A 72,089-nucleotide genomic window follows, 5' to 3' on the forward strand; every position below is an offset into this window, starting at 1 on the left:
TGTCGCGGGCACTAGGCCGACCCGCACAAGTGAGGTACCATTTTTCTTGTAGGACTTTGGGGAACGCGGGGTGGGTGGAAATTTGTGGATCCACGCAGATTCCAGAACTTTCCATCACAGAAATGTGGGGAAAATGTGTTTTTTTTGTCAATTTTTTACGTTTGCAAGGGATTCTGGGTAACAGAACATGGTGGGAGGCAGTCAAGCCACCCCATCCTGGATTCCCCTGGGTGTCTAGTTTTCAAAAATGTATAGGTTTGCTAGGTTTCCCTAGGTGCCGGCAGGGCTAGGGTTCAAAATCTACAGCTAGTCACTTTGCCAAAAAAAGGGTCATTTTGCACTGCAAAACCACGTTGCGTTTTGCACCGTTTTCTGTCGCGGGCACTATGCCGACCCGCACAAGTGAGGTACCATTTTTCTTGTAGGACTTTGGGGAACGCGGGGTGGGTGGAAATTTGTGGATCCACGCAGATTCCAGAACTTTCCATCACAGAAATGTGGGGAAAATGTGTTTTTTTTGTCAGTTTTTTACGTTTGCAAGGGATTCTGGGTAACAGACCATGGTGGGAGGCAGTCAAGTCACCCCATCCTGGATTCCCCTGGGTGTCTAGTTTTCAAAAATGTATAGGTTTGCTAGGTTTCCCTAGGTGCCGGCAGGGCTAGGGTACAAAATCTACAGCTAGTTACTTTGCCAAAAAAAGGGTCATTTTTCACTGCAAAACCACGTTGCGTTTTGCGCCGTTTCCTGTCGCGGGCACTAGGCCGACCCGCACAAGTGAGGTACCATTTTTCTCGTAGGACTTTGGGGAACGCGGGGTGGGTGGAAATTTGTGGATCCACGCAGATTCCAGAACTTTCCATCACAGAAATGTGGGGAAAATGTGTTTTTTTTGTCAATTTTTTACGTTTGCAAGGGATTCTGGGTAACAGACCATGGTGGGAGGCAGTCAAGCCACCCCATCCTGGATTCCCCTGGGTGTCTAGTTTTCAAAAATGTATAGGTTTGCTAGGTTTCCCTAGGTGCCGGCAGGGCTAGGGTTCAAAATCTACAGCTAGTCACTTTGCCAAAAAAAGGGTCATTTTGCACTGCAAAACCACGTTGCGTTTTGCACCGTTTCCTGTCGCGGGCACTATGCCGATCCGCACAAGTGAGGTACCATTTTTCTCGTAGGACTTTGGGGAACGCGGGGTGGGTGGAAATTTGTGGATCCACGCAGATTCCAGAACTTTCCATCACAGAAATGTTGGGAAAATGTGTTTTTTTTGTCAATTTTTTACGTTTGCAAGGGATTCTGGGTAACAGACCATGGTGGGAGGCAGTCAAGTCACCCCATCCTGGATTCCCCTGGGTGTCTAGTTTTCAAAAATGTATAGGTTTGCTAGGTTTCCCTAGGTGCCGGCAGGGCTAGGGTACAAAATCTACAGCTAGTCACTTTGCCAAAAAAAGGGTCATTTTTCACTGCAAAACCACGTTGCGTTTTGCGCCGTTTCCTGTCGCGGGCACTAGGCCGACCCGCACAAGTGAGGTACCATTTTTCTCGTAGGACTTTGGGGAACGCGGGGTGGGTGGAAATTTGTGGATCCACGCAGATTCCAGAACTTTCCATCACAGAAATGTGGGGAAAATGTGTTTTTTTTGTCAATTTTTTTTGTTTGCAAGGGATTCTGGGTAACAGACCATGGTGGGAGGCAGTCAAGCCACCCCATCCTGGATTCCTCTGGGTGTCTAGTTTTCAAAAATGTATAGGTTTGCTAGGTTTCCCTAGGTGCCGGCAGGGCTAGGGTACAAAATCTACAGCTAGTCACTTTGCCAAAAAAAGGGTCATTTTGCACTGCAAAACCACGTTGCGTTTTGCACCGTTTCCTGTCGCGGGCACTAGGCCGACCCGCACAAGTGAGGTACCATTTTTCTCGTAGGACTTTGGGGAACGTGGGGTGGGTGGAAAATTGTGGATCCACGCAGATTCCAGAACTTTCCATCACAGAAATGTGGGGAAAATGTGTTTTTTTTGTCAATTTTTTACGTTTGCAAGGGATTCTGGGTAACAGACCATGGTGGGAGGCAGTCAAGTCACCCCATCCTGGATTCCCCTGGGTGTCTAGTTTTCAAAAATGTATAGGTTTGCTAGGTTTCCCTAGGTGCCGGCAGGGCTAGGGTACAAAATCTACAGCTAGTCACTTTGCCAAAAAAGGGTCATTTTTCACTGCAAAACCACGTTGCGTTTTGCGCCGTTTCCTGTCGCGGGCACTAGGCCGACCCGCACAAGTGAGGTACCATTTTTCTCGTAGGACTTTGGGGAACGCGGGGTGGGTGGAAATTTGTGGATCCACGCAGATTCCAGAACTTTCCATCACAGAAATGTGGGGAAAATGTGTTTTTTTTGTCAATTTTTTACGTTTGCAAGGGATTCTGGGTAACAGACCATGGTGGGAGGCAGTCAAGCCACCCCATCCTGGATTCCCCTGGGTGTCTAGTTTTTAAAAATGTATAGGTTTGCTAGGTTTCCCTAGGTGCCGGCAGGGCTAGGGTTCAAAATCTACAGCTAGTCACTTTGCCAAAAAAAGGGTCATTTTGCACTGCAAAACCACGTTGCGTTTTGCACCGTTTCCTGTCGCGGGCACTATGCCGACCCGCACAAGTGAGGTACCATTTTTCTCGTAGGACTTTGGGGAACGCGGGGTGGGTGGAAATTTGTGGATCCACGCAGATTCCAGAACTTTCCATCACAGAAATGTGGGGAAAATGTGTTTTTTTTGTCAATTTTTTACGTTTGCAAGGGATTCTGGGTAACAGACCATGGTGGGAGGCAGTCAAGTCACCCCATCCTGGATTCCCCTGGGTGTCTAGTTTTCAAAAATGTATAGGTTTGCTAGGTTTCCCTAGGTGCCGGCAGGGCTAGGGTACAAAATCTACAGCTAGTCACTTTGCCAAAAAAGGGTCATTTTTCACTGCAAAACCACGTTGCGTTTTGCGCCGTTTCCTGTCGCGGGCACTAGGCCGACCCGCACAAGTGAGGTACCATTTTTCTCGTAGGACTTTGGGGAACGCGGGGTGGGTAGAAATTTGTGGATCCACGCAGATTCCAGAACTTTCCATCACAGAAATGTGGGGAAAATGTGTTTTTTTTGTCAATTTTTTACGTTTGCAAGGGATTCTGGGTAACAGACCATGGTGGGAGGCAGTCAAGCCACCCCATCCTGGATTCCCCTGGGTGTCTAGTTTTCAAAAATGTATAGGTTTGCTAGGTTTCCCTAGGTGCCGGCAGGGCTAGGGTTCAAAATCTACAGCTAGTCACTTTGCCAAAAAAAGGGTCATTTTGCACTGCAAAACCACGTTGCGTTTTGCACCGTTTCCTGTCGCGGGCACTATGCCGACCCGCACAAGTGAGGTACCATTTTTCTCGTAGGACTTTGGGGAACGCGGGGTGGGTGGAAATTTGTGGATCCACGCAGATTCCAGAACTTTCCATCACAGAAATGTGGGGAAAATGTGTTTTTTTTGTCAATTTTTTACGTTTGCAAGGGATTCTGGGTAACAGACCATGGTGGGAGGCAGTCAAGTCACCCCATCCTGGATTCCCCTGGGTGTCTAGTTTTCAAAAATGTATAGGTTTGCTAGGTTTCCCTAGGTGCCGGCAGGGCTAGGGTACAAAATCTACAGCTAGTCACTTTGCCAAAAAAAGGGTCATTTTTCACTGCAAAACCACGTTGCGTTTTGCGCCGTTTCCTGTCGCGGGCACTAGGCCGACCCGCACAAGTGAGGTACCATTTTTCTCGTAGGACTTTGGGGAACGCGGGGTGGGTGGAAATTTGTGGATCCACGCAGATTCCAGAACTTTCCATCACAGAAATGTGGGGAAAATGTGTTTTTTTTGTCAATTTTTTACGTTTGCAAGGGATTCTGGGTAACAGACCATGGTGGGAGGCAGTCAAGCCACCCCATCCTGGATTCCCCTGGGTGCCTAGTTTTCAAAAATGTATAGGTTTGCTAGGTTTCCCTAGGTGCCGGCAGGGCTAGGGTTCAAAATCTACAGCTAGTCACTTTGCCAAAAAAAGGGTCATTTTGCACTGCAAAACCACGTTGCGTTTTGCACCGTTTCCTGTCGCGGGCACTATGCCGACCCGCACAAGTGAGGTACCATTTTTCTCGTAGGACTTTGGGGAACGCGGGGTGGGTGGAAATTTGTGGATCCACGCAGATTCCAGAACTTTCCATCACAGAAATGTGGGGAAAATGTGTTTTTTTTGTCAATTTTTTACGTTTGCAAGGGATTCTGGGTAACAGACCATGGTGGGAGGCAGTCAAGTCACCCCATCCTGGATTCCCCTGGGTGTCTAGTTTTCAAAAATGTATAGGTTTGCTAGGTTTCCCTAGGTGCCGGCAGGGCTAGGGTACAAAATCTACAGCTAGTTACTTTGCCAAAAAAAGGGTCATTTTTCACTGCAAAACCACGTTGCGTTTTGCGCCGTTTCCTGTCGCGGGCACTAGGCCGACCCGCACAAGTGAGGTACCATTTTTCTCGTAGGACTTTGGGGAACGCGGGGTGGGTGGAAATTTGTGGATCCACGCAGATTCCAGAACTTTCCATCACAGAAATGTGGGGAAAATGTGTTTTTTTTGTCAATTGTTTTTGTTTGCAAGGGATTCTGGGTAACAGACCATGGTGGGAGGCAGTCAAGCCACCCCATCCTGGATTCCTCTGGGTGTCTAGTTTTTAAAAATGTATAGGTTTGCTAGGTTTCCCTAGGTGCTGGCAGGGCTAGGGTACAAAATCTACAGCTAGTCACTTTGCCAAAAAAAGGGTCATTTTGCACTGCAAAACCACGTTGCGTTTTGCACCGTTTCCTGTCGCGGGCACTAGGCCGACCCGCACAAGTGAGGTACCATTTTTCTCGTAGGACTTTGGGGAACGTGGGGTGGGTGGAAAATTGTGGATCCACACAGATTCCAGAACTTTCCATCACAGAAATGTGGGGAAAATGTGTTTTTTTTGTCAATTTTTTACGTTTGCAAGGGATTCTGGGTAACAGACCATGGTGGGAGGCAGTCAAGTCACCCCATCCTGGATTCCCCTGGGTGTCTAGTTTTCAAAAATGTATAGGTTTGCTAGGTTTCCCTAGGTGCCGGCAGGGCTAGGGTACAAAATCTACAGCTAGTCACTTTGCCAAAAAAAGGGTCATTTTTCACTGCAAAACCACGTTGCGTTTTGCGCCGTTTCCTGTCGCGGGCACTAGGCTGACCCGCACAAGTGAGGTACCATTTTTCTCGTAGGACTTTGGGGAACGCGGGGTGGGTGGAAATTTGTGGATCCACGCAGATTCCAGAACTTTCCATCACAGAAATGTGGGGAAAATGTGTTTTTTTTGTCAATTTGTTACGTTTGCAAGGGATTCTGGGTAACAGACCATGGTGGGAGGCAGTCAAGCCACCCCATCCTGGATTCCCCTGGGTGTCTAGTTTTCAAAAATGTATAGGTTTGCTAGGTTTCCCTAGGTGCCGGCAGGGCTAGGGTTCAAAATCTACAGCTAGTCACTTTGCCAAAAAAAGGGTCATTTTGCACTGCAAAACCACGTTGCGTTTTGCACCGTTTCCTGTCGCGGGCACTATGCCGACCCGCACAAGTGAGGTACCATTTTTCTCGTAGGACTTTGGGGAACGCGGGGTGGGTGGAAATTTGTGGATCCACGCAGATTCCAGAACTTTCCATCACAGAAATGTGGGGAAAATGTGTTTTTTTTGTCAATTTTTTACGTTTGCAAGGGATTCTGGGTAACAGACCATGGTGGGAGGCAGTCAAGTCACCCCATCCTGGATTCCCCTGGGTGTCTAGTTTACAAAAATGTATAGGTTTGCTAGGTTTCCCTAGGTGCCGGCAGGGCTAGGGTTCAAAAACTACAGCTAGACTCTTTGCAAAAAAAGTGTAAATTTTCAGTGTGAAAATGTGGTGTGTTCACCTTAGGTTTTGAGCCACTTCCTGTCGTGGGCACTATGCCTACCCACACAAGTGAGGTACCATTTTTATCGGGAGACTTAGGGTAGTTCAAATTTGTAAAGCAACTGTTATTACCTATTGATTTTTGATGCATTTCTCCCTTCCAAATGAAAGACATTGTGTAAAAAAAAGTCATTTTGAAAAATGACCAATAATTGTCATGCAAATATGAGTATTCCCAATTTCGAAAATGTGCAAATATGCACTGTTTCTGAACTCTGTAATTTGTTCCCATTTCAGAAATACATAGGTGACTTTCATACCGATTTTTCCATGTATACATTTTCCCACAATAATTGCTATATACCCGGACCAAAAAAAAAAAACATTACAAAATGCTGCTCATTTTTCTACTCTGGGTTCGTTGGGCTCTTGGTGAACCTACAAGTCCTATATGTCCCCACAACCAGGAAGGTCTACCGGATGTAACGGTACATTGCTTTCAAAGAGATGTCATAATTCGAAGAAGTTACAGGTAAAAACGTTGACTCAAAAGGCTGCTTTTTTCAACAAATTTTTAATTTTTCCTATATTTGCCTGTAAATTTCTATAAAGAAACCTTGATGGATCTACACAAATGACCCCTTGCTGAATTCAGAATTTTTTCTACTTTTCAAAAATGTATAGCTTTCCAGGATCCATTATTGTTTTTGTACCCATTTCTACCGTTAACTGGAAGGAGGTTGAAAGCACAAAAAATAGCAAAAATAGGGTATGTCCCAGAAAAATGCCAAAACTGTGTAAAAAATGTTGGTTTTCTAACAAAATTCTGTCATTCCCTAAGAGCTGGAGAAATTGTGATTTCAGCCCCACAAACCCTTTTTTGATACCATTTGCAGAGAAAAACCCAGAAGCTTTCATTTGCAGCCCGTTTTTCACATTTTTCACAAAAAAAAAAATATTGCTGTATTTTGACTAATTTCTGGGAACCCTCTAGGAGAATCCACAAACCCTGGGTACCTTTACAATACCCAAGATGTTGGAAGAAAAGGACGCAAATTTGGCGTGGATACCTAATGTGGTCAAAAAGTTACAGGGGCCTAAGCGCGCACTACCTCAAATAGCCCAAAAAAGGCTTAGCACAGGAGGGGAAAAGGCCTAGCAGCGAAGGGGTTAAAGAATAACCCTGGCAGGGATATTATCTCTAGGAATTTTTTCCAGGTGTTGTTCTCCTCCTTCTTCCAGGTGTTTGCTGCCCCTATTTAGTAGCTCCTTGAGCTCCCTTTTACTTTCACCACGTCCAGCTGCACATGTGCATTGTACATCCTTAACCTGGTAGATATTAGTAGTGAGATAGGTGCAGTGGCATAATTAGAGACATGTGTATATTGTAATTTTTGAATTTTAATTGTTATATGGATTTTATCCATCTAGTTGACTTTTCTGTACTGTGTATTTTATGCCACACACTGTGTCTCAACTATTTGTTTGTATTTCTATTTTTTTCAGGAGGAAAGGAAGGGGCCCAGGTCACTGACACTCACCTTTCACGGGCATCCTACCCTTTCCCCCTAATCATCACTTCACGGGCGATTGGAGAGCACTGTTTGTGTATCGACATGGACTGGTTGGCAAAAGGGTGGTAAGGACATTGGTCCTGTATGCATAAAATTATTATGTTACATTTTTCATGATCTTTCCTGGACCTTGCTGAGACATTATCAGTGGTCTCCTGAATATTATCATTTTACTTATTGAGACATGAACTGCAGCTATTAGCCAGCCGGAGAGATTTTATATCATCCGGATTTAGTCCGTTTCCATGCGATTGTATGATGAGGTTGTCCAGTTTTTGGAATGCGTGCGTACTGACTGATATATTTGCGGTCACTACCTCTTTGCTCATGATTTTTCCAATTGCTATTTACATTTAAAGTCATGATATTGATATGTGTAAGTGTTATGACGAATGTGGTTTTCTTACTGGTTTTCCAGTTACCTTTACACATACTTGAGAACTGAATTTAGGACACACACATGTCGCATTGTGAGCATACCATGACAGGAGTGCCCAGTTTGCATTGTCTTTTAACAACTGGCGTCCCGATGCATTATGTAGGAATCAGTTTACCATTCCAACATGTCTGCCATCACCAAGCTGTTAAGTACTTTAACTGTGCATGCAATGAATTCTTTCTGTGATGCGACACTGACTGGCATAACTGAAACTGTCTCACGTGCGTATATTTCACATGTGTCTCACTATCTTCATTTTGTATAGTGCGTTTTATATTTATGTGAGAATATACAGCCACGATATTCCTTTACCCTTCCAACATGTCCGCCAAGATCAGGATATCGTAACACACACTTTGTTGTCCCTTGTTAATTTCTCTTGTACCTTTATGTAGTACTGGGTGTGAGGCACAAACTTTACGTGATCAAGACTTCGGTTGAAGTCGAAACGCGTTGTAATAAACACCTTTTGTGATACTTTCCTGGAGTGTGGATTTACTGAGAGTGCATCTATTTTGGAAACTTGTGGACATATATATATATATATATATATATATATATATATATATATATATATATATATATATATATATATATATATATATATATATATATATATATATATATATATATATATATATATATACATACATATATATATATTTATATATATATATTTTTTTTTCACTTAAAAAAACATAGGTTTCACACATGTTGTAGTTAGCTGTACATTTCACTCGGAAAAAAACAATGAAATTCCTCCATTATAGTTAGTGCAGGCACCTATAACTCACGCGACCGCAATCCTCTGCTGATGACGTCAGATATTACATCACTGTATTTAGACACTTATTTACCCATGTCTTCTTGCATTAATCTTTAGCTATACATATCTTACAAATATTTATTTTTCATAAAGACACACATGTCATCAGTGATGTAATATCTGACGTCATCAGCAGAGGATTGCGGTCGCGTGAGTTATAGTTGCCTGCACTAACTATACCGGGGGAATTTCATTGGTTTTTTACAAGTGAAATGTCCAGCTAACTATAACATGTGTGAAACCTATGGTTTTTTAAGTGAATTTGCAAGGTTTTTTAAATGCTAATTCGTAACTATAACGTGTGTGAAACCTATGGTTTTTTCAGTGAATTTGTACGGTTTTTTAAATGCTAAGTTATGTATTTATTAAATTTTTTTTTTTCAGGTTTTTCACCGTGCGCGCGCATATATATATATATATATATATATATATATTATCTACTGGCGGTCGCCAGTAGATAGTTATAGTTAGGACCGAGTTCCCATAGGAAATCTGAAAATTCTATTTTGAATAACTTTGGCGCCGGTTGAATTATCTTCGTGAAATTTTCAAAACTAATGGGGCGCTCCGCTCAGCTCCTACCCTGAAAGTATCGGGGTGATTCGTCAAGCGGGGGTTAAGAAAAAAGGGGGGTCCCAAAACACGTTTTCCCCATGCATTTTTCAATAGGACCTTTAGTAGAAGGTACAGCCCGAACGGCTGAACAGAATTACTTGAAATTTGGCAAAGAGGTAGTCCTCAGGTCAGGCATGTGCCTTTTGCTTAAATGGTGTAAATTCGTTCAGTAGTTCCTGAGAAAATCTAAAGTAAAATCACATATATATCTGGACAGAGCCTAACCACACATCTCATCGTGAGATCTGATTGGCTGTCAGCACTTCATCCAAGAAGTGTTGGCAGCCATCTTGGGACCAATATACATGATAGCACCTCATTAAAAAGCATTGCAGTTAATAGAAGGTTTTAAGACTTTAGTTACATTATAAATCATTTGTTGATGGTACCATACTCATTTTAGGAATTGTGGTGTGTTCTAAGGTGATTTTACCATGTGAAAAAGCCTTCTGCTGTGATATCATGAATCATGTTTGAGAGAAAACTATTTTCTCATGCTTTTCCCACAGAGGTTTGGAAGGTGATCTATAAGCTAATTGAGAGCATATGTTCTGTAAATTCACATTATCTTTCTCAGTCAAGTGAGAATGAAGTCCGACATTCTCAGTAAAACATGTACATCCAACAAGGGCAGAGACTGTCAGTTGATTCCTTTGTGTTCTACTGCAGCTTCACAGAGTGTTCTAAAGAACAACTATGGTACCATCAACAAATGATTTATAATGTAACTAAGGTCTTAAAACCTTCTATTAACTGCAATGCTTTTTAATGAGGTGCTATCATGTATATTCGTCCCAAGATGGCTGCCAACACTTCTTGGATGAAGTGCTGACAGCCAATCAGATCTCACGATGAGATGTGTGGTTAGGCTCCGCCCAGATATATATGTGATTTTACTTTTGATTTTCTCAGGAACTACTGAACGGATTTACACCATTTAAACAAAAGGCACATGCCTGACCTGAGGACTACCTCTTTGCCAAATTTCAAGTAATTCTGTTCAGCCGTTCGGGCTGTACCTTCGACTAAAGCTCCTATGGGAAAATGCATGGAGAAAACGCGTTTTGGGACGCGATTTAAAAAAATAAATATTTTTTTCACCCTTCGGAGTCCTTAAGGGACCCCCTGACAAAGGCTAGGGGGTCAGGAACTCTCTACCCTGCCCCCTTTTCACGTTCACAAGTTAACATGGCATATGAATCAGGACAGCAGCCAGATCTTTGCTAGCTCCCTGCGCTCGTTGATCCTTGCTTATTTTGGAATTATTTTCTCTGAATCTCAGCATATTTGTGGAAAATGAATTTCCATTTCTCTGGTTTCTCGAAACTCATTGTGATAGGAAGCCCAAATACTATACAATTCTGCCCTCTAGTGGAAATTAGAGAAACATAAACCTTCTCATTTGCACGATGTATTCATTAGTTTATATGGGAAAGCGATGATCGGCAATTAAAATTAACCGATGAGGGCTATTTCCGGATATAATTACGCTGTTTTCTGGGTCCTTTCAACTTAGATTTTCATAAAATTATGAAATATCTTATTTATAAATCACATGTTTTTTAATCTAATTTATTAGGGGTTCTTTCTGTAAGGTTCTAAGAAAGAAAGGATGGGAAACATACGAGAATGTTTTGTATTGTCTCCCCTCTCAAGGTCGTTCTTTACACCCTTTGGACAGATATATGAAAATATCAAGGTCTATATCATGGAATGTGGTATACAACTTTGGGGCATATTTACAAGCCCCTTGCGCCTCATTTCCATCACTTTTAACATGGGAAAAGTGACGCTAAAGTGGCGCAAGGGGCTAGTAAATATGCCCCTTTGTGTTTAAACACGATAGAACATACTCCCCAGAGTTAGAATAAAAGTGTGAATGTCCAGCGAGGATTCTAGAGTCTTGTAAAGATCCAGCACTATAATAGGTTCTCAAAGCATATTCATATATTTACAATAAGAGCAAAGGGTAAATTGAAAAAAATAAATTAAACAAAATGCACATTAAGATGATAATTCATAAAGTATATTCAGAAAATGTAGCTCAAGGACAGAAAAACTATATTCACTAGAAGAACTCTCATGCAAATGAGTGACCAATACAGCACAATTAAAATTATATAAATGGTAGAAACGTTTGCACACTGTTTTCCTGTTATGATTACCATCCACCCATCCTTGTAGTCAAATGACAACTAAGCTCTAATGTTAATATTGATTGCATTGATGCCTATGTTTAAAATAGTAGAGTTGACAGGTCACAGGTGGAGTGGCCTGTAGCTGGCAGACAAAGACAGGAACTGGAAACTCAGGCTCATTCCTCAAATAAGCAGAGTGACACCAAAATGGTCCAGGAAGATTGGCCCCAATAAAGCAAACATGGCTGGAGGAGTGCATACATAAGCAAACATCACACAGTCAGATGCCATATGAAGTTAGGAACACGTAGCCAATCAGGACACATCACACAAAGTACACATTACTGTTCATAAAAGAGTACTATTCAAGATACTCATAATCACCTATAGAGCCTTCAGAGCATCAGGACTTAAGTTGCATATTATCCAGACAGGCGATAAAATTATCGCCGCCATAGCGGCAGAAAACTGCCGCTAAAACGGCGATAATGGGCTTGATAATATGCTCCATGGAATTCCAATTGAAGCCCATGTTAGATGTCCTTCACATCTAACATGGGCTTCAATTGGAATTCCATAGAGCATATTATCAAGCCCATTTTCGCCGTTTTAGCTGCAGTTTTCTGCCGCTAAAGCAGCGATAATATTATCGCCTGTCTTGATAATATGCCCCTAAATACCTCAAAGCTAGATTTATGCCCTATGTCACTACTCGTCTCCTTAGGTCATCATCAGCAAACCTACTAAAACCCCCTCCTTTCATATGTAAAAACAATGGGGGGAAAACATGTAGTCGTTCTCGGGGTAAAAGCATAGAATACACTTCCCTGTCATCTCCGCCTCATTCCCTCAGAACTTTGCTTCAGGAAATCGTTGAAAACCTGGATCTTTGGAGCCGCTGACTCTCTTTGCCTTTCACTTATCTAATCCTTCTGCAACTGACAGCAGCCTCCATCGGAGCATCATGTATTGATTCTGCATAGCGCCAAGATACTGCTATGGAGTGATAGTTGCACTCTGAAAATAATATATACATACATACATACACTCAGTGATCACACACTCCTCATGCCAGGCATCTGGACACGTTACCCACTGGACACATTAAGCCCTCGGAGGGTCGAGGCCCACCTGCATTTGTTATCAGGCACCTTATTTAAAACTACATAGACAAGGCCTGCATTCTTTTATCAAACAAGGTTCACCAGAAGTACTTTTATGGTACCAAAAATGTGTATGAAACCTCTCTCAGATTGATTGCACATTGAGACAGTCCTCAGACCCACTTCTATAACTTGGCTCCTGGCCGAAATGTTAAATTATACCAACCGTTCCTGTTATGGCAAATGCCTCCTGTCGTTTGCTTTTTCAAGGTAAATTCATATTCGAGCAACATTTTGGCAAACCAGATAGGATAAATTGGTACCTCGGACCCAACTGCAGCAGAAGGAAAGGGACCCTGCCCGGACAGATTTCCATCTGCTCAGCAAGTAAGGTGAGCAGACACCACAATTGATGGGAAGTTCTGTTGAATATGTCGGGTCGAGGTCTGTCCTGAAGCTGCTTTCAGAAGGTAAGAGAATGCATCACATCCTTAGTCCCCAGCATTTGGCATATGTTAAACTAAGAAGAAGAACAAAAATGTTCCCTGAGCACCCTGCCACTGACAAAAATTGGGCATGTTACCAATTTTATGTGCCTGAACTGAGTAGTGGTAAGGCTGCCTCGGAGGCATTCCCGCGGAGGTCACCTTTTTGCAATTGTCAGCATGCTGGGAAAGGTAAAAGTGGTTATTGCTTGGACTGCTGGGCGTGAATACAAATGCTACGCTTGTCCCCTGGGTGTGATACAGGGTTGAGGCCTCACCAATTGGACTGCTGGGCATGATGCAGATGATACACTTGGGCCCTGGGTGTAATATAGGGCCGACACCTCAATCTTATTTTTGAGTATAAAGGGTTTTCTCAGTACTACCAGTTTCTTAATACTGGTGGTATCTGAAAGAATTGAGATGTGTTGTTCACTTGGACTGCTGGGTATGACACAGATGGTACGGTAAGCCCCAGGGTGTGAAACAGGGTGTGTAAGAAAGTGCCATCTTTCTTGCATGGTATGCCCCCACTTTTTGCTGAATTGCTAATGTACTTTTACTGATGTGCCCTGGGCTCCTGCCAATCAGGTGCCCAGGGCCTGTGTTCCTTCCCTAAAACTGTATTGAAACCAACACCCAATTGGCATCTCTGGCCACATGTCAGCCCCTGGTAAATGGTGACCTAGGTACCCAGGGCACTGTGACCAGAGAAGGCCCCTAAGGGCTGCAGCACTTATCGTGCCACCCTTAGAAGCCCTGTACCCTGACAACCAGGCTGAGTGTCTTGGTGTAGAACAAAACAGAGAGTCAACATGGCACACATCCCTGTGTGCCATGCCCACAAACACACTGCCCTGGCATACCTCAGTCACCCCACTAGCTGGGTGCCCTATGCCAGTGGTGTGGGTACAGGTACATGAGCCCTGTACCCCTACAGATCCCAGGCCCATTCCTGGACACTGTAAGTGCAGTGCTGCCATTAAGAGTATACAGTGCTGGGAGGTTGTCATCATGAACTCCATAGCACCATGATGGCTACACTGAAGACTGAGAAGTTTGGTATCAAACTTCTCAGCACATTAAACCCACACTGATGCCAGTGTGGGATTTAATGTAAAATGCACGACAGGGGGCAACTTAGAGTTGCCCCCTGAAACTAACCCACAACCTGTGTCCTGACTGAGAGGCTGCCTAGGCTGCCACCCAGCAGACAGGTTGCTGGCCCCCTGGGTAGAGAGCCATCCGCTCTTGTGGGCCTGCAACAATGCACATCCTGGGGCGAGGTGCCAAGCCTCCTCCCCCAAGATGGGCAGGGGAAGCTTCAAAGGCATGCCACCTTTGTGAGCCTCCCCAGACCACTTGCTGTACTCAGCAACTGGTCCCCACTGGTTCTGGCCCCCACTCTGGTGGGATGACTGGTGGGAAAACCCAAGTGAGGAAAGGGGGTGTGCCAGCCCCTGCCGACCCCACCCCTCAGGTGGGGGATGCGAGGTGAAGCACATCTCCGGGCTCTTGCCATCTTGAGGATGGGTAGCCCTACCCAATCAGGACTAGGCTCCTGCCCCCCTCCCACTGGAGAGTGGCAGGATAGGGGGTGAACCCACCCCCGGGAAGGGACCCATTGGTCACTGCCCTTTACCTACCTGTAACACCCCTAAATTTAGTATTTAGGGGCACCCTTCCTCAGATCCCGATTCCAAAACAAGAAGAAGAACAAGAAGAAAGAAGACCTGCCGTGCAGCTGCTAACAAGAGGACGACACCAACTGACTTGGCCCCAGCCCTACAGGCCTGTCGACCCTCGAACCTGCTCCTGCTAAATGTGGTCAGCAACCTTGAAAACCCCAGAGGACCTGACTGCCTTGCACATCTAAAGACTGGGACTCCCACGAGCAGTGGTTCTGCTCAAAGGAACCGCGAATCCAGCACACTCTGCACCCGCCGAGCCCGGCCTGTGCCTGAGTGAACAAAGACCACGAGGACGTCCCCCCGGCGACTGTGACCAAGAATCCATTACACAAGGACCCTCCTCGACGCTCCTGACGATGCCTGCAGCCTCAATACCAGGAACCCCCCCACCGCAACCAGCAGAGGGTAAGATTTCCCGACGCCAAAAGATACCCCTGCACCCGGCGCCCTGCGGCCCCCTGTGCCCAACTCCTGGGTGCCTACCTAACCTACAGCTTCCCAACTTATCTCTCGAAGTGGTGGTCGCACCTGAAGAATCTCCGTCCCCGAGATTGCAGCCTTTGTTCGTCTTGCAGCTTTCCCATGGAAATCCAGTGAGCACCCGACAGCTCAAAAGCACCCTGCACCCAGCCGCCCAAGTGCCCCTGGAAGTGCAGCATCTGTCCTATTCTACTTCCCCACTTGCCCTGTGTAAATGACCAGGAGCCCAGCTCCCACAGCCGTGTGGTCTGCCTGCTAGCAGCCACCAACCAAAGGCCCCCTGCCCGCCATAGGCTAACATTGGGCCAAACTCTCTCTGCACCCGGCTGCCCCTGTGCCACTGAGGGTGTAACAACTGTACCTACCTGACCCTGGGAGACCCCTGAGTCTTCCCCCAGAACCTTAACTCTGCCAGTCGATACTTACCTGAAACCGATAACTCACATTTTCTCCATGGGGAACATTGACTGGTTTCACTTGGAAATTCTTCTAAGTGTCGAGTTTTGAAACTTTGAAATATTCACTAAAAATCACACGATCAACGAAAACGAAATTACTCACCTGTTACCAGGAGAGATCCCAGTGCTGGATCTTGGTGCCCAGCACTGACCCTGAAAAGTAACTTCAACTGCGATTTTCCGATAACCAAACTTTCCTCCATAGGATAACATTGCCTGTTTTTTGCCAGAAATTATTCTCAGTGTTGATTTTTGAAACATGCAAATATTCCTTAAAAATTGCCTGTGTAACAAAAACGATTTCTTTCAACTGTTTACAGGAGATGCACCAGGGCTGATTCCAGGATACAGCCCTGAGTAAGAAAAACCTATGCAAAGTAATTGATATTACATTTACTTAAAGATTCCCATTGAGCTCAATGTTATAATTGTGTTTAACTTGTGTTGCCTATTGCAACAACTGTAACTATTGCGTTTAAAAGTCTATTGCTTATTGAAAGTATACAACTAAAGCATTTCATTCTGAGAAAGTATTTTGATACCCTACTTGTGGTTCTAAAATAAAACAACTATATATTTTTATATACAAAACCATTGGCCTAGAGTTCAGTTCTTGAGTGTGTGAGACCATTTGCTGATTAAGTGTGTACATCAAATGCTTTACACTGTCCTCTGATACTGCCTTACTGCTCGACCAAGCTACCACTTTAGAGAGTAAGGTTATATCTAACTTTAGCCTCTGCCAAACCTCTGGGGACTGTTGGACTCTGTACACACTGTACCTTGTCTTGGTGCAGTATATACAGAGCCACTTTCTTACAGGGTGCAATTTGGATGTTAGGGAAAAGTTTGTATCTGAGAGATCAGGTGTAGGTTGTGTTTGGCCAAGAGGGGCTTGAGTTTCTTCAAGTTGGTCCATTTCTCCACGAAAAATTGTCATATTCTTTGTCCCAGAGACAACATTGATAGACTATTGGGCTCACTCTGTCCCATGTAGGGCTCAGGGCTTTCTCTGGTCACAGGATAGCATGCGCTAGGAGTGGGCTAAAGGTATTTTCGACAAAGTCATCATTTATTCTCTGTCAATTTTCTTCTTTTATAGTGTTGAATAGATGTAGGTATATTCGATGTTGTGGTTAGTTAATGTTCTGGTGCTGGTAAATTAACGCAACTATCTTTTGTTCCGAGTATTGTGTTTTCGTCTGTGTCTTAATTAGCTCTAATAAGGTGCTGCTATTTCCACAATCATTATTTCATATCACAGCACAGTCTGCTATTTGTGTGCCGAACTTCAGGATGTTATAACAATTGCCCTTTCTTTCAGGTTGTCACCTTTCATATGCATTGCTATTTGTGTTTGTGAAATGTTTGTATTGATGCATCTGTAAATAACGTTGAGCTCATAGTAAGTAGTTAGACCCAGCAATCCCTTTGTATATTATTGTCCCCATGACCAAAGTTACCACTAAAACACACTCAAACCAGGTTTCACCCACATGCTAAAGCATTTACATTAAGTATTGCCACGAATGTCTCGCACACACTAAGGTACATGCAATTTCCATGGCCAAAGGGAGAAACCTTCGACAACAACATAATTAAACATATGAGGACACACATATGGACCAAATATGTAGGACAGAAAAAGGACAGAAGAGAGGGACTATTAGAACTGTGGGCCATTTTTGAGGAGGCTGTGACTTACAGTTCTATTCCACAGATAATAAGCAAAGCGTCTGCACAGCCCCTGTCATAAGTAGGTCTGGAGGTGCTATTCCAGCATTAGGATAACCAAACTGGCAGTTGAAGGAGCTGAAAGGTCCCTGACCGAACAACAGACTTTTAGATCCCGGCATGAAAATTTAACAGGCAGGCCCATGTAATCACATCACCACCCCAGTCTAATGCTAGAGCTCCCCGAAGTCCGACCACCCCACCCATCAAGTTCAGCCCATCGAAACCCAGTGGCACGGAAAGCACTCACTCCCTCCGGGTCCAGTGAACACACCTGAGTGACAGGGAGAACAGACAATGGGCTGGAAGCCAGAGGGTTTGCCCGGTAGCTGAAGAAGCAACAGGAATTGGGTTTGAAGGCAAGTTCTGACCAAACAGAACACAGCATAGCTCAAAGAGAAGGAGGCAATCTAGGTGGGATTTAGAGGAAAGGCGCAAGCTAAGGATAGAGAGAGAGAGAGAGTTCACACTCTGGAAGCACAGCAAGACCCTAGAGCAGCGCACCAGCCACCCGAGGAGAACGGTGGTAGTTACAGAGCACCTTTCGGTGAAGAGTGCGAGGCAGAACTAGAGGAGAGGCTCACAAGATTGTCAACACAGGGGAGAGGCTGACCAGGAAACAAGAGACCAAGGTATTCTGATGCAGACTGAACTAAGACATAGAAAAAGTAAGATGACACCTTTGCGTGTGCATGAGGGCAGCAGTGACAAAGACGTATGCTGCTATAGATGGACCACAAAGGAGATACTGGCCCAAGAGGTAGGCAAGATCTTTGCATTACCATTTTGCCACCTGCTAGCTCAGTGGACCGAAGGAAAGGACCAGTATGACAGACCCTTGACGGAAGTGGGATCCTTTAAACCAGAGGACACGACCATTGCAGAAGACTAAATCTGGCTTGGAGGGGGGTTCTCAAGTGGAACTTCCCCTATAAGCAGGATTGCCTAAGTAGATGGGTACGCTATATGAAGGAAAGACCAATGGAGTTCCCTCAAGCCAAAATGTACTCTCTACTACAGAAGGGCACCTCAGGGACCATCTCTGTGCTCTGGGCTCAGATGGATAAAGAAGAGCTAAGCACAAAATTGCTGCCCTTGCAGGTTAGAGCAGGGAAATGGACCTATGGCCTCATTTATGAAAAATGACGCATCGCTGCGAGAAAACAGCGATACGTCACTTTTCATTGCACCATCCATGCGACACCAATGATGCGTCATATTTACAGTATGACGAATCATGTCGCAAGGAGTTAAAGATACATCAGTATTTCTGACGTATAAGTAGGCGCAAAAATTACGCATTTCTGGAGTATGGGAGTATGTCACAAAAGTGACACAACTCCAGGAATGGGTCATCACACATGGAAAAGTCTCATGTTAAATGTGCCTGCGTAAGTCTTACGCCTGCCAATAGGCAGGCGTAAGATATTGAGGCATTTGCGTCCTAGAAGTGATACAGTGAAATCTCATAGAGCCTGTCTTCCGTCAGAACGCCCCCCCTGCATACATTATACCTGGCGCAGATATAATGTGGTGCAGGGGTTTACAAAATGACGCATCTACCTAGACGCATCACTTTGTAAATATGACGCATCATGGCGCATTTTTTACCCTGCTGGTGCGTCACAAAAAGTGACGCACCGGCGGCGAAAAAGTGACGCAAGGGCTCATAAATAAGACCCCTAATGTTTTAAGGAGAACACCCAAGGAGTAAATAGGTGATAGGTGAGTTAAAAGTCTGCTAAGTATTGGAGAGCAGACTAACATGGTATTTGCCCACCCTTACATCCCAGCAGTCATGCTGACAAATACCAAGCATGATGGCGCCGCATTCAATTCGTACAGGCACCAAATATGGATGCCCTCAGGGAAATGTTCCCAGACTGACAGAGGGTTAATGGCAGAAACTATGAAACCTGGGGAGACCATAAGTGAATATCTAGATAGAGTGAGGGAACGATGCAGACAAGAGATGCTATGGACTGACACTGGCTTGCAACTCGCATTCTTTTACAATATCCTTAAAAAGGGGCTGCCCACTGAGATACAGATCAGCTTGGACAGTGTAGTAGGGTTAGACACCAAACGCTGGTGGAAGATACCAACTTACATATGTCACTATTACAAAAAGAAATAAGAAAAGGACAGGGAGAAACAGGTGCAAACCCAGAGAGACAACACTAAGGGGCATATTCTCAAGGATTTATCGCCGAGCTATCGGCAATTTATCACAGTCAAAGTCACAATAAATTCATCGCCCCATTCACAAACTGGTGCTAACAGCCCATATCACCAGTTTACCTGCGATAGCAGTCGCAAAAAACATTGCCACAGATGACCCCGTCAACTAACGCTAATGATATGCAGAGTAGGCGTTCCCGTGCAAAAAGCCGCAACAACACCACTCCACAACGTTCTCAGCGACCAGCCAGATCAGCGATAAGATCACAAAACATGCGATAATGCACGTTAGCAGCAGGGTTTTAACACCTGCTCTTACTTGGTGTAAAGTCGGACGACAACCAGCACCAGACAAGGGAGCACAGCCCATAGCCACACATGAAGAACAACACCTCCAGGACACCCCCCACCCCCCGGGCCCCACATCAACTCTACGAAATCATGAACCAAACAATTTGCCTGAAGTCGCACAATCCCAACACCCAACATACATGTGTGGTCAGAAAAAGGGAAATCATACATTCATCTCAGAATATCTAAATAATTTGTTTATTACAGAATAAACCCAAAACAATAATTCTGAAGAGTCATGGCGGGTCTTCTCAGGACATTCTGTAAGTCACAGCCTGCAAGACAAAAATCTAGATAAGAAGGTGTGTCGTGCTCTCATCAAAGTACAGAGAGAGAGAGCGAAGGAGAGAGATTGAAAGAGAGAAAGAGAGAAAGAATGAGAGAGAGAGAGAGAGAGAGAGAGAGAGAGAGTGAGAGAGAAAGAGAGGGGGAGAGAAAGAGGGAGAGAAAGAGAGAAAGAGAGAGAGAAAGAGGGAGAGTGGAAGAGAGAGAGAGAGAGGGAGAGAGGGAGAGAGGGAGAGAGGGAGAGAGAAAGTGAGGGAGAGAGTGCCGACACTGCGGACCCAGGCCTCACTGCTCATCTGCTGCCACCGGTGTGTCTCCAAAAACGTGCTGGTATACACTGCAGTCCCCCAGGTCCCTTATCTGGAACAGTTTCCAGAGACATGAATAGCAGAGTCCATACAGTTGCACACGCCATCATCGCTTGCCCGCCCCTGCGCACACAGGCTGCTGTACGCCAGCCCCGCCCGCCACCCAGCGGTGATTGCCCGCCCCTGCACAACCAGGCCTCACTGCTCACCTTCCACCACTGGCATGTCTCCAAGAGGGCCCACCACATGCCAGTGGGAGCTCCAAGCCTGCGGTCCATGACCATGGCAACCTCCACATCATGCAGCCCCGCACCACTGGCCACCAAGTCACACACTTGATTCTGGGTCTTGATTTTGCAATGGCAGAGAATATATCAGTGCACACGGCATCATCACAGGCTGCACACCCGCTCCGCTCCTGAGGTGCCACCAACTCTGTGAACTGCGAGGCAACGCCACGTGGCGGTAGGCCCGCATTGCCCGCTGGCTCTGGCCTACACTGCGGTCCAGCAGGGCTCACACCAATCCGTACCAGTCTGGACCGCCAGGATGGCGCATCATCGCAGGCTGCACACCCGCTCAGAATTTTAGGTACCTCTACCTCAGTGCACTGAAAGACACCCTCCCGTGGCATTGTGCCTGTGTCTGCTGCAGTGTATCCGGTGCCACCAAGTCTGTGCACCGCAAGCCATGGACCCTTCATGATTGAGTCTCGTGTTGCGGATGCCATCATGACACCCCCGGCACTGGGCAATGTGAGGTGGCAGGGCCCTAGGCCCTCATGCATAAATGATAACCACACTGAGACACCCAGTTAGAGAGTGGAAATGGCATCCAGCACATGCACCAGGCCCTTTTTACTGGCAGGGTCACATGTGCTGTGACGGCTGTGCTGGATGGGTGAGGTGTGGGTGTAAACCAGCCATGAGGGAGTGGCTGTGGCATGCTGACAACTAGACCTGTGAGCAGCAGATTCCTACTGGGAAGACCTGGGACATGTAGCATTATCGTCCCCCCCTGTGAGTGTAAGCAGAGTGGGCTGTCCTGGCGTATGCCAGTCCAGCGTAAGGATGGGAACAATGACCCTCAATCAATCAATCAATCAAACATTTGTAGAGTGCACTACATACCCGTGAGGGTTTCAAGGTGCTGGGAGGGGGGGCCGCTACTGATCGAACAGCCAGGTCTTGAGTAGCCTCCTGAAGGTTAGCAGGTCTTGGGTCTGTCGAAAGCTCAGTGGGAGGGTGTTCCAGGTTTTGGCAGCGAGATGAGAGAAGGATCTCCCGCCAGTGGTTGTTCTTCGAATGCGCGGGACGGTGGTGAGTGCGAGGTCGGCGGAGTTGTCTGTTAAGGTAGGCTGTGCCGGTCTTGTGGAGTGCCTTGTGTGCGTGGATGAGGAGCTTGAAGGATATCCTCTTGTTGATGGGCAGCCAGTGCAGGTTTCTCAGGTGGGGGGTGATGTGGCCGTGGCATGGTATGTCGAGGATCAGTCGTGCCGAGGCGTTTTGGATGCGTTGCAGTCGTTTGATGAGCTTGGTCGGGGCTCACACGTAGAGGGCGTTTCCGTAGTCGAGTCTGCTGCTGACGAGGGCCTGGGTGACTGTTCTTCTTGTATCTGACGGTGTCCACCTGTAGATCTTGCGGAGCATGCGGAGGATGTTGAAGCAGGAGGAGGAGTTGGCGTCGACTTGCTTGGTCATGGAGAGCGTTGAGTCGAGGATGATTCCCAGGTTGTGTGCGTGGTCGGTGGGTGTCAGGGCGGCCCCCAGTGCCGTCGGCCACCAGGAGCCGACCCAGGCTGAAGGGTTGGAGCCGAGGATGAGGACCTTCATTTTGTCCATGTTCAGCTTCAGTCGGCTGATCTTCATCCAGTCGGCGACAGCCTTTATTCCTTCGTGGAGGTTGGCTTTGGCGGTGATGGGGTCCTTGGTGAGGAAGAGGAGATTATGTTGAGGTCGTGCTGTCGGGCGACGTGTGCGAGTGGGGCCATGTAAATGTTGAACAGTATCGTGCTGAGGGAAGATCCCTGGGGTAGGCTGCAGATGATCTCGGAGGCTTCGGATCGGAATGGGGGAGGTGGATGCTCTGGGTTCTGCCAGAGAGGAAGGAGGTGGTCCATTCCAGAGCTTTGTCTCGGATCCCTATGGCGTGGAGGCGTGCGTGTAGTGTGCGGTGGCAGACAGTGTCGAAGGCGGCGGAGAGGTCCAGGCGGATGAGGGCTGCATTCTCACCGTTGTCCAGCAGGGTCTTGATGTCGTCGGTGGCGGCGATGAGGGCGGTCTCGGTGCTGTGGTTGCTGCGGAACCCTGACTGGGAAGGGTCCAGGATTCTGTTTTCTTCGAGGTAACGGGTTAGCTGTCTGTTGACGATCTTCTCAATGACCGTGGCCGGGAACAGGAGCAGAGAGATGGGCCAGAAGTTCTTGAGATCTCTAGAGTCTGCCTTGGGTTTTTTGAGTAGGGCGTTGATCTCGGGGTGTTTCCAGCTCTCTGGGAAGGTCGCGGTCTCGAGGGAGAGATTGATGACGTTGCACAGGTGGGGTGCGATGGAGCTGCTGGCTTTGTTGAAGATGAGGTGCGGGAATGGGTCTGACGGGGAGCCGGAGTGGATTGTGCTCATGGTCTTGATGGTGTCATCGATGCTGGGGTTCTGGGCGTGGTACCGTCCAGAGCTGGACAAGGAAGTAACTAATGCGTATGTCTCCATAGTAGTGTCGGCGCCACCCGGACCGCAATCAGAAATGTGTTATCCTGTGACCCAATTCCCACAACATGAGCAACATGGACGTAAGGGGGAATCACTGACCCCATCCATACTTCCACACTTGAAAGATCATAGACATTACACATCTGTGTGAATATGAATGTTTGTTGCACATTAAGTGGGGTGTTGCAGCTGGAGCAGTACAGGGCCATGCAAACCCCACTTTACATTGTTGACCCATGGAGGGCCAGCCAGAGTCCTTCAGAGAATGACATGTACATCTGAAGAGGAGGAGTTCCGTCCGCAGTCTGATAGCTGTGTCGTTGGTGACCAAACAGAATATGGCAGTCCATGTCGAGGTCAAAGGTGAGTGTCGCAGAGTGCATCGGGGACAGTGGAAGGTGATGATGCAGAGGGCAGAACCAAGCAGAAACAGGCCATATGGCAGAGATGGTGCTACTGCGTCCTTCTGTCCATGAAGGCAAATTCATCCGCATCTTCGTCCTCTGCTGTTGCATGTGCCTCACATGTGGGTGATGGTGTTCTGTCTCCAGCACTGTGTGGCAGTGACACACCAGGGGCTGGAGATGTGGATGGAGTGGTAGCAGCAGTATGCATCAGTGCCAAGCCTTGTGGCAGCAATGCCATGAGGAGGGTCTTTAGGGCATCAAGGGACCCAGCTACCTCTTGCTGGTGTGCAGCCGTGGCAGCCGCTCTTTCCGCCTGCGTCTGCTCCCTGTTCTCCATGATCCTCCGCATGTGTCCCAACTCCTGGGCGAGATCGCTGGAGCCACTCAGACTAGACAGTCATTCTTGTCTCAGAATCAGCGATGTCAGCCATGGTTCATTAGAGAGCATGGAGCGGACTGTGGGTGTCCGTTAGGGACTGTGAGTGGTCCCTGATGGGACTTAGACACCCACGTATGGCGTCTAGTTTGGCTGCCATGCGGTTGAACCCCACCTGCACCTCTTCAACCAGCTTCTCCTGGCACCCCAACACACGGCATTGGAAGCCCATGTGTTCATCGTGGGGGTCCTGGGAGGCAGCCATGGTGGTGGGTGCTGCCTGCTGTGTGTTCTGTGCAGGGGGTGGGTTCACCTCATAACAGCTGAACTGCCCTGCTCCTGGAAGTGGGCTGCGGAGGCTCTCCACAAGCTTTTGGAGGGTGTCGGAGTCGAAGGTGTGGTGGTCCTCTTCATCATCAGAGAAGAGAGGTTCAGCCTGCTCTGCAGGAGGTGTTGGATTTCCCCCTGCAATGTGAAGTGGAGATGCAGTTTAACATTGTGTTCACATATATGTTGATGCATTGTACATGTTTACATTCAGACTGCATGACAGTGTACATTGTGACTGTTTGGGGGGAGCAGCCTATTTGATGCAGGACAGTGGACATTCCGACAACATCACGGATGTGTGTTTGTACTCGTACATTGTCAACTCACATTTCCCTGCAATGCCAGCTGTGATTGGCCAGTTTCTACACACAAGAGGCACCAGTTGTGTCCTCCTTTCTGTTGTGGACATGTTGCGGTTTATAACACATTGTTGTCAATATTGACGTGCACTGCATATTACAGTGTGTGCGCCGCATTTTGGGGGAGTTGCCCCTGCAGCTCCGATTTAGCTGCACTTTATCCCTTACATGCGGTGTGCCTCTGACTTCTGTGCTTATACAGTGCTGAGATGTTGCATACTTGGATGCATTGGTCTCTTGGTGGGAGTTGGGGGTCTGGGGCATGGTTTGTCCGCAGATGTGCCATGCTTAATTGTGTGACATTGTGTCCATCTCCCCCTGCCCCCCAGTCCCTGGTCGTTACTCACCCTGTTGCTGTTGTGTCCGGTCATGTTGAGCAGTGTCCTGGCCCCAACTCCTGCCAACGTCTCCCCACTGATGACTGTGGACATCATTTCCTCCATCTCGTCCAACTCCTCCTGTGGCACTGGACTCCCACCTCCAGTCTGCATTGCTCCTCCCGGTTGTTTGCGAGTTTCTGCTTAGTTTTGTGCTTCACATCATTCGAGCACCTCTTGACCTCTTCCATTGTCCTCTTCAACACTCCGACTGCATTCACCTTGTCCACGATGGTCTGACATATTCTATTTTTAGTTGCCAGTGACACAATGGAGGTGACGAACAGTAGTTGATGGTGTTCTACCACCTCCATTATCAGGATCCTGTTTTCCTGCGGACTGAACTGCTTCTTCCTACTCTTCTTGTCCTTGCCATTCCCTGACCCCGAGGCCCCAGGCTGGTTCCCAGTGGGGCTTGTGGGTTTCTGGTTGTCTTCTGTACTTGCTCTGGCTACCTCCATTGTGCTTCCCTGTTGTTTGGCTTTTGTTTGTATGTCTTTTTCTACTTTTATAGTGCATTTTCCCGCATGACGCATGGGAATTGCAGGCCTGTGGCTGTTTTTTTGTGATTTTTGTTTCGCGATTGGCGTCATCGCTACTATTTTCGCGTTTGTGTTTCGTGTTTTTGCAGCGTCGCGTTGATTTTAACTCGTTCATTTGACGTGTTATCGTGAGATTATCGCATGGTACCGCCGTGTTTGGAACACCACTTTAACACAACGTTATTTTCCCGCAATGGACTGCGATGTGAAGAGTTGCGTTAAGCTAATTTTGCAGTAGTTATCACACGTTCTTGAGAATATGCCCCTAAATTGCTCCAACACAAGTTGAAAAATACCACCCTCAAAGGGGCTGCATTGGCCATGAGTGTGCAAATGGCAACAGTTTTGAAGGGCGCTCCACCTCCAAACATCAGAGGGTTTCAACTCAGCTAAAGTGGCAGAAGTCAGGGAAATTGGCAAACTTTTGAGAATGTTGATATTGCCACAGAATATGCCACACGGACGACTGATGTTGGCTAAAGGCACACCATGAACAGAGGTCGATAAGACTTGGCCAGTCCCTGCAAAACCCCCATCCACAAAACCAAGCCCAGGGAAAGCCTAATACACAGCCTAATACACAGCCTCAGGCATATCAGTCACCTACCGTACTACTGCAAGAGGGTTCAGATAGTTGGACAAATGCAGGGCAACAGCAACAACAGACAAGAACCCCTACCCAACAGAGACCGGGCCACAACTGCAGCATGGAGGGGTAACTGTCTGGGGAGGCAATTCTTTCACACAAACACAGAACCCAAATCTGCAGTAAGTAAAAAAACAAAGCCATGCAAAGCATCCATTTCATGCGCACCTCACAAATCACTGTACCAAACTGAACAGAAGACCCGATGAGACAACATTAGGGATTCAAGCATTTACTTTTTCCAGCAAAGTACCTTAAATGTGTCATGCAAAACAAACAAATTGGCCACAGGGAAGGTGATGTGTCGGTTCCTTACATGCAGGAAAGGTGATGAGTCAGTTCCTTGCTTCAGGGGAGGTGATGCAGAGGTTCCTTACTGCAGCATAGGGGAGGTGATGTGTCAGTTCCGTACCGGGAGGAGGTGATGCGTAGGTTTCTTACTGCATGGGAAGGTGATGCATAGTTTCTTTCTGCGTCCCCCAATGATGCAACAGAGTTAGCGATGTGATGCAATGATCTGGTGACAATGCGTGAACTCTGCAGAAGCACAGCAGGACTTGTGTCGGACTCAGTGCGGTGATCTCGGACTTTAGAGATCAGTGCACTCGATGCATCGCGCGGTGACTTTTTTTGGAGCCGTGATGCATCGGAAAGAGGTGCGGATGCATTTTCGCTTCTTCGAAGTTGTGTTAATTTTTCAGCTTCCAGTGGAAAACAGTCTCTAGAGATCCAGAACAGCAGCAGGCACCTCTTTGCAGGTTAGAATTCCCGGCAAGGATATTCAGGGGAGATGGCGGTGAAGTCTTTGTGTCCTTGAGACTTCAGAACAGGAGGCAAGATCAGTTTCAAGTCCTTGGAGATCTTCTTTCAAGGAGGTGACAAAGCAAACAGCAAAGTCCTTTTCTCCTTTCCTTGGCAGCAAGCAACCACTGCAGGCCAACCCCAGACAGCAAACAGCACAGGGGCAGTATTCCTCCTCAGCTTCTTCTCCTTGGCAAAGGTTCCCCTTGATTCTCAGAAGTGATCTAAAAGTCCCCAAAATCCTTTGTTCTCTGAAGGAAGAGTGTGCCTGTACCCAGCCAAAATCAGTTCTGTGGGGCACTTTGCAAGTGCACAACAACCTCCATTGTCAGTGTGAGTCCTGGCTCCAGACACACCACAGGGGGGCGGAGCCGTCATTGTGGATGGCAGGGACAGCCCTATTCAGGTGAAGGTGCTACTTCTCCCATCAGTCCAAAGGCAGACCAGGCCTATTCAGCCCAGCCCTGACTCATCAGACTTCTGGACCCGCTGCCCCTCTCCAGCACCTGTCATCCAAAAGCCAGACATGCAATACACAAACATAGCAAAGGCACACTGGATGGTTAGGCAAGAAAATACCTACTTTATAAAAGTGGTATTTTCAAACACAGGATGTAAAAATCACCCTCACTAAAAGATGCACTTTAAAATTCTAAGTTCAGGTATACTAAACATTACTTTTGATCTTGTTCCTGGGGTCAGTTATGTTTATAACATGTTATAAACAAACTCCCCATTCTGTCCTATGGGAACAGATAGCCTTGCAATAGTGAAAAATGAAATTTGCAGTTTTTCACTTTCAGGACATGCCACACACACCAGGGCATGTCCTACCTTTCACATACAATGCACCCTGCCCACAGGGGTACCTTGGACCTACCTTAGGGGTGACTAATATGTAGAAAAGGGAAGGTTTAGGGACTGGCAAGTGTGTGCACTTGCCAAGCCGACATGGCAGTCCCAAACTGCACATTTTACAAGCTGCTTCTGTGGGTGGCACAATCAGTGTTGCAAGCCCACCAGGTCACAACAACACGCATGCCAATACCGATACCTATCACAAAGAAATGGGGATCAAACATTGATGCCTGCATCAGTCCTAACATCTCAAGTAATATTCAGCAAAATAAGGTGAACTAATATCGCTTACTTTCAAGCCCTGAAGAAGTCCAAATGAGGACGAAACGCGTTGGCAGTTTCAAATTTTAAAGGACATGAATAAAGAATAACTTTTAACATCGCAAGATCTGATCGACTTTTTTCATTTGGAAAAACAACTGTTTACTGAAAACTATTTGAATTATGGATATAGTCTAATTAATGACATGTACATGTGTTTAACCATTGGAAGTGTGCAGGGCTTGCTTACAATACTGATACTTAATCAACATTCATTCCATTAGATCGCACGTGACATCATTGTGACCCAAAAAACATTTCTTATTTTATTCTTTTCTTCTTTTCTTGCAATAAAAAATTTGCAAAGTCCATTTTTGGGAAAATCTCAATGGTTAACATGAAAGTACATTAAACCAATTTTTACATAGACCACACTTATTAAAGCACATACATTACATGTATTACATCACACTTGACATGATGTAGACAACAGATTATGCAATTCAAAAACAGAATAATCAAGCTCAAGTTCCAAAATTCAAAGACGTGAAAAATACCAAAGTGAAACAGAAAAAAGGAAAACAGGAGAGGGAGGCCCAAATCGGTTGCAAATTACTTTAAAACAGTTTTTTTCAAAGAAACAACCCTGATCTGGGCAGTGACCAAACAGTGTTCTATTCAACAATTATGCCCACGCAACTTCATCAGTCTTTTACACAAATTCTTTTCAAAACGCAAAAGAGTGTTAGCCTGATAGTATATTTTTATCCACTTGTCTAGTCATATGATGGTCAACGCGTTTCGAACCCCAAAAGAATGATTTGATAGGGTTCTCCTCAGGACCTGGAACTCAAAATAGCTGAAATGAAAAAGAAGAAGAAAAAGTGCTTGTGTTATCACTTACAACACTACTTTTTTACAAGCCACACCTTCCCTGTGGATCTAGCATTCATGAAGTTACCTTGGTCTGAGATCAGTCAATCTCTGCCATAAAGTTCATCTTATCTTTGTCCTAGTCATTATTTTTCAAAGCTGTGAACAAAGCGAAAAAAGAAGGCAAAGAAAAAGAGGAAGCAAAACCATTCCTATGCACGTTTTGTTAAGGTCCTTACTGTACTCCATGTTTTGTGTTTTCATTAAATGGTGGACACTTACTGCTAGTGTCCGCAATGGTGTGGTGTGGTTTGGACGATGTTTGTCCTTGGTTATTCTGAAGAAAAAAAGAACATTGTTTTGGGGAGAGACTTTCATTGTAAAATTGTTCGAAAATGGGCATGATTTAATGGAAGGAGAACTAACTTGGTTTGTAGGATGATGGCGTTTGAATGAGAGGACGCTGTTAAATTTGTTGAAAGGCCTAAAGAAATAAAATGACAAGAAGAAGGATTATGAAGTGAATCTACTCTGTCTGTTGGTATTTCTTATGTTGGACGCGTATATTCCCAAAATACCTTGAGGTTTGAGCTGTTTTTTGTGGGTGGCCATGAGATTCAATCTGGAGTCCTAAACAAGGGGAAGAAAAGGGATGAAACCTCGCAATTGTGCACACTGAGATCATGGAGGTAGCGCTGTTGGTCGCAAGCCTTGATTCAGCAATGAGACATCAATGTCTGCTGTTTCAAGATTTCTAAATGGCGTGGGTCAAGTGGTTAATCAGGTTAATCAGGGTGTTCAGGAAGATTGATGTCATGCAATGCATCCTAGCGTGTTCCGATTTACAGGCCTTGGGCACACACAGTGCACTGTACTAGGGTCTGACAAGTAAATCAAATAAGCCAATCATAGAATCACTAATCCATAACAATAATTCACAAAGGGAGCACTTGCACTTTGGCATTGAACAGCAGTGGCAAATTGCCCAAAGCATCTAGACCAGCAAAAATGGAGTCCAACACACAGAAAAACACAGGAGGTAAAGGCAAAAAAATGGCATCCCTGTGTGCCATGCCTACAACCTACTGCCCTGGCATAGATCAGTCACCCCTCTAGCTGGGTGCACTATACCAGTGGTGAGGGTACAGGTGCATGAGCCCTGTACCCCTAGTGTCTAAGTCCATTATTAGACATTGTAAGTGCAGTGCTGCCATTAAGAGTATATGTTGCTGGGAGTTTGTCATAATGAACTCCACAGCACCATAATGGCTACACTGAAATCTGAGAAGTTTGGTATCAAACTTCTCAGCACATTAAACCCACACTGATGCCAGTGTGGGACTTAATGAAAAATGCACACAGAGGGCATGTTAGAGATGCCCCCTGAAATCTAACCCACCTCTAGTGTCCTGGCTGAGTGGCTGCTTTCAGCTGAGCTGCCACCACCAGACATGTCTCTGGACCCCTGGGTCGAGAGCCCACTGCTCTCTGGGGCCTGAAACAATGCACATCCTGGGATGAGATGCCAAGCCTCCTCCCCCAGGATGGGCAGGGTTCATGAAGGGGAAGCTTCAAAGGCTTGCCGCCTTTGTGAGCTTCCCAAGGCCAATTGCTGCTCTCAGCAACTGGTCCGCACTGATTCTGACCCCCACTTTCGTTCGGAGGTAGAACTGGCGGGAAAAACAAGTGAGGAAGAGAGGTGTGCCCACCTCTGCCAACTCCACAGGTGGGGTAGGGGAGGTGTAGCACAACTCTCAGTCCACGCCATCTTGAAGATGGGGACTCAGCCAACCAGGGACAGGCACATGCCCCCCTCCCACTGGAGGGTGGCATAATAGGGGGGGTACCCACCCCAGGGAAGGGACCCATTGGTCCCTGCCTTTTGCCTACCTGTAGCACCCCTAAATCTAGTATTTAGGGGCACCCCTGAACTTTGCTTCCTCTGATCCAGACAAGAAACAAGAAGAAAAGAAGAAGAAGGATCAAACAGCTGTGCAGCAGCTAACAACAGGAAGACACCCACTGACTTGACTCCAGCCCTACCGGCGTTTCTCCCCCTTGAACCTGCTCCTGCGAAATCCCAGTGTGTCCTGCAGCCAGCAACCTCAAAAACCTATAGGACCTGCCTGCCTTCACTTCCAAAGACTGCTTCTTCCGTGAAGACCTGATTTGTCAACTGCAACCTCTGGCAGCAGCCGCAGAACGCAAATCCGCCACACTCTGCAACCGCCATCCACGGCCCGAGCTCGAGTGGGGAAACACAACGAGGAGGTCACCCCGGCGATCCTGAACTCAGATCTGGCGTTCCCTGACCTGTCTCAAGCCTCCAGCCCAGGACTACAGCCTAAATCCAGAAGGCCCCCCTTACAGCGACCAGGAGCTGGTAAGAAAATCTGACCCAAAAAGGCACCCCTGCACCCGACGCCCCGACGCCTTGTTTGCCCAAACCTACGGTCCCTAACCAACCCCTAACTTCCCAACTTACCTCTCGAAGTGTTGGTCACACCCAGAAGTCCTTTGTCTCCCTGCCTGCAATACTTTTGCAAACCAGAGGTTTCCTATTGGAAACAACAGGACATTTGACCTTAAAACAGAACACTGCACCCAGCTGCCCTAGTGCCGCTGAGGGTGCACCTTTGGTGCTAATTTGTTTCCCCATTTGCCCTGAGCTAAAGTCCAGGAGCTTTGCTCCCACAACCCAGTGGCCTGCTTGCCAGCAGTCAGCAACCGGAGGCCCACTATCCCCTATTAGATAACATGGGGCCTCAGCACTCTGCACCTGGCTGCCCTAGTGCAGCTGAGGGTGTAACGAGGGTGCATCCTCCAAACCGATAACCCTATTTTCCTCCGTAGGATAACATTGATTGTTTTTCTGTGAAACGTTTTGAAGTGTGGAGTTTGAGAAACTAAAGAAATTCTTTAAAATTGCATAATCTAACAAAAATGATTTTACTTACCTGTATTCAGGAACTGTCCCAGAGTAGTATCTAGGTATACTACTCTGTGTAAGCCTAGTAATCTTAAAAGTTACTTACCTGCTATTTTACTAAGAAGCCTATTTAAGTCTATGTACTGTATTTACAAGTGATTGCATTTCTCTGAAACAATAGTGTAAGTCAAACCATAGTATATTTACAATTGAACTGTATTACAATCAGCATTTACTACTTTAAAGTATGCTTTGCTTACCTGTGCCAGGCTTGCTTGGTTCTAGAAATATAATAACTAAAAGAATATTTTTATACAAAAACAATTGGCCTGAAGTTCAGTCTTTGAGAGTGTGAATTCATTTACTAACTGAGTGTGTACAACAAATGCTTAACACTGTCCTCTGATACTGCCTTACTGCTCGACCACACTACCACAAATATAGAGTAAGGTTCTATCTAATTTTATCTCTGCCTACCTTTGGGGTTCCACTGGACTCTGTGCACACTATACCTCAATTTGGTATAGTATATACAGAGCCAGCTTCTTACAACGAGGCATGCCAGAACTAGATGGATGCACAAGTGACCTGTGGGCATGTTGCCATCACCAATGACATTCAGTGGCACCACACACCCTCTTTATGCACTGCCCCATGCATGTGTAGGTCAAAAGATACCATCTGCACCGATAGCACCACCCATGTTCACATTGGAGAGGGGCTGGCCACGCCCATGGAACCCTACTAATATTAATACCATCCCATGTTCACAAGATTACCGCATAATTTTGCACCAACTTAACTGCCAGCTAGTTATGAGGAGCAGAGAGGCCCAACATCCTATAAAAATTAAAAACCAAACAATCCATAAAAATGAATGCATCCCATGAACAATAGCTCACTTTCAAAAATAGATACTCTGACTGGGGCCACTTTACGGTGCATCACTAAAAATTGTGTGAATAGAGTGTGGAGATCACACCCTTAAAAAGGAAGGCACAGTAACCCCAAAGGAAAATTATGGCATATGCAATAATGCACTGTTTTTTTTTTTTCTAACCAAGCAAACATATGTCTTATACAACAGGTTGGCAATTCGACCGTCCAAGTGCACCACTTTTTCAGCTGCCACTTTAGCACCCTGACAGGAACTACAATATATATAAATCTTTATTCGGTTATATAGAAACAGTTATAACCATAAAAGCACATACAAAGAACATATCATCCACAATAAACTCAATGTATAAGATTATTTAAGGTAGCGGTGGTTATTTCAGCCAAGATTTGTTCTATGATAATAAATACACTTTAAAAATGTCACAACAGTTTTTGTGATAAGTACAGTATTCAAAAATTGTAGGTGCAGCATAGCAGGGCGACATCGTCTGAAACCAAGAGTTCTTAGCATTGGAATTAGCCATATATTACGGTGCTCAGCGTAAAACTTGCAAAACAGGACAGTGTGCATTGTTGTTTGGACCGAAGTTTCATCACAGGGACACGCCCCTAGAACCTCTTTCCAGGAATTACATTTAGGAAAAGCTACGAGCCTGTGAAAAACATTCAGTCTAAAACGTGTTAACAAAAAGCGCTCAAATTGGGAATCAACATAAGTCAAGTATGGTTCGATGTACAATGTGGTCGCAACCATCATGGAGTGTTGAACAGATGTCTTACTTATCTCTTTGGTTAGCCGTATTTCTTCCAAATGAGAGAGAGCTCTTGTTTTGAATTCTTTCTTTGAAATCTCAGACATTATTTCAGGGTTAACATAATATTTGGACAAACCCAAATCAATGAAAAACTTTTTTACGTAAAGCAGCCACTCAATTTTCCCTGCGTGCTCCAGAGACATGCAGTCTGCTACAATCTCCTTAGTAAGGAAATTTTTTGATGAAGTCCAGATACGGCGCCACAAGAGGAGGGGTTGAATTTTGGGCAAATCCTCAATGTGGGCCATACCAAGTTCAGCATGGCAGGAGAAAGTGGATGCGCGTTTGGGAGTCATCAAGAGAAATCTTATAAAGGTATTCTCTGCAACTTGCAGCGCAGTCGTGTTTTTATGCCCCCACAGGCCTGCCCCGTAGAGTGCGGTTGAATGACACTTCGCTACATAGATGCGAAGCAATTCTATGGGTGGTCTCTTTCCTAATTTCTGGGAAAATTTTATGAGGGCCGTTATTGCACGCATAAGTTGATGTTTACGAGCTTCAATAGCCGCTTTCCAATTAAGTTTTTCATCAATCATAACTCCAAGATACGGGTATTGGGTGGTAGAATCCAGCCTCTCTTTATCTAGGAAGATGGACTTTCCCCTTTTCATATCCCTTCCTGCCACCATCACATAGGTTTTTTTTATGTTTATTTTGAGATCCAGGGTGCCCATAAACTTCGAGTACCTATCTAGGGATTTCTGCAATTCACGCGGAGTACGCGCTAAGATTACTGCGTCGTCCGCATACAGAAGCGCTGGAATGAGGTGATCTTTTGTTTGAGGGAGGTCAAGGGCCCCTCTCAACATCTCTACTTCCAGACCGTTAGTGTAGAGTGAGAAGAGAAAGGGGGCCAAGACACAACCCTGCCTCACGCCGCGTTCCACCCTAAAGGACTCGGATAATTCACCCAGTGTTCCAAAACGAACCCTGGACGAGGCGTTAGAATATAATGCACGAAGAAGATTTACCAGGGCTGGATCTATGCCCATCTCAATAAAGACAGACCAGAGCTTTGAATGGGAAACGCAGTCAAATGCCGCAGTAAGATCGACATAGACCATATAGAGTCTTCCTTCTTTTGCTGTAACATATTTTCCCATCAGTAGGCTTAAATTCAGTGCCTGTTCTATTGTACCAAAGCCCTCCCGGAAACCAAACTGAAAAACAGATAGTATATTATGATCTTCTGCCCACTCCTGAAGTCGCTGTAATACCACCCTGCCCAAGACTTTGCCAAGAGAGTCTAGTAATGATATTGGCCGATAGCAGGAAGCCTCCTCTCTATTTCCCTTCTTGAAAATCGGAATCATAATTGATTGAGTCCAAGTTTCGATTAACCCATGATTCATTGCCGCATCAAACACCCCCTTCAGGATTGGCGCCCACAGGTCGAGTTTAAATTTAAAGAAATCAACTGGTACACCATCTGGTCCGGGGGCTTTTCCAGATTTGCTTGCTTTAACGGCATTTATGACTTCGTGTAATTCAAAGGTTAAAGGAATCGGAAATAAAACTTCTTGAGGACTGTCATTCGTCTTCTCTGACGGGTCCGCTGGTTGTGTTTTACTGAACACTTTAGAGAAGTGGTTTACCCATGTTAGGCCATCAATCGCCACTTCAACTCTTGGCTGATCGCAACGATCCGTCAGGAAGGGAGTCTTTACTACCTTCCAAAACATCTCACCATTTTTTGCCTGAGAACTCTCATATAATTGATCCCATAAAGATTTTTTAATTCCTGTTTACTTTTTTTACAGGCTAGGCGGTAAGTCCTCCTTAAGGTACTAATTTCCTCTTGATCTCTTACGGGTTTTGTCAAGGCTTTTTTTAAAAGTTTATGAGCTAAGGTGCATTCATGACTAAACCAGCCTCTTTTCTCGCCCTTTTCCCCTTTATTAGTGCGTGTTAAAAAATCTCTTACTTTCTCCAATATTATACTAAAATTGTGCAGTAATTCTAATTGATTAGTATCACTGTCTAAACATTTCCCAATGGCGGGATATACCGCCTGGACCACCTTCTTGGTTAATGCTTCTGGTTCTATCTTGCCCCAACCTATGGTAAAGCCATTTAATCTTGTGAGGTGGATATTATTCTGGGCAAGAACAGTCATCGTCGTGTATGGGTTAAATTTCCCCACATCGATGATCAAGTTAAAAACCAGGGCTGCGTGGTCACTCAATATATTATTTATTAATCTAAAGCTCTGAGCTTTATTTTCCAATGTAGCTGAGACCAAGAAATAATCAATTGTTGTCTCCCAGCCCCTGCCCAAATAGGTAGGCTGTAACTGTCCTGAAAGAGTGTTTATTTTATTTAAAATCACCAGGCCTAATTCTGACATCATTTCATTAAGAAAATCTCCTAACTTTGTGTGACTAAAATGGGTCACATGATTATCTGTTTCTTCCCCAACCCCACAGATGTTACTATTTTTCACGCTGCAGGGGTGGTGATTGAAGTCACCGCCCCAAACAATGCTTGGGACTTCTGACCCTTGTATTTTTTTTGTCAGTGCGAGGAGTTTATTACGAAGTGCCCCGAGCAATTCTAGTCTCTCACATTCTGGGAGATTATCGTAGAAATTTACTAGAAAAACTACCCCCTTCCTTATAAATGTAAGTTTCAAAACCTGATAATTAGTATGGAGTCTAAGGGGGGTTACTTTTAACCCGGGTATGGTGTTTTTTATAAATGTCGTCAAGCCCCCCTTTGCCCTACCATGAGGACCTGCAACTGCCGGTGAGAAGTATGTTTTATAGCCCATCAAATGTTGTTCATTGGTGGACCAGGTCTCTTGTAAACAGATTGCATGGTGGTCTTCAACAAAGTCCATTAAGGACCCGTCCATTATTTTGGGGCGTAGGCCTGCGATGTTCCATGACATAATTTGTAATGTAGTGTCAGATTCTCTTATAACAGAGCTTTTGTTTATATTAAATACTTCCACTACAGGGGGGTTCTCTGAAGCTCTTAGTTCTACGATCCCCGACTGTCCATGTGAGTCGCTGGAAATATTCCTCATTGGGGTAGTAACTAGGCCACCGAATTGTGGAAGATTTTGTACCATTTGGGGACTAGTATTTTCTATTAGTAAGGTTTCCACGTTTTCAGTTACAAGGTCATTAACATTAATAGGAGATTGACGAGATTCTATGGGTTTCCATGGTTTAGTATCTCCGTCTTTAAGTCAGTCTACATCTTCCAAACTATGCAAAACTGCATAGGGATTAGCAGTAGGTATATTAAACCTCTGATGTGTGTAGGGATAATTATTCCAAGGTGGTGGATTTAAAACCTGGCAGAACTGATGATTATTGTTCAGGAACCCATCACTTAACTGGGGGTTAGAAAAGTGATTGCGGGGGGCTTGATGGAAGGAATAATGCTCTACTTCCCTCCGATTAAGAGGGGGATCTTTTCTAGCATGGGGTTTAAGATGGGAAATCAGTTCTCTTGGATAGAAGTAGTTGACAAGATGTGTGGTGATTGCATCCTCCCCTCTAGCTTCAAACCAATCACCTATACATCTGACCGCTCTGTGATCTCTAAAATTTATGATAATCACGTCCCCCTTTTTTTCTTCTGGTCTTGTTCCTACCCAACATGTACGTCTCACCATGAGAATTTCTCCATTTATATGTGCAGGGAGGGGTCTATTATGGGTCAACCAATAAATGGTTTTGTTTTTTAACGCATAGAAGTCCTCCCTTGCACCCTCTGGTAATTCAGGAACCCCTGTCAGGATAATTGTGTATGGAGCTGATTCTGGGGGTAAATCCACTCTTCTACTTGCCGGAATATATTGGGACTGAGGTAACCAATCGCTATTCTCTTGATCTTTTGTAACCCTTTTCCTCGCATTGGTTGTTACCGTGGAAATATTGGCGTTTTTGTTTTTTATCTCTTCAGTTACTTCTAGAAAGCCAATTTTAGAACTATTAACCACCTTTTTCTCCCTATCCAATTCTTTGCCGTTTATTGCATGATGGGTTTTGCCGGACTCTGTATTTTTATTAGATAGTATTGCCGCAGAATTTTCCCCCCGGGCAATAGTCAATGTCGGCATGTTATCAGTAGATGGAGGTCGCGTTGCCACGAGAGAGGAAGAAGGGGGTTGTTCATTGGTACTGCTTTTGGTGTAAATATTAAGCAATTCAGAGGTAACTGAGTGGTTCCTTTCCACTTGTTTGCTTAAATCTTCCAGGTGTACATTTATTAATCTAGACCTTTCCAGAAGTGGAAGTAGGAGGGATTTAATCAAAATCTCTATTTTTGTAAGTAGGTCAGTCATAATATCATGACTAGAAGGTACTCCCGAAGCGTTGGTAGTTGAGTGAGGGTTTTTTGACGGTGCGGAACCTGGTAGATTCGGGTTTTGGGCTGAGGATTTAGCCTTCTTCTTTTTGGCCACGAATGACTTCAATGAGGTCCCTCGTCTCTTTCTTACTAATTGTCTGTTGACTTCAGGTTCCACAATCAGCGGGGGGGTAATAGCTAGGTTCGGTGAATCTGATAGCCCTGACAGTGTTAGGCTGCTTATATTTTCAGAAAAAGGAACCACGCCTGGGGAATCAGCATGAGGAACTTTTTTTATCTTTCCGGACATAGAGTGGGATTTAAAAGTACCTGCACCCTCATTTAACACATCTGGGGAGAGAGCATTACCAATCCTACCCAATGAGGAACGCTTGCCTGTTAGCAAATCTAAAGATAAGCGCTTTTCAGTGTCCGCTATTTCTTTCTCCAAAACGGTAGTTACACGTTTGAAGAACTGATCGATTGTTCCTGACACTGGACCTTTAGAAGTGTTAACTGTTAAGGTACGTGGATTGTCAGCATCTAGGGGCATCTTTATAAACTATAGAGAGAAATAGGTATGCAAATAAGGTTCAACTGTGTTCTGCTAAAAAACAAAAATGTCCACAATATACAAGAGCTGTAAGCAGTACACAAAAGATACTCTCACCGAGCGGAGAAGGTTAGAGGGGGGGCCCGTCCCGTCCACGATCGTCCTCGGACGGCCTCAGACGGCCCACCCTTTGCCCAGGCTTCGCCCCAGTCTACGCCCCGCACGCGTCCCGCTCACGCGTTCGGGGGCGGAAGGCTAAGTAGCGTGAGGAGGAGGGGCCAGGAAGAGGCACCAGGTGTGTGGTTTTACAGCAGTACAAGGCACCCTGGTCCTCGCAGTCCCAGCGGTTGTTCAGCGCAGCCTTCAGAGGTTGGTCAGCATCCCAAAGTTCCACCGGCTCCAGCCACGTAGAAATGTGAATGTTAAAAAGTATTATCCGCAGTCTACGCCTGCGAGCGGCACCCGCAAAGCGGGGGCCGCAAAGCGTTTTAAGGAGAAAGTTGGCGGGAGGAGGGGCCGGGAAGAGGCACCAGGTGTGTGGTTTTACAGCAGTACAAGGCACCCTGGTCCTCGCAGTCCCAGCGGTTGTTCAGCGCAGCCTTCAGAGGTTGGTCAGCATCCCAAAGTTCCACCGGCTCCAGCCACGTAGAAATGTGAATGTTAAAAAGTATTATCCGCAGTCTACGCCTGCGAGCGGCTACAATATGTGAATTAAGAACTACAAACTGTACAGTGAACTTTTGACTCAAACTTTGTTGACTAAAAAGATACTTCCAATTACCATAGGATTACAAATGTCATCTCTGTATCCAATTCCAAGATCTACAATTTTCAACAAGTTATTTATTATTGCACTTCTATGTACCCTCTGCTTACTATGGGTGTTTTCACATCTATTCATCACCAAAGCACTGCCCAGTCTGATGGAGTCTACCCTGAAGCTATCACCACGCTTCATAGGGACCTCTCCCACATTACGTATAATTACTCTGAACCCAAAACTACCATTCCAGATGCAATACACAGTGCCCTCTTACATAACATGTGGTATCAGCACATGACCGCTGTGGGCTCCAAGTCAACAGCCATGTCATGTTATGTCTGTTCGCTAATACTGCACACAGTAGGCGTGGACAGGCTAAACTTGTGCCTAGAGATTACACTCGAAAAAGAAAAAATGCCTTATCCACCTTAACCTATGTAGGATTCGGGCCAAGATACAACCCAATAGAGTAGAACCCCACAGAGTAATAGTGAATCTTACAAGATAAAAGACCAATCCCACAGCCTAGCCACATTCAGAGGGAGCTAGATATGATGCACAGGAGGAGCACCATGGTAGAGGATACTGTTAGGCCCAATACTTCCAGAAAAGAGATTCTTGGAGGTAGCAAAGCCACTGCATCCATCTTCCAACTGCGGTTCAAGGGTGGCCCTTAGCATTTCTGGGGCTGTCTTCTTTTATAACAAATGAACCCCAGACATGAAGTGCCAGCGTAGGGCCATCCACCATGATGATACAAAAGCTCTTCTAAACTTGGTAGCATGACGGACATGTTGCGGATGCAACTCTGCGACACAGTAAGGACAACGTATCTGTAAAACAATAAAAGGTAGTGTAGAGATGGATTGTGCTCAGCAGGCAGAGCCACTACTCATTTCAACTGCAATTGTGAAAGTTTTAATCCACTTCCTGCTGCCATTTTGAAGGTCAACACTATTGAGCTCCCTCCTCACTGGGCTATTTCAGCGCCATGCCAGCACAGACATGCAGAAGGTATCGGTGCTCCTCATGCTGCATGTCAGTATTTTAAATTTTTAAAACAAATTAGAATTTTTACTGCTTTTCTTATTTGGGTTTGTGTTGAGAGGAAGGGTGTTTTTGGCTTGCTTTTTCGCCACACACAGTTCCCTGCCCTCTGGTCCTATGCAGAGTTCTGTTTGCGTGGTGAAGGCAGGACACCTGCATTAAATTTTTAATCCACTGCCCACTGCAATTTTGAAGGTGAGCACTTAGTGGTCCCTCCTCACAGGGCCATTTCAGTGGCATGCCAGTGTGGATGCGCCACTGGTGCTCCGAAGGCATTCAAAAGACAAGCCCTTCCAACCCATCCATAACTTGACGGTGCCAGGGGTATGACCTCATGTGGTTTGAAGTCATCCCCATTGAGTATTCTAGGCAATAGCTGCTGCAACTTGCCACCGCTTTGCTGAGGGGCTGCCAACATGTTGTAGACCTTTGCAAGACAGAAACACGTTGCAAGAATTGTGGGTTTTTGTCCTTGGACTAATTACAGATGAGGACAGGGGTCAAGGTAATTGACAAGCACAAGATTTGGGCCAAGTCCTTTTTCCATTAACTGCAGGTACTTTGTCAATCATGAACCAGATTTGTATGGTTTCTAGAAAAAGCATCAGCCAAATGCAGTGTTTCTCACAAAGACATGGATCACGAAGAACTCGTCCTTGGACTAACTTCAAGCTATCAGTAGGTTAGACAGACAAGGACAGGGTGGTGAGGATTGCAATCATTTTTCAAGCAGTCAATACAATGCACCTTTTCTAAGCTTAGCATCAAGGGAAGTTAAGCAGCCCTCTTTGCTCTAGCATGGTTTGGTAACTGTACAATCTCGTGAGCCCTGTTCTATTGCCCATACCCCCCCCGATCCAGCCATCAATTTTGTTGCTACACTAGCAGATGCTTTGTCCCCACTGGCATGTTGATATCCATACTTTACAGTGGTTGTAGATCTGAACCTAAGTTTAATAATATGTCTTGTCCCAGAGCTATGACTGTGGCCACAGGCTTGGGAAGTCTGCAGTGTTTTCAATTTGTAAAGTCCACCACACACAGTTTGGGGTACACATTGGATCCTGTCTTCTCAAACATAGCTGATATAGTGGACAAGCAGCCCATCCCACTTGCATGGTCTGATCATTTTGCCATTCCTTTTCTGGTCCCGTATGAGAGTGCACCTAAAATGTCCCAGTGGCCTCAGTGGTGCAGGTTAGGTGCCAAAATTGCCCATTTGGTGTTCTGCAGTGCCTTGGCTGCTAGCTGTCCTAGGTTTGATAGCTGTATTGAGACAGCCGATGGGCAAGTAGAGAACTGGATTAATGGAGTACTAGATCATATCGCTTCTTTTGGATGCCGGCCTTGTACAGATAACAGCCATCGGCTTAATAGTTCGATGAGGACCTACAAGCTTTAAAAAAAAGTCCAAACAACTAGAGAGACTTTAATGCAGAGAGTATGACCCTGCGTGTAAAAGGTCTACAAGAAAGCAATAAAAATCTATCATGGCTGCAGTAAAAAGTCTTGCTGCAATTTCTACTCCAATAAAATCCAAGAGGCCCAATATTCCTTCCTTGAGCTAATTATGGCGGTTAAGTCACTTTCGTCGCTAAATGCAGTCTCAGCATACTGTAGGCAGGATTGTTTTTGTTTAAGAAGGGGCACTTTCCTACATAAAGGCAATCCATAGAGGTGTTTTCCTCTTTCTATGTGTGATGCAGACTGCAGCACACATAGAAGTAGGAACAAACTACGGGAAATAAAGATATTTCTCCTTATCACACCTCCCCTGGGGGGCGGAAGATTTTCTACACATTCCCAGGTTTACAAGTCCTTGTAACTCTGGGGCAGCATCAAATTCCATGGGAGTTGTATGGGAACACACAATGCAACTGCCATAGAAGGCCTCCCTGGTGCACAGTAAGGCAACATAGCGAATGTCCTTGCATTACATTACTCGATATTGGTGACTCTGTTCACAGTCATGCAAAGTGGCTTTGCTTGGCTTGATACGTTTTCGACTTTTTTCAGTAAATTTCAGATTTTGTGTTTTACAGCTAAATAATAGGTTATAAGCTTTGTTAACGGTAACTTTAACTAACTATTTACAGTGAATCTTTGTGTGTTTTTTTAAATATTCAATAGTTACCTTTATACCCAACATTCCAAGCAGTGCAATATACATTAACAAAGTTCAATATTCCGTCTTAAAATCACAGTGCAGCATGGTACAAGAAATATGTGTGTGTATAATATTCACAATCCTTAAAACCTCGATGTACAATCGTGTGGAAAAGTGAAGCGCCCTGGGTGCTGTATTCGAATTACAACCCACTCTGCTACTACAGAGCATTATACCCATACGCAGCGCTTCTTCGGTGCTCCAGTCTTGGCACAGACATGCCTCCTGTAATGAATCAATCATTCATACACCAGTGATTGTCTACCTGACATGGCCTTTTGGCCTCTCAGATGCTACCATCATGTGACTGACTATCGCGACCAGTCGCCAACACAGTGCAATGTGTGAGAAGCGACAGCTTGGGTGTGGCAGGTATGTGCTCACAGAAACTGACACACCACAGCAGGGTTTTAAAATGCATGAACGTACCCCCACCAGCTCCCCTGTCTGGGTTGCAGCACCCAAGGTAATGTTCTACATGGATAAATACTTATAAGGTCCCAAAGGCGAGTCTGATTGCACTGCAAATGCTTGTTTAGTCTAGGCAGCATTATAGGATGATGCACAGTATCAAAACTAGAGAGGATGTTTTTCTGTATCATGGATATTGTCCCATTACATTACAGTCGTGGTAGAGTACCAGGAAAATTATTGCAAAATATTTCCAGAAATCCATTACTGGGAGAAGGTATGGTCTAATGGTAACTAGATGACTAGAATCCAAAAAGAACGTTGTCTAATCCTGACTTTTGCACTCGACTGCATTGTGGTAATGTGGGCCAATTATTCAATCTGCCTTTGCATCAGTTCCGATGTCAGGCAAAATTGGAAACACTTGGAAGCTGGCTAAATGCTGGTGAAAAGTGCTGTATAATTAAATGAACATTTACGAACCACTAATTCCTTCTCAAAATTCTGAAACACAAAAGTAGCCTTTTGACTTCCGGAGATCCATAATTCATTTAATTAGCAGGTTGAACATTTTAAATAGATTTAGTCAATTTGGATAAGAGGGGTGTCGGCTCCTAGAAATTCTGTTTTACACAGATTTCCTGTTGATATCTTTCTTTATATACAAAGGAAAATAGATGAGCAGACCCACATCGGATCTGAAAGTTTCATCTAGTTTAGAGAAAGATGCTTGCATATGAAAGGCAGCATTTTGCATTCTGATTCTTATTTTAGGTTTTTAATCACTTACTGGCACATGCATCAAGCCTAAATCCACTTGCAAAAATTGTGAATCGGTAAAATAGACCCTTAGCGCCCGCAAAACATCACTTTCCAATGCAGCATCTAAAATTCCGAAAATGTAAAAAATCCGCAAAAAACTGGACGCTAAATCTGCGAGAAACAAGATTGCGAATTCGCTAAAAGCAGCACATACAACAGCAACCGTAATTGCAATTAGCAAGTAAAGAATCGCTATCCAATGCATGGAAAATTGCAATTAGCGATTTACATGAAAATCACTTTTTAGCAAGTGCAGAATAAGGGGAATCACAATCAGGTGGTAAAGTGAAATAAACAAATAAATAAATAAACAGGTGCAAATCATATGAAACCCCTTAAAAATGACCCAGGAGACCCCTGAAGACCTTCACAATGGCAGCCCTCTAGGTGCTGGCAAGGAGGATGAGGATCAATGCAGCAGCACAACGCAGGAGGAGGATACAGGAGAGGATTATTTGTGTGTGCATCACATTGCTGGGCCAAAATGAGGATGAAAAATACCATAAGTACAGGTTGAACCGTGCAATGATCATGCAACTAATTGCAGAGTTGGAACCGCTATTGCAGCACCAGACCCGTAGGACCCATGCTATACCCGCACATGTACAGGTCCTATGTTGTCTGCACCTACTAGCATCAGGCAGTTTCCAGGGGATATTAGCTGTAGCCGGAGGGGTATCACAAAGCTCACTGTCACGCTTCTTCAAAAACTTCCTTGATGCCATGATGACAAGGATCCACACCCATATCACCTTCCCCACAACCCCACATGAGTTGAATAAGACAAAACTTGACTTCTACCAGGTAGCACAATTCCCTCATGTGATTAGATGCATAGACTGTACGCATGTCCCTATCTGTCCCCCAGCAGACAACGAATACATCTTCAGGAACAGGAAATCATATCATTCAATTAATGTTCAAGTTGTGTGCAATGCTAAGAACATCATTACGGACATTGTGGCACAATTTCCAGAAAGCACCCATGACTCCTATATATTTTGGCACAGTGGCATCCACACGCGTCTGCTCAGGGGTGAATTTGGAGAAGGACATCTACTTGGTACACACATATGCCTATTTGCTACATCAGTCATACAGATGTTATTGCATAACTGTGGCTAACCCTTTGCTTTCAACCCTATAGGTGACAGTGCATACGTCATGCATGACTACATCTTGACACCATACCTCATCCCAGCCACACCACATGAGCAGAGGTACAATGCTGCGCACATCAGCACACGGTATGTGATTGAACGCACATTTGGAAGCCTGAAAAGTCGCTTCCGTATTTTACACTAAACTGGTGGAGAGTTGCAGAACCGGCCAGAGACCTGCTGCAGGATAGTGGCTGCATGTGCCATGTTGCACAACATTGCCACCAGAAGAGGCATATACATCGAGATGTCCGACAGTGAGTCTAATGGGGACGACCAACCACTTGCACACCACCAACAAGCACATGTGCCAAACTCAGCAGAAGGCCAAAGGAGACGTGCAAACATCACACAACATTATTTCTAATGCAGGTAATGATTAGCCAGAACAACTAAATGGTGAACGTAAATGTTTTATTAACATGAGCCCATGTTAATTAAAATTTGAATAGTGCAAATTAGAAGGGTGATTGAACTGAGGCATAAAGTTCAAAGAAAAAAGTTCAAAGTACTGGATGTCAATCACCACGTCGTAAATGGCCATGGTTACACCACCATGGCCTAGAAATGAGAATATGCATGGCTAGCGCCTCCTGCCACGAACACCCAGCCTCCTTTTGTGTGCCTCTGAAACATCAACCTGATGTGTGAGTGTGGATATGGTCAGGTGCTGCGCGAACTGCGCCTCCTGGCTGGGGTAACTGGCACCGACATGATACTGAGGCTCGATACCTCCTCACTCCCCTTCTCCCCTTCCAAGTTGATGGCACTCACTGTCCCGGACTGTATGTGTTCCACCGCTGTGGTCACTTGTCCCAAGGCCCTTGCAACATCCCCACAGAAATAACCGAGGTCAACTTGCATTGCAACGGAGCGCCGTACCAATAGTGCTGTGGTGTTGCAGAGCTTGTTGATGGCCCTTGTATTTGCTGACGTGTGGATCAGGCTCTGGCGATGCCTTCTCCGCTTAGTGCTCTATCCTGCAAGCACCGCCAGTGTGAGCTCGTGTAGGCTTGAGTTTGTTTGATGATTGCCCTCTGCAACCACTGTTGTTAGGTCACGCACACTGTCTGTCATTCTGCTGATATTCTTTCCCAGCTTGGAGATCTGAAGAGTGATTGTGCCCATGTGTCTCCCCTGCGGGCGCTGCATGCGTAGCATCTGTGACTCCACGCCACCATACACATTTGTCACCTGATCATCTCGTGCAGCAGTACGTGCCATGGACCTGCACCGTTGCCCTGGTTGGACCTGTGCTGGTGGTGGAGTTGGTGTTTCAACACGTGGCTGGATGGAGACTATAGTAGGTGCTGGAGTTAGTTCAGCCTCCATTGGCTGCAGTGAGGGGACATGTGCCCTGAGTTTTGTTGGTGGTGGTGGAGGTGGTGTGCATGTTTGGGCCACTGATGTCTCTACATCGGTCTCCGCAGGTGTCTCTGAGATGTGGAGTCGGTCACTATCATCGGAGTCTGCCTCAGCTGCATCTGTGATGTGAAACAGTGCAATGTTAAATAATTTTTGTTAATCCTACATTTGATAAACATTTGGTATACTTTGCTCAGGTTAAATCACTGACTAAATACACTGGCTGCCATGCAGTGTTGGTGTTTTTTGATTGCCCTTGCTGCTTTTGAATGCACAATTTGCTGACATGACTACAACTCCCATGATGCATTTTGTGTATGAGGGGAAAACGTGGCCTGGAGTTTGATCTGTATACTTTGCCTGGGGGTATGTGCACGATTATACATTACGCAAGGGATTAACTCTTGCATGCATCTTACCTTGTGTTGTACTTGCTGTGCCGGATGTGTCCAGCTGTGTGACTCCAACAACCGCCTCAGGCTGAATTGTCGCCTCAACAAGGTCCTCCAGGGCAGTGCTTGTGGGTGCAGTCGATGGTCCTCCTCCTGTGGAACCTGCTTCCCTGAGCCTTTCGGCTATGTGCTCTTTGGCACGTATCCTAAGGTTGTACCACCTTTTCTTCAAATCATCAATGGTGCGGTGTGTGACTCCCACAGCATTTACTTTAGCCTTGATGTGCAGCAACATTTTTCATTTTTCTGCCTCAGGAACTTTCAGAGACAATTTTCCAAATAATTTATCATGCCTCCTGCTGACCTCCTCAATTAGGTATTCCAACTCCCTTTCTGAGAACTTCATTTTCCTCTTCCTGGGCGTGACACTCTCCCCTGATGCAGTTTTGTCCATCCTGTTTATGACAATGTAGCTGGATACAGAAATGGAAGTGATTCTGGTCAGCCACAGTGCTCTGCCTCCTCCTCTCAGCTCCTCAGGACACTGAATGAAGCATGGACTGGATGACTTCCTGGTTGTGATGTCATCAGCCTGCTTCGAATGCGACACGCTTTTTGCGATTTTCGCTATTAGCGATTTTGCAAATAGCGAGATCCCAATTTGGGATTTTCTGATATAGCGAGTCGCATTTGTGTACTCGCTATAGTTTTTGCGATTATTAGCGAATAGCTATTTATTCGCGAGTGGCTTCATGCATTCCTGATAGCGATTTTTTTATTGCGATTTCCTATTTTTCGCAATTAAGAAATCGCTAATTTTTATTTTGATGCATGTGCCTGTGAGTCCTGTGCATTTGCATCTCTCGTCTTACATCCTTTGGTGAGTGCAGCATTTTTTAATACCATGTTATTTGGTTTTGTTTTGTGTATTGATATTTCTCTTTGTTGTAATCTTACATTTTGAGGGACTCTGGGGCATATTTATGACCCCTTTGTGCCGTCGTAGCATCACTTTTTGTGATGCTGCAGAGGGGCAAACCTTGAAATCATATCTAGGAGGCCACTCGAAGCCACTTTGCGTGGTTTGGAATGGCCTCATAGATACGAGTGAGGCAAGGCAGCACAAATTGCGGCGTTGCCTTACTCTGCACTAGAGAGGCATTGCTAATGTAGCACACATAGAGAGAGGAACACACCTCAATGGATTGCTTCTGTGCGGGAAGGTGCCCCTTTCTGCACTTGAACAATCCTAGCGACAACAGAGGCACCCTTGCATCATTGTGCAAGGGTGCCTGCATTGCCACTAGGCTGCTGAAACGTTGAAACGGTGCCAGTGCAGGGGGAATGGACAGGACTGCACCATATAAGATAAATACGGTGCATTCCTGACCTTTCACTTTGACAAAGGGTAGCACAACAAGTCACTGCTTTACAACAAATCCCCATAAATGAATCCCTTTGTCTGTAGTATTGCTCACTTATGTGGATTGTAGCATGCTTTTCTTAGCAACTTTTCAACTGGTTCACAAACCTTTTTTTCTATTTTTTTATTTCTCTGATTTACAACGGTTCTTGGCAACCAACTCAGGTGATTTAATTTCTTTGATGCACTTTGCCGTGTGTTCTACAGATTGGACAATTGTAACTACCTCCCTGAGTGAGGGATTTTTGGCCAGTAATTTCTCTTGAATGTGCAAGTTATTGGTGCAGCGTACCAGCCTGTCCCTAATAAGGGAATCAGTTAGGTTACCAAAGTCACATAAGTGACTCAAACCTCTTGAGGCTGCGATGTAGTTGCTGACCGATCCCATTTTCCCTTGTGTTCTGCAGAAGAGTCTATGATGCTCCAACACCATGTTTATCTTGTCTCCAAAATAAATTCTAATTTGGCCATATTGCTGGCAAAAATGTCCATTGCTACCTCTTCTCCTTCTCCATTGCTTTCTGGTTCAGGCAGGGTTTCGTAAATATTCCGACCATATACCCCTAAATAATCTAGTAATATGTGTTGTTTACGCAAAGAAGAGAATTGTTCGCCTCCAATAGCAATAAGATAAGATTCAAACAGTTTGACCCAGTCTTTCCAATGAATTTCAGGTTCCCCGTTCTCATTAAGGAACGATGGTGGCTGGCTCATGCTCGCTGCGGCCATCATGGTGCACCACAGAAGGGGAAAAAGCTGAGTCCACGGGGCAAAAGAGGTATGGAATTGTCACATCGAAAACACTGAATTTAAGGCTAGTATGCGTACAGTACATGCGGAGAACAATGCCCAGGTATAAGTACTATGTAGGTACGCAGATCTTTAAACATTGGAGATTCACACCATAGTTAATAACAGAAGCTAGTGAACCCTGAGACTTAGTACAGAGATAATAGAGGACACAGGGAGCGTAATATAGGAGGGAAGCAGTGCTTAATTTGTGCCGTTGCTTTCCGTGCTTAGCACCGGCACTTAATTCTCAGGGCTGTGTCTATTACATTTTTCTTCCCCGAGCAGTAGGCCCAGTAATTGGTGAAAAAAGAAAGTAAAAGAAGATCCTAATCAGTAAAGAAAGCATGCTTTGCTTTTATTCAATTTATTTATATATCCTTCAGATGGTTGGGGGAAAGTCTTCCACTCAAAAAAGGCGGTCCATTTGAAACCAGTCAGTCAGCAATGTTTTAGTTATTACAGTTGTCCTTGATTGAGGACTGGCCGCTACAGCCTAGTGTTTCTTTTCGCCAGTTGGAGGATGAATGCTGCGTGGCGTCATGATTGGCTCCAGGAAAGCCTCGGTCACTGGTGGCATCGAGCTGGAGGGGCCAGGCAGCAAGGGTTAATGCTTCCAGAGCCCCCAGCCACGTGGAACCCCTCATGCAGAAGCGTTTCACAGACTTTCTCCGGTTCTTCCTGGCTTTTCAGCCTCTGCAGGTCAGTAGCACTCGCAGTTCACGGAAGACTCTTGACATCGGTTTGACCCTTGTGTAAGCAGTAAAATTTCACCCGGAAAACATTTCTGCAGAGATTATAAAATTACTAACTTGCATGGTGGTTTTGCTTTTGTGCTGCGCATGCCTTCTAATGGCGTAGTAGCTTTGAAAGTCCACAGTAATTGAGAAGACGAATTGCCAGGACTCCTGTTGAAAAAACTCTACACTGGGAAGATGAAACGCATTTTATGTTTTAATCATAAGCTGCTGTTTTTCAAAACCTCCACCAATATTCATAACACGTTCTAAGTGTAAACAAAACAGTTCTCAGGTTTATGTACAGGGCTGAAAATGGAAACTATACTCCGGAATCCCATACATCGAGGGTCAATGAGTAGAAGCAGAACGGGGATTAAGTCAAAAGGGATGAGGTGTTAACTTTATCTTTTTTTTAATTTCTGTCCCAAATACAGTAGAAACAAAGACCCATCCAAGTGTATTAATAAGTCTGTTTTGTACTGCCTAGCTGGTCACAAACAGTCTGCATTTTAACATGTCTTACAATGTGAATGCACCTGCTGCAGCTTAATATATCTTTGTGTACCCAGTGCGTTCCTGGATACAGCAGTTAAAATAAGATAATGGGTGGTCAGTGCTTTTGCTGGTGACATCTGCAAGCAATCTTGTTACAGGATTGACTCATTGTGAAATATCATACAACATAGTTCTGTTGGTGACTGCTTTTGTTCTAGAGAATCTTGTCTGTTATCTTATGTCACAATCTACTATCCTTTTAACTTAGAGAGCTATGAACCAGCATCAAGGAGCTGCACTCAAACTGGAAAGCACACGATTAGAACCGTACTGTCTTTTATAATTCTAAGTGTGTTAAAAAGGGTTCCTTTAGGTAGTAATAACCACTTATTAGAAGTGCTACCTAAGTGATGATTAGTATAATTACTCAAATGAATACTTGTATTTGAAATTCTTTCTGGACATACACACCTCCTATGTACAGAGCTCAAAAAATCAAAACCGTCCTGCCAAATAATAGTTTTGAAGTGCCAAACTGTGTATCTTTGCTTCCTAGAAGGCATTGACACCAAGGTGTCAATCACGTCTAGCCTCCAGCCAATATCAGACCTGAACAAAAGTAGAGCTGATGCCAGTTTAAGTGAGTCATACCTGTCCTTTTTGGTTCAGATGTCTGTCTGGTATGGAAACTAGTTGTGATTGCCAATGCTTGATGGGCGCCAAGTTAACTCTTTTCTTACGGTCCGTTTTCTATTTCCCACATCCCACTATATTGTCTCTGTGTCGGAATAGAAGTGGAATCTGAGTTATAACCAGGGGTGCAGCTTCATCCCTTTGAGCCTTTGTCCAGGTGTGGTTCAGCATTGGGGATCAAGTGCATGAGCAGCATCGTAACATACACTGCCTTTGCATTTTATCTACAATAAGAATTCTACTTGTGTGTACTGGGAGCACAGTGCTTGCTAGTGAGAAGGCAGGGGTACTAGGCAAGTGAGGGAGTCCTACGCTCTTCAGGCGTGTATCTTTTACATTTTTGTCTAGCACAGGCCACATGTGCACCTGCCATGTTTGTGTATGTACTTGTTTGAAAACTCAGTTTCATGTATGCATGAATGTATGTATGTATTGTCTTGTGCTTTGAGGCGACTGTCAGTTAGCAGCAGTGTAAGAAAGTCAGACAATAAAAAGCGAATTCTTACATGATTCTGGCAACGTGCATTTGAATTCTAATACTTGAGCATGTCGTTTTGGGTGACCAACACCTGGGCATCGGACAGGGCCAACTTTTAGTTGGTGTGCATTTGATGTTGAGTTCAGGGGTGATCCGTTGGGGGACGCCGTGTTAGGAAACAAATAACTTGGATTAAAAGTGCCTGTTGCAGAGTTCCTTGTGTGTTTCGGCAAGATTCAGGCAGCAATAAAAATGTCAAGATAACGCTGCACGCTGGTGATTAAATGTTATGTTCCTGCTGGAGAGAGAGAGATCGGAATTTTGTCTAGTGGTAGTTTTGACTGTAGCACATAGTGTGTCATGCAGATGGCAGAACTGTATTTATGTGGCTAGGTCAGTGGGTTTATTTTTTGTCGCAGAGAACCTATTATGATGCCACAAAACATCTTTTGATGGGATAAAAGCTTAACACAGTTAAACAATCGCTATTGTGTGTCTCGGACAGCACAGCTACGCAATGATGAGACAAGCCAAGAATGATACAGCTCCGTAACCCCTCAGTGCTATGTAATTATTTAGTGTATATTTAATAAAGCAGACGTGTACTCTAGATTTCCCTCAGTATCCGCTTTTCTTCCTCCTCTTCACACCTCATTCTTTCCCTTCTCTCCATGTATCCTTCACTTTCTGCCCTATGTCCGAGTTTCCCCTTAATGGTTGCCTTGCTTTTGATTTTTCACCTTCTGATGTTTCCCTTTCACTCTCCTTTCACGCACTCCCTGCTGTCTGCTCCTCTTCCCTTGCCGTTCTCCTCTTTCCTCTTTTCATTCTCATTATGTTCCACTCCAATCTTGCACTCCCAGCCTCTGCTTTCCCCACTTCTCTTCAAGTTCTTTGTCTGCCATATCTATCTTGGCCTTCAGACCTCTTCTCCTACCTCACTCTCCCTTTTATGTTTTTACTTCTTGTGCATAACGTTATATCCACTCCAGTAATCTGTTTTTGATCTCAGGCTCATAAATGTAATTCTTGGTATGGTGACTCAGCCTTTCATCTTTCTGAGGTCCATAAAATTAGTGCCATTGAGCCTGGTAGCATTTTTAATTCGGTGTCATTTTAAGCTTTTGTTTTTCCATTTCTTTGCAATATTACACTGTTAATTTTCCCTCTATCCCTCCTTGACCCAATACCTTTCATACTCGTATCCGTTCCCCTGACCTCCTTTGTGCCATCTTTTTCCTTTCCGTTTTCTCTTCCTCAGCACCTCCAGGGATGCATCCTTTCCTCTTTTGATTCTTACTTTCTTACACCCTCATTCATTCCCCATCACTCCTCCCTTGGTCCATTTCTTCATTCTTCCTTCATTTGTTTCTCAGTAGTTTTTTTTTCCTGCTGCTCCCTTTATCCTGTTTTTTTTATTTCTTCCTTTCTTATCCTCAACCCTTCCTTCTGCTTTTCTTCCTCCTTTCCTTTCTTCTTACTGTTCATCCACCCCACATAGTTCACTTCCTTTCTTCCTCTCTCCCTTCATTTCTTCCTTTCACATTCTTTTATTTCCTCCTTCATTCATCCATTACATATTTATTTCCTCACTCCAGTACTCCCCTTCCTGCTTGCATTGGTTGCTACTATCTTTAATATATACCTTCCTTCACCATTCCTTTCTTTTAAACAGCACAGTACAAACACATTCTCTTTAGTTTGCAAAGCTGCCTCAAGTCCTCACATGACCTTTCCTAAAGCTGCATTTTGAGATATAGACACATTCTCTAATTTGAGTTCACTTTTAAGTTGTTGTTGTACTAGCTTCTCATATGTTATGTTATATTATATTGATTTGTGTAGCGCGCTAATAACATTAGAGAGTATCCAGGTGCATCAGCAGGTGTGCAGGTGTGTGTCCCTGAAGTGCTTATGTGAAGAGCCAAGTCTTCAGCTTCTTGCAGACCTCAAGGAGTTAGGAGGTGGCTCTGATGTTTTAAGTCTTGTGGATGTGGGCGGAGCCAATGACAGAAGAGTGGAGCAACTGGATGAAGTGGGCGGAGCCATGGGAAGTGGGTGTGGCATACAAAAAAAATGAGAGCACCTGCACTTAATATTTTACAAATTAAGCACTGGAGGGAAGCTCCTCATGTGCCTACACTTCACTGCAAGAAGTATTAGAAACACTTCAATGACTATAAAGATAAACGCTGCTTGTACCCCCTTGGACTGGAAAACAAGATAGGAGATGGAAGCTTTACCTCATTGCACCAACAGCAGAAATTAGGAAGAATAACACTTGTTTGGAACTGAGTATATTTCAGGACCGACTGATCCTGTGAGCTCAGTCCGCTTAAAGATGCGGAGACAGAGTGGAGCACAACACAGAACTTCCTCATATGCTCACTTCACCGCAACCAATTTGCATGTCTCCCCTTCGTTGGCTGATATGTGCAATATAATAAAGGACGAGGCGGAGCATAAATTAATGAACATCCTCTTCGAGATACTCTTGCCTCATCGAAAGAAAAGAAAGTCTCACCTTGTTTTGTTTGGAAGAGGGACCGGTGCTTCTATCACCAAGCCTGGCACACAGGATAAAGTTAGTGAAGACATCATAAGAAACTAGTGAAAAGCAGCTGCCTTCATCTGATACACTAATTCTGCTGACTGACCTCCATAACATGCCTGCTCTGAGGAAGATGCGCTTCTCCTCGTTGAAGTGTCCTGAGAAGCGTCTGCCCTCTCCTGAGACACTGATCACGCTGCTTGTCTGCTGATGCACCTGCACCGAGGAAAGAGTGCCCCTTGATATACCCACCACCAGCGGCTTCACCTCACACATGCACGATGCTACCTCCTCGACGATCCTCCCCTCGCTGACAGTTCGTTACACCTGAGCTTTTAAGGTACAGTTTGCGTTGATTGGGCACAATCTTCCGTAGGGTTTTGAGGAGAAGACACCTAGTAGTGCCTCACTGCTATTGTGAATTCCGATGGAGTACTGTCCACTTGTTATTTTCTCTTCACTGTCTCTGCACAATTACCTCCAATGATCGTTATACTCCAGTTCAGTTAGTAATCTGCCATAGTAGGTGTAAAGCAGTCAGGATACAGGCTGACAGTCGCGAATCAGTATTAGTGCGATGCGACAGCAGATTTTCCTCACATTTTCATCACAGCTGACCAGCGATTCAATAACAATGTGAGGAATAAGTCATAATTTTCAAGCATGAACTTCTTCTTCCTCCACATCAGCTTCACATGGAGAGAGTACACAAAGGGGAGATGGCTAAAACTGCCCCCTGTGTAGTAAATCGTCGCCAGTATTGTAAAGTAAGAAAGCTGAAACAACACAAGTTTCCAGGTACTGTTTATAAGCCATCCACTCTCTGAACAGTCCAGTGATTTCTCAACATTCTAAGGTAAGCACTCAAGGGAGAGTCCACTCGGGAACCAAATGCAGGGGAGGAGGGGACGTACTAAGACAGGAAAGAGATTACAACAATTTTGTAAATAGCATTAATTGTGATACTGCAACCAGTGATCGTGATATTATAGACAAGAATAGAAATAAAAGGGGAAAGCATACATTATCTTTCTGATTGTTATACCATATTACTGTTTGCAAAGTTAGCAGCAACGTTTTGTTGTGCTGCCAGACACACTTTTTCTTTGTTGTAATTTGTTATTACTTCTGTGTTGTAAATGTGTGCCATCGTAATGAAGCCATAAATTATAATTAAAAAAGGTGTTAATTGCATTAGCTTACTGCACAATTAACTTTATTTTACTCTCTTGCCTTCTCTAAATGAGGACACCAACAAAAGTAATAGTTTATCTGCTTGACCAAATCCAAGCCACTGGTTATCATTCAGAGTCCCACTGAAGCCCACTGTGCATTTTACCATGGCTGTATCATAACACATAGGGCCAATCACATGCAAACCAGTCTTAGACCTTGGTGGCCAATGGGACACCCTTAAAAGTATTTTATGACAGGTACTATTATTAAGCATTGCAATATGTATGCAAAACATATGTTTAATTTTAGTTATTGCTTATTTTTTACAAAGTCAAAAGGTCTGCTTTCTATATAGTGCTGTGCCGATCAATTGATAAAGCCAATAGGTCTGCCTTTTGATATAATTTGGTGTTCTGACCCTTTGAGAAACCCAGTAGATCTTCCTAATGTAAAATGACACCCTTTATATTGTCAAACAGACAAATGTGATGGGAGGAAAACTTGAAGTTTGTCTCACCACTGGGATTTGAGATGTCATGAGTGATGTCATGAGTGATGTCACTGACCATGTCATGAGTGATGTAATATGTGAGGTCATAAGCAGTGCAATTTGTCTGGTTTTGTTCGAGTGAAATGTGAGGCTAACTATAACGTCCCTGTAATATTTGTTTTTTTTCAGTGAATGTCTACTTTTAAAAAAAAATCTGTTTCCTAACTATAACATCCCCTCAACCTTTGGTTTTTTAGTGAATTTGAAGTGTTTTTTCAAATTTTATATATGAACTGTTACCTATTGAGGATTCATTTCTATGAAATGAGCATCATGCCAGAATGAATCCTGCCCTAAGCATTTTCCAAGAAGAGGCCACCATTTTGTGCAACACATATACCCAATTGGAGTACTTTCTACTGGCTAATTAGTAAGTTGTACCACGTTGGGTAAATGTATAGTGCATTTACTAGACTACCACTGCGTAAAAAACATTTAGAAAATGACTCCAGTGACCTTGCGTGTCTGTAACTTTGCCAATATGATTGTTCCTCGAGCAACTTCACCAGGGGCCATATGTAGGAAGCTCTTTTGCGATCGCAAACACTGTGATTCGCAAAAATCAGGGTGTTTGCGATCGCAAAACAGACCGTTCGTATGTAGGAAAGGTTTCCGCTGCCCAAAAATGAGAATCGCTAATTTAGTCGACCGGGGGCGCTCGGAGAAACACACTTGTCGACGAACGCTTTTCCGAATCGGTAAGCACATTCAACTTTATGGCCCCATCTCTTTGGGCTTTTATTAGCAGATTGGATTGGAATATAAGGTTTTGTCCTTTATTTTCAGATCAATAACACTCAGCTTCAGTAACGGTTCTTACCGCCACCTGAACTATCGTTATCAAGGTGAGCTTCGCTTTAAGCATTGAGCGTATTCAGACATAATGCTTCACACAACGTAGTTAATACACAGTTCTTATTTTTGCAGACTTTTTTTTCGTTGCAACATGAAAATCGTGTAATAATACACAACTGATCAGGTACGATATCGGGGTTCCTTGCATTATTTATCATTATCAACTTACAGAGAGATCAGTTCTTCTTACATTTCCATTCTTTTGAACTTTTTCCTTAGAATATGAACATGTAACTTATGCGAACTACAGAAAGGTATCGTATACCTCATTTTAAGTTAAAAAATACGACCTTCTGTTCACGCAACGTGCAGATTCTGATATATACTCTCCTTTCTTCTCCAACAGTTTACCCCTGACGAAGGGACTACAAATGTCCCGAAATGCATTGGGTGTTTGAAAAGTTACTCAATCAGTTACTTGTGTCTATTACTGTATAAATGTACACACATTGAATGATTATGTATATTGTGGAAACTCATATGAAAAAAATTGAATATGATCATTGTTTCTTTTGATGTGAAATGAATTAAATGTTTGAAACAACTTTACAGCCGTGCATATTGCAGTCCTAGTCAACTTCATACTAGGCTACTCCCCTTTCTACAGTGCAATAACTGCCATCAGCCACTGAGTCAGTATGGAATGTGTTGCTTCACACATGGCCATTAGTCCCTGGTGTCCCTTCACCTCCTACGTGCACGCCCTGTTGCCCCTCGCTCTGTCTGCGCAGTGCCCTCCCTGGAGTCATCATCCACTCTCCCCTGGCGTGCACTCCAACATCTGTCCTGTGGAATTGGGGGAGTGATGCTGCTCCTGCTGGACTGTTCGTCCGTATCCATTGCACTAAGTGGGCCTATGCCACCTGTGGCAGCTGCGCGCATCTGGTCCACCGCATGTGTTACCTGCACCAGGACACTGCCCATGTCCTGCCAGCAGTGGGCCATCTCATGCTGCATACTGACACATCTTCTGGCCAGCAGGGATGTGGCGGTTGACTGGCGGTTGACAGCTCTAGTGTACAAGTCCAGCAGTGTGTGAAGGCGATGTCTCTCCCTGCGCCGGGCTGCCCTGTCCCTCCTGATATCCCTGCACAGTCCCTCCAAATCACCAGTCATGGCCATTACACCAGCCCACAACTCGGTCATGTTGTGATTGTGTGCAGCCAGTTGCCACTGTATTGACCGTATCCCCTTCACTTGCAGGCGCTGTTGTTTAAGCATGCTGCCCTCAAGGCCCGAGAACACAGTGTCCTCTTCGGCAGGAGCAGTGCTGGTGGACGGGCATGCCCTGCGTCTCAACCCTCTCCCTTCTCTGGAGTGTTCAGGGGACTGTGTTGGCTGCTGTCCTGCACGCTGTCTGTGCACTGGCTGTGACTCTGCTGCTGTGTCTGGTGCCTGTGCCTCCAACAGTGGCAGTGGTGACACTATGTTGCGCCACCTGCATGGTGCAGAGTCTGATGTTCTTGCTTCGCCCTGCTCCTCCTGCCCTGCCTCGTCCTCCATTTCTGCAGTTTCCTCCCCTTCAGGCACGATTTCCTGTGTTGGTGGTGCTGCTGTGAATTGAAAGACACACATTAATTCTGTGTCCTGTCTCGCATTTGTAATGCATTTTAGTTTACAAAATAAAATTCACATGGGTACTATTTGTCTGTTTCCCTATTTTCATGATGGAGTCCTCTCTATTCCACCGGGCTGTGTCTCACTGGCCCAGTGATCAGTGCATTTGACTACATCTCCCATAATGCATTTCTGGGTGTGCTGGTGGACATGTACTGGAGTTGGACTCAGGTTGCCTTTTGGGGTGTGTGAGAGGGTTGGGTATGTATCAGGGGGTTTTGGCATGCATCTTACCTTGTCTGGTGTCTGTGTGTTCGGAGCTGTCCAGGTCAGCCACGCCACTCACACTCTCAGGCTGAAGTGTGCCCTCCACCAGCTCCTCCAGGGGCGTTGGGTCTATTGCTGTGGACGGACCACCACCGGTCTTTTTGGCCTTGGCCAATCTTGTAGCCACCCTCTCCTTTGACCTTTGCCGCATGTCGTACCACCTTTTTCTGAGGTCTTCGCCTGTGCGGTGTGTCACGCCAATGGAATTCACTTTTTCCTGGATGTCACTCCATATTTTTCTCTTTCTTGCCTCTGGCACACGTAGGGAACTTTTGCCAAACAGGAGGTCATGGCTGCAGACTATTTCTTGAGTGAGGACCTCCAGCTCCCTTTCGCTGAATTTCTGTTTCCTTTTTCTTGGTAGTTCTTTCTGCTGCTTCTCTGGCCCCTGGGACTCCATTTGGCTTGCTTTCAGTAGATGAGCACAACTGTTCTACTCCCCACACAGGCTCTCACACAGCTACTGGCTCTCACACAGCTGCTGGCAATCAGGTGCAGCATGGGCAGTCACACTTCCTGGGTGTGATGTCATCATTCTGCACCTGAATTGCAGATTCCCAGATTTGCGATTCCTTAATTGCGTTCTCGCAATTAAGGAATCGCAATTTTGGTAATCGCTAAATAATTCTGCGAATTTTTGGGAACCGCTAATTATTTGCGAAAAAATACCTTCATCGGAATTTGCGATTCTCAAAATGCGATTCGCGGAAAATCGCAATTTCAGAATCGCAAATTCTTTTATACCTACATATGCCCCCAGATATCTTAACAATTGTGGAACTGCAGAGAAAACATAGTTGGATAATTTTTTCTTTGCAGAAGTAACTTTCTCTTCGTTTGGTGGAGGTGCAATCATGTTCATAGTCATGAGGAATGCGTCTCCAAACGCGGCTGGCAACAAGCTGGGTTGTTTTATTTAGTAAGCTGTCCATCATCCTGGGAAAAATATGGGAAGACGTTGATATTGCTAATGTATATGGTGTGTGGCTTGTAAACAAGATGAAATTCTTCTGGTTTGTGAAAGTTTAGAAACCTATCTCTGGTCTCAGTAGCAGATGACAAGAAATAACCCACTGGCCACAGACACTATATGAGATTTTGCGCTTGAGAAAAGCAAGGATGCAAACACCTCCATCAAGGATTACAGATAACTTTCACAAAGGAAATGCAGACAAAACACACTTTCTTTGCCTTGGCCATGTCCTCAAAGTGAGGCTGATTAGTACATTACAGAAGCGGAGCTTCAACTCAGGCAACTGCTCTGTTTATATCTGTAAGTGATTACAGTTGAGGTTAATTTTCCTGTCAAATGAGAATCGCGCCATAAAGAATCCTGCAATGTGTATTTATCCAAAAAGAGAAGCATTTTGTGCACCACCTCAACCCAACTGGAGTAATTTCTACTGGCTAATTAGTAATTGCTACCTTGTTGGATAAATGTATAGTGCGTCTCCCACACTACAGCTGGGTAAAAGTTGCTGATAACATTTCTTCAGTGACCTTGTGTGTCTGTACATTTGCCAATGTGATTGTTCCTCAACATCTTCAGATAACTTTAGAATTTTGAACTACAGACAAAACACACCTGGATGATTTGTACTCAATAAAACAAATTGCTTTTATATTTGATGGAGATGCGGTCCTTTTCTTAGGCATGAGAAAGGCATCTCCAAAATGGGCAGGCAGCGTGCTGGGGAAATCTTTCAGTAAGCTGTCGATCATCCTGGGAAATGGGTGGGAAGGCGTTGCATACCGCTGATATATATGGGGTGAGGGCAAACGGGTGGAGCTTGTAGGCAAGTGTACTTCTAGTTTGTTAAATGTTTTGAACACAATCTCTGGTCCCAGACGCAGATGACAAGAAATAACCCCTCACCACATTCACTATATGAAATGTTTCACTTGAGAAAAGCATGGAAGCAAATACCTCCATCAAGGATTACCGATAATCTTTCATACTGAAAATGCAGAGAAAACACATGTGCTTTGCTGTGGCCATGCCCACGAAGCTAGGACCATTAGTACTTTACAGATGTGGTGCTTCAACTCAGGCATGTGCTTTGTTTTAGTATAGGGAGGGGAGGCGATTTGGCCCCACAGATCCCATCTCCTGGCCATAATACAATGCGGAGGAGAGCCATTTGGCCCTACTCCCCTAGCTGATTTATACCCCAGTGGCCCCTTCCCCTGGGATCCAGCCATTAAATTATTCTTTTAAAATAGGGGGGCTGCACATCCCTCCTCCCTCACCGATTTAGGCCCCGGGGACCCCATCCCCTGGGGCCTGGCCAGGGCTGGACTGGCCGAAGCGGGTGCCGGGCTTTTCCCCATTGGTCTAGAGGGTTGGGGGCCAGTTTTGTGCCCATGGGCATCAATTTTGTCACTGGTGGCCTGTTTTGCAGCAGTGCTACAATATCGTCCCCCTGTAACAAAAGCAGGAGTGGTGCTTCTTGCTAGCACCCCACCCCGCTCTCTGGGCCGGTCGAGCAGCAATCTTCCTGGGCTGTTTGCTGTTCCCAGTCCGACACTGGGCCCGGCCTTTTTTCAATGGGGATGGGGGCCGTGCCACCATTCTCTCTGGTTCAATTTTGCCCCGGGGACACCATGACTGGGCCATGTTTTCCTTGGAGTCCCCATTGGACTGCAGAGGGGGCATCAAGGCAGTCCCTAACAGCTCCCTGCCTCCTGCTGGAGCCGGCATTGCTTTCATACCCAGGAAAGCAATTCGTCTGTTTCCCTGATCACTTGAAAGTGGGCAGGGAAAATTATCAATGCTCCGCTTCCAGCAACCAAGAGCATTTTCACAGCTCTCACTTGTTGAAAGCGGAGTGTTTGCTGTGGCTCTGTAGGAGCAATTAAAGCTCCTGCCAAGCCACAGAAAACAGCAATGTCCAGGAGGTGGGCTCCTGAGACATAGCAGGAGTTGGTCCTGTGGGGTGGCAGTCCCCAGGGCCATTTATGGCTCTCCTCCATTGCAGTATATAGTCCCGGGGATGGGTGGTCCCCAGGGCTTCAGGGAGGCCACGCATCTTCCCTTAATGTCAACAATTTGCCCCAGACATGTGGCAGTCCCCCAGGCTGCAGGGGTGCTCTATGGGCCCCTCGCATTAATTTGATGTACAGCCCCAGGGAGATGGCGATCCCAGGGGAGCGGGCGGGCACAGCGAGCACACCCACATACATATTGTAAAGTGCCCTGGAGAGATCGCGTTCCCCGGGGCTGCATAGGGGCCAAGCATGCCCCCGCAATACTTAATAAACATTTGCCCTTGGAGAGGTGGCAGTCCCTGGGGCATGGGGAGTGCTATGAGGGCATCATACAAACAATGCACTGGGGAGGTGCCTGTTCATGGGGATTTAAAAAGCCCTGGGAGGGGGGCCCCATGCACGCTCCTCCTATTTTTATGATGTGCCCCCAGGACAGGGCCCACTCGAGGGTTAATCAAAAGCTAGCGCTAGACCCTGCTTGCTTTTTAAAAAACAAACAAAATTCATGAAAATAAATGTTATTTTTTTTAATGCTTTTTTGGCCTTGCGCGGTCCCAGGGGGACACCAAGACCAAGACTTGGGCGTCAGGGTATTCCTACAATGTACCTTTAAAAACAAAAACAAAAAATTACTGTCCCAAGATGGCTGAAAACAGTTCCTAGTTCAAATGTTGGCAGCCAATCAGGGCTCTGCATTTACCTGCACAAGCTTGTTATTTTTCGTGATGAATAACAAAAGATCTGTGGCACAGATGTCACTAACTGTATTCTCTTACATTTCTCATCAACTACTACCCCAAAGAAAATAAAGCACAATCTATGGACCAAAAGCTAGCTTTCCGCCAAATTTGGAGTAATTCTATCAAGCAGTTCGGGCTGTAGTCATGTTCAAAGCTCCTATGGGAATTAACATGTGAAAAAAAGTTTTGACACACCTTTTTCTCTGCCCCCGCTTGACAGGTCCCCCCGAAACTCTCCATGCACAACAAAACTCACTATGACACTTTTTTGGGAAAATGTATCTATATATATATATATATATATATATATATATATATATTCACTGAAAAAACCATAGGTTTCACACACGTTATAGTTACGAATTAGCATTTAAAAAACCTTGCAAATTCACTTAAAGGTTTCACACATGTTATAGTTAGCTGGACATTTCACTCGTACAAAAACAATGAAATTCCCCCGTTATAGTTAGTGCAGGCAACTATAACTCACGCGACCGCAATCCTCTGCTGATGACGTCAGATATTACATCACTGTATTTAGACACTTATTTACCCATGTCTTCTTCCATTAGTCTTTAGCTATACACATATTACAAATATTTATTTTTCATAAAGACACATATGTCATCAGTGATGTAATATGTGCCTATGGTTTTTTCAGTGAATTTGTACGTTTTTTTAAATGCTAAGTCATGTATTTATTAATGTATTTTTTTTTAAATCGCGAGGTGCTTTTTACTCACCTGAGAGGAACTGTCCTATGATTGAATGAATAAAAAGGATGACGTGCTGGTTTTAAACGAGCCATTTTTTGTTTCAGTGCCTATGAGGAAGGGCGTGGTTAGCCCGAAACGCGTCAGGCCAAAGTTTGGGGAGCTGAATGCCTCGAATCTGCATGACTTGTGTGTGGCAACAAATCCGACCAGCGAGTGCACCCCAAGAAAAAGGCAACCTATTGTTTTATAAACATATTTTTATATATATATATATATATATATATTTTACCTACTGGCAGTCGCCAGTGGGTAGTTATAGTTAGGACCTATTTTCCATAGGAAATCCGCAACATTCTATTTGACATAACGTTGGCGCCGATTGACGAATCTTCGCGAATTTTCCAAACTTTTGGCCAGCTCCAGTCCGCTCCTATCCTGAAAATTTCACAGTGATTCGTCAAGCGGGGGCCGAGAAAAAAGGGGGGTCCCAAAACGCATTTTCCCCATGCATTTTCCCATAGGACCTGTTGACGCAGCTACAGCCCGAACTGCTGAACGAAATTACACCAAATGTGGCAAAAAGGTAGTCCTCAGTTCAGACTCGTGCCTTTTGCTTAAATGGTGTAAATCCGTTCAGTAGTTCCTGAGAAAATTAGCGTTAAAAAGATAGATATATCTGGGCGGAGCCTAACCACACATCTCCTCGTGAGATCTGATTGGCTGTCAGTACTTCATCCAAGAAGTGTTGGCAGCCATCTTGGGACCAATATACATGATAGCACCTCATTAAAAAGCATTGCAGTTAATAGAAGGTTTTAAGACTTTAGTTACATTATAAATCATTTGTTGATGGTACCATACTCATTTTAGGAATTGTGGTGAGTTCTAAGGTGATTTTACCATGTGAAAAAGCATTCTGCTGTGATATCATGAATCATGTTTGAGAGAAAACTATTTTCTCATGCTTTTCCCACAGTGGTTTGGAAGGTGATCTATAAGCTAAACTGAGAGCTTATTTTCTGTAAATTCACATTATCTTTCTCAGTCATGTGAGAATGAAGTCTGACATTCTCAGTAAAACATGTACATCCATCAAGGGCAGAGACTGTCAGTTGATTCCTTTATGTTCTACTGCAGCTTCCCAGAGTGTTCTAAAGAACAACTAGAGCGCTAACAGTCCTACTTATGACAAACATATTGCACACCTGAAGCCATATTGATTGGAATAAAGTGGTAACTCTTAAAACATTTAATTTAAAAAGGAACAAAATGAGGGGGTTCATTTTGCCATAGAAAGTATGATTAGTGGTGCAGAAAGAAAAATGAGGGCACATTTTGAGTGACTTCTCAAATCCTCTTCTATTTAATTAAAAAATTCTGACATGCAGACTGAAACATGCACTTTCAATACCAGCAGCAGACTTCCTTGGTGAGCAGTAGCTTTACTACAGTGATTTAATGAGCAACTAGAGTGGTAACATTCTGAATTTATGGCAAATGTGTGACACATCTGAATGCCTTCTTGATGGAATCAAAGTAAAAAACTGAAAGTATTTCCTACTGAGGAGACTGTAGTGAATGAGGAAATTAGGAAACTTCATAACAAATAAGTCTCCCAAAATGGCCACCAGAGACAAAAGAGCCTAAATGTAGCACAAATATCACCCAGATGTAGCCCAAGTATAGCCCAATGACAGAATGTCCCAGAGTGTTCTAACGAACAATTAGAGCGCTAACAGTCTTACTTATGACAAAAGTATGGCACACTAAACATTTAATTTACAAAGTAACAAAATGAGGGGGTTCATTTTGCCATAGAAATTATGATTAGTGCTGCAGAAAGTAAAATTAGGGCACATTTTGACTTCTCAAATCCTCTTCTATTTCATAAAAAAATTCTGACATGCAGACTGAAACATGCAGTTTGAATACCAGCAGCAGACTTCCCTGGTGAGCAGTAGCTTTACTACAATGATCTAATGAGCAACTAGAGTGCTAACATTCAGAATTTATGGCAAATGTGTCACATATCTGAATGCCTTCTTGATGGAACCAAAGTAAAAAGCTGAAAGTATTTCCTACTGAGGAGACTGCAGTAAATGAGGAAATTAGGAAACTTCATAACAAATACATCTCCCAAGATGGCCACCAGAGACAAAAGAGCCCAAATGTAGCCCAAATATCACCCAGATGTAGCCCACATGTAGCCCAATGACAGAAGTGTGCAAAACACTTATTTTTTGTGTATTTGCTGTTTTATATAGTGCAAACTTGTCAGGTATTGGAGTGTTTTACATGAGCATTGGTTACATCACACAAGATCAAATTCATTTTGGTTGTAGACATGGGGAGATTAAGTGATTTGACCGAATTTTGAGCTGAAGCAGAAACTCCAACCTGGTTCCCCAGTTGCAAAGTCTGCAGCTCTGGAAGTAACACCACACCCTCTCCCCTAAGTGCAACATTTAATCAAGTGGTCAACTGGATAAAAAACATAAACATTACAAATAGTTTAAAAGTTCTTTGTCGCTATTTGAAAATTCAGAAAATATGTCCTCATTTTAGTTTTTTAGAGCGCTAACCATAATTTTTATGCAAATAAGACCCTCTCATATATGTAATGCTCTAGGTATTACAGTTTTGATTACATAAAGATGACGTCAGGCGTTCCACACTTTTGTAATAAATATAGAATGTTAGCAATCTAGTTGTTCATTGGGATACTGTTGAGAGGCAGAGGCCAGGGGCACGGATTCTGAAAATTGAAGGCAGGTAGGAGAGTGCAGAGGCAACAATTTGACCACACTGGGCAGGCAGGAAGGGCAGTGGCAGCACAACAGACTATGGAGGGCAGTAGAAAGGGGGGTAGGGGCAACAAACCAACAATACAGGACTGGCAAGACATGCTGTGGCAATATAATAGACCATTGTGGGCAGAAGGAAGATGCAGTGGTAGTACAACCATACATGCCAAAGGACCCGTTTCAGCCAGGAAACATCCAATGTTTTTAAGCTGAAATGGGCTTTATTTGATCTGTCTCCTGTCTACAATCTTCTCTTTTTCAATGTAACTCAAAGGGGAAAATCAATACCCCAGTTTTTTTTCAAAATCTCCCTCTTACCAAGTTCAAAATGTTCGCAAGTATGGTACATTGGATCATGGTAGGCAGGAGGAATTGGGGTAGGGACATGGACTTGGATAACAGAGGACAGGAGGGACATGGAGAGGTGCACCAAACTGACCCTACAGGGCAGGCATCAGGGTTTGCAGCAGCACAATACACCACACAGGGCATGTGGGACGGGAGTGCAGCAACACAATCCATAGAAAGCAATATGGAGGGGACAGGACCATGCACATGGACAACAGAGAACAGAGGGGAAAGAGGCAATGGTAGCTAGCTAATCATATTGGACAGACAGGAGAGAAAGCTGCAGCATAACAGACCATAAAGGGCAGGAGGGACGGATCAGGGGCATTACAATGGAACAGACAAGCCAGGAGGGAGGGAATAGGGGTCTGCACATGGAAACAGAGGGCTGGGGGCAAGGGGGCATGGCAGGAGCAGCAAGATGACCATGGAGGTCAGGCAGGATGGGCACTAGAAACAAGACACACCATGGAGAGCAACGGTGAGACTATGATGGCATACACACAGACCATGGAGGGAAGGTGGGAGGGGGTCAGGGGCAGCTAGCTGACCACACAGGGAAGGTGGGAGTGGCCATGACAGCACAAAAGACCATGCATGGCAAGCAGGAGGGTTAGTGGCAGCACAATGGCTATGATGGGCAAGAAGGAGGGTGCAGGGGCATGCACAAAGGACCATGGAGGATAGAAGGGAGGGTCAGGACCTGGGCACAGACAAGAGAGTTCAGGGGAAGGGGCCTCACAACAGATCACGCGGGGCAGTCAGGAGGAGCAGTTGCAGCACAACAGACCAGGGAGAGCAGAAGGGTGTGGCAGTAAAATGGACCATGGAGGACAGGAGGAAGGGGATAGGGGAATGGCATGTGGACAGGCAGGGTGGAGGTAGAGGTGGCAGGGACAGGTTACAGTCATCTGACAATGCTAGGCAGGTGGGAGGGGAGTGGCAGCTCAACAGAACACTCAGAGTAGATAGGAGTGGCAGGTCCATGGAACATGGTGGGCAAAAAGGATGGAGCAGGGGCATGCACAAAGACATTGGAGGGCAGGGGGAAGGAGAATAGGGGCAGCAAGCTAAGCACAGAGGCTAAGCAGGAGGTCAATGATGGGCCATAGAATTGGGCAGTGGAGTTCAGGAGGAGTGGACTGGTACATCATGCTAAATGGAGGGCAGTGGCAGCACATCAGACCATGCATGGCAGGAGGGAGGAGGCTAGTCCATTGATTCAGACAACAGAGGATAGGGAGGAGGTGGTTGGGGCAGCAAGCTAACTGTTCAGAGAAGGTGGGTATTAGGAAACTTTATTGTTTTTAAATTGTGTATCTATGCGAACTACTTAAAATATGAACAAGTATGCAGCATAATCTCACTCTTATTCAGGAAGAAGGGGACGTTTGTGACTGTGACTCCGGGCTCACTTGGCAGAAACACCCCCTGACGCTCCACCCCCATCGCAAAATGTAATGCCCGTGAAAAGGGTAGGTGGATGCAGTGTTATATAGAACATAGTCTTGGAGCACGATTGAAAATGAAAACTAGATATAGTATGTGGTATAAACTATGCAGCAGAAAGTGTGATATAAGATGAACCGGGCGTGAAATATAATATGCAATACATTGTGCGCAATAACAGATTCATTGGAGAGCACGAGATAGCACAGGCACTAGCGCGTGCTAAGCGATATGCGCCTTGGAGTGTAATATGCACAGGGCAGTGTTGTGTAACCTAACTAGTCTCTAAAGTTGTAATATAAAATATGTGCTGGGGATTGTAACGTTACATATGCACTGTGATCCCAGATTGTAATATGTATGGCATAGCTCTGTGCGTTATAACATAGGCATCGAGGAAGGCACGTTAGATGGGGCAATATAACCCATGCGAAGGCAAGTGTGGCATGACATATTCACGGGGTGGTGTTACAGTGCACATGGGCTAGAGAGTGTCATAGCATACGCACTAGCTGGTGGAATACAACACAGAGGTGTGTGGCACTCGGTGGGCACTGGTGGGTGTAACACAGCATTCGGCTCAGCCAGGAGCACGCTGTGACTCTCAAGTGAGGTTTGTCTCCTTTCCAGAGAGTAAAATAAAAAGTATTACACATCCGGCGGTGGATGTATGTTTTATTAACCGTGAGCGGGGTTTCTTGCATAGTTTGGTCGAATTTTTGTCAAATCCCCTTTGAATGGCTTGGTGTGTGTGTGTATTAAATGTGCCCGTCAATAGCTACCCATGTTTGTATAAATAAACGACAAGGGTGTCTACTTGGAGAGTACCCACCGGCGGGGGCGCCGGGATTAGGCACGGTAGGGCGTCAGACACGTCAGAGCTTCACTAGCGGTGTAAATACATTCCACGTGGATTCATTGTATGCATAGTCGCCTTTTAATGAATATCATGCAAATCGTCATGGTGATAGGTACATACGGTTTGTCCAGCATGTCCTAGGTGTTTCTATAAATATATATTTTTTTAAAATAATAAAAAACATAGGCCGGCCCCGGGGGATGGGGTCCCCGGGGCCATAAGTGGCCTGAGGAGGGGGGCAACGCAGTCCCCCTCCTAAAGTATAAAAAAAAAGGCCATGACCCGGGGGTTGGGGTCCCCGGGGCCGATTAAGGCCTTGGGAGGGGGGCCACGCGGTGGTGAAGGGTGGGGACAGGGCCTGGGGTGACGTGTGCAAACACGCCCTGTGGCACGTTTTAAGTTGGGGAAATAATTCCCTTTCAATCCTGGGGACCCTGGGGGCCAACTTGCTCACCAAGTGCTTCCAGTAAGTGCCACTGCTCTGCATTGCAGAGAGGTGGTGCAGGCCGTGCCCCTTGTTACACCTCTCTGCAATGGCGCTTACTGGATGTACCTAGTGGGCTATTGTGCCCCCAGGGTCCCTCAGGATGGAAAGGGAATTATTTCCCCAACTTAAAACGTGCCACAGGGCGTGTTTGAACACGTCACCTCAGGCCCCGTTATTAGTTGGTTTTTTGAGTATCAGTATGAGTGTCTGAGTGTCTGTATGGTTCGGTGGGGGTATTACATAGTGCATAGGTGCATGAATGAGTGACTCACTGTTTGTATGTGTTGAAGACAGCATGTGTGCAGGACTGTATGGGTGGATGAGTGTGTGTATGGGTGTGTTAGTGAGTGAATGACTGTCTCAATAGTGTCTTTATGAGTAACTACATAGGTTTTAAACTAGTATATGTGACTATTGGTGTATATAAGTGAGTATATGTGAGAGTGAGAGATTGAAAGAGTTCCTGTATGAATAAGTATGTGTTTCTATAAGAGATTGTTTAAAAGACTAAGTATGTGTAAGTTTCTGTAGAAGTAAGTGTGGTGGTGTGTGTATAACTGTATATGCAAGTAAATGGATGTTTGATTCTTTATTAGCATGAGTGTCTATGTGTGTGAGTAACTCTATGGATAAGTCGCGTTGTGTAATAGGATGTATAGGTGTATGAGTACATATGATGAGTGAGTACATGTATGAGTGACTGTATAGGAATGTTGGTGAATGAGTGGATGTGTATGTGGATCTTAGAATTACTGAATAGGTTGTTGTAACTGATAATGGTATGTCTATTGTTTTGAAAATTTTAGTTTCTATTTTTGAATGTGTGTATCAAAGGTTATATTAGGGGGAGAGGAGGTCTGCCACTCTATCACAAGGATGATGTCAGCAGTGATGTCATTTGAGATGTCATCAGTGATGTCATGAGTGATGTCACTGACCATGTCATGAGTGATGTATTATGTGACATCATCAGCAGTGCATTGCGGGCGCGCGAGTTATAGTTAGCTGAACTAACTATAACGGGGGAATTTCAATGGTTTTGTACGAGTGAAAAGTCCATCTAACTATAACGCCCCTGAAACCTATGGTTTTTTCAGTGAATTTCTAAGGTTTTTTAAATGCTAATTCCTAACTATAACGTGCCTGAAACCTATGTTTTTTTCGCCACAGAGATAGGACATGTGAAGAAAGAAGAAAAAACGCACAGAAAGAAAAAAAAGAAATGCAGAAAGAAGCAACAGAAGTCCTCAAAGACGACGAAAAGTGCAGAAAGAAGGATAACATGCAGAAAGGACAAACAGAAGAACAGAAAGAAGCCTTGTTGAAAAATCATCCTGTACCCTCAATTTTTTCCGTCGGGATACTGGTGGTAACTGAGTCCTAGAGACAGTGCTATGTTAAAAGATACTCAGAATACAGTGAAAACACCTACATACACTAGGGAACACTATAAGTTGGGGTCCCCCTGTCATCAGCATGACCTCCTCTGTAAGCCCCTAGTATATAATAGGGCAGGGGATTAAAACTACCTCTTAAAACGCGCCACAGGGCGTGTTTGCACACGTCACCTCAGGCCCCGTCCCCTCAATTCCCCACTGTGTAAACATGCCCTGTGGCCGTTTTAAGTTGGGAGATTAAGTCCCCTTGAATCCTGAGGGTCCCTAGGGTCCAAGTAGACCACTAGGTACCTCCAGTAAGCGCCACAGAGCTGCGTTGCAGAGAGATGTAAAAAGAGGCACGGCCTAGACCACCTCTCTGCAACGCAGCGCAGTGGCGCTTACTGGAAGCACCTGGTGGGCTAGTTGGCCCCCAGGGTCCCTCAGGATTGAAGGGGAATTATTTCCCCAACTTAAAATGCGCCACAGGGCTTGTTTGCACACGTTAACTCAGGCCCGTCCCCTCCCTTCACCACTGTGTAAACACGCCCTGTGGCCATTTTTAGTTGGGAGATTAAGTTCATTTGAATCCTGAGGGTCCCTAGGGTCCAACTAGCCCCCTAGGTACCTCCAGTAAGCGCCACAGAGCCGCGTTGCAGAGAGGTATAAAAAGTGGCACAGCCTGGACCACCTCTCTGCAACGCAGCTCAGTGGCGCTTACTGGAAGCACCTGGTGGGCTAGTTAGCCCCCAGGGGCCCTCAAGATTGAAGGGGAATTATTTCCCCAACTTAAAACGTGTCATAGGGCGTGTTTGCACACGTCACCTCAGGCCCCGTCCCCTCCCTTCCCCACTGTGTAAACACACCCTGTGGCCGTTTTTTAAGTTGGGAGATTAAGTCCCCTTGAACCCTGAGAATCCCTAGGGGCAAAATAGCCCACTAGGTACGTCCAGTAAGCGCCATTGTTGAGAGGTGTAAAAAGGGGCACGGCCTGCACCACCTCTCTGCAACGCAGAGCAGTGGTGCTTACTGGAAGCACCTGGTGGGCTAGTTGGCCCCCAGGGTCCCTGAGGATTGAAAGGGAATTATTTCCCCAACTTAAAATGCGCCACAGGCCGTGTTTGCACACGTCACCTCAGGCCCCGTCCCCTCCCTTCACCACTGTGTAAGCGCGCCCTGTGGCCGTTCTAAGTTGAGAGATTAAGTCCCCTTGAATCCTAAGGGTCCCTAGGGTCAAACTAGCCCACTAGGTACCTCCAGTAAGTGCCCCAGAGCTGCGTTGCATAGAGGTGTAAAAAGGAGCGTGGCCTCAGAACACATGTCTGCAACACAGCTCCCTGGCGCATACTGGAGATACCTGTTGGGCTAGTTGGCCCTCAGGGCCCCTCAGTATTAAAGAGGAATTAATTCCAGAAATTACAACTGGCCTGGGGGCGCGTTTGCAAAGTGCTGCAAGGAGGGGGCGTGGCCTCCAGTGCGATGCCGGTCTTTTATTTATTTTATTTTTTTAAGAAGGAGGGCTGTGTGGCCCCCCTTCTTTTTCTAATTTACTGGCCCTGGGGACCCAATCCCCCAGGGCCTGCACCCTAATTTTTTTGTTGAAAATAATACATTTGGCCCTCCCAAAGCCTTAATTGGCCCAGGGTACCCCAACCCCCGGGTCATGGCCTTTTTTTTTTATTCTTTAGGAGGGGGCTGCGTTGCCCCCCTCCTCAGGCCACTTATGGCCTCGGGGACCCCATCCCCCAGGGCAGGCATTTGTTTTTTATTATTTTTTAAAAAATATATATTTATAGAAACACCTAGGACATGCTGGACAAACCTTTTGTACCTATCACCATGACGATTTGCGTGAAATTCATTAAAAGGCGACTATGCATAGAATGAATCCACATGGAATGTATTTACACCGCTAGTGAAGC

The sequence above is a fragment of the Triturus cristatus genome, chromosome 10 (assembly GCF_964204655.1).
Source record: "Triturus cristatus chromosome 10, aTriCri1.1, whole genome shotgun sequence".
Lineage (NCBI taxonomy): Eukaryota > Metazoa > Chordata > Amphibia > Caudata > Salamandridae > Triturus > Triturus cristatus.